Source organism: Serinus canaria, chromosome 4, assembly GCF_022539315.1.
Source record: "Serinus canaria isolate serCan28SL12 chromosome 4, serCan2020, whole genome shotgun sequence".
In the NCBI taxonomy this organism is placed as follows: Eukaryota; Metazoa; Chordata; class Aves; order Passeriformes; family Fringillidae; genus Serinus; species Serinus canaria.
In genome coordinates, this window is record NC_066317.1 from 29825510 (window position 1) to 29889813 (window position 64304).

The 64304-nt window shown below is 37.4% G+C and overlaps 1 protein-coding gene across 2 annotated transcripts; it reads left to right on the plus strand.

Annotated features, from left to right (window-relative positions):
- Positions 1–22596: 22596 nt before the first annotated feature.
- Positions 22597–57693, plus strand: GUCY1A1 (guanylate cyclase 1 soluble subunit alpha 1). Of its 2 annotated transcripts, none has more exons than XM_030239180.2 (9): positions 22597–22739; positions 44832–45229; positions 47832–47893; positions 49467–49525; positions 50294–51003; positions 52408–52893; positions 53423–53566; positions 55414–55568; positions 56710–57693. In XM_030239180.2, exons 2-9 carry the CDS (start codon positions 44981–44983, stop codon positions 56909–56911), a joined length of 2067 nt encoding a protein of 688 aa, XP_030095040.2. In that variant the 5' UTR covers positions 22597–22739; positions 44832–44980; the 3' UTR covers positions 56912–57693. The 2 variants fall into 2 exon arrangements, with proteins under 2 accessions (XP_030095040.2, XP_050829616.1); XM_050973659.1 differs by lacking the exon at positions 22597–22739 and adding an exon at positions 22956–23166.
- Positions 57694–64304: the final 6611 nt, after the last annotated feature.

The following is a 64304-nucleotide window of genomic DNA, read 5'->3' on the forward strand; positions in this document are numbered from 1 at the left end:
CACCATAAAATTTCCTACAGATTTATTAAGTAGCTTGTCTCAGACAACTCAGTGTGTGTATTCCAGCTAATTTGGTGATATTCTATAACTGTTCTCAAATTCTGTCATCAGGATCCACTACAGACACATCAATAGACTAGAATAGATTTTATAGAGCTATTTAGCTATTATTAGCTAAATATTTATTGTATTTATTAGCTAATATATATTATTATATAGCTATTATATTATTAGATATTTATATAGCTATAAGCACAGAAATGTACTTGGGGATATTAAAATGTTAAAAAATATGTGTACATTGCATTGAAATAAGTACATTGTTTTCTTAACCAAGTGACTTAAGGTGGGTTGTTGGGAGATTTATTTTATTTTCTTTTTAATCAAATTATGGAAAAGGGTTTTATTTTTAATAGTGGTAAATATCTTAAGCTGTAGCAGAACTTCAAAAGTTAAAAACAAAATGGAAGTTTTAAGTTCATTGTTATTTTTAGTTATTTGTCAAACTGTATGAAGGATTTCAAAAGTTTGACCCTCTGGAGCCTCTTCCATCTATGCAAACCTCTAACCCAGTTTTTCAGTTCACAGGATGCATTTTTCTCTTCTGTTTTACTTGGCTTGAATTTCAATTGGAACTTCTCTTTCCCACAGTGTACTCTGAAATGTCAGATGAGAGAGAGAGAGAGATCAAGCATTTTCTTAATGGATGGGGGAGTCAGAAGCAAAGGTCTGTGACTTGCTAACTCAGAGTCAGCACCCTCTTCTGTAGTGTATATCCTAATTCATCACCATGCTCTTCAAATTTGAAAACACATTTATAATGTGCCCTCAGGAAGCATGCCCTGGCCAATGTGCTAAAGGAGGAGCGTGCACAGCAACCCTCAGCCTTTCTGTAGGACATCCAGCCAGCCCTAGCAGGGTAGGACAGAGAGGCACCCTTGCTGCAGCAACTCACATCATCTCTTTCTCATCGGCTACACGGATTTCAAAAACACCAGTAAAATATTCAGAGTCTTTGCACTGCCTGTTGGAAGCACCTGATGAAAAAGAAGGCTTTGCATGATTCTTTCAACGTCATTGTATGTTTATTTATAAAATAAACTGATGAGAAGTAATGATGTAGCTCACTTTTAAAGCTTGCAGTAAGAGCAGCAAGTAATATGACAGAGTAAAAGACCATATGTACTTTAGCCCAAGTAGTCTGTTTTGGTCTGATGCAGTCATGCATCTCCTAAATAAAAGACAAAAATTAAGAAAAATAAGCTGCAGCTCTGTAAAAGCAACAAAAACCATGGCTTGTATATATATACAAGGGAAGAAGGGAAGAAGGATCCGACTGCATCTTCACTGGACAGCAGTCCTCACCCTTTGGCTGTGAGGAAGTATTGAAGCACAGAGTTTCTGTTTTCAAGCATTGCTCTGGAGAGCATGTATTTCTAGCATTGTAGCTGCAACACTGTCAAACTTATCTTTCTCACCATAACTGTAAATGAACTTGGACTATCAGCTAGCTGTTAACCTGCAGGAAGCCTCTGACTTGATCAGTGCTCTAAGAACCTACAATACAGACAATTGGTTATGCTTGCACATTGGTATCAGCTGTGGGTATGAGCGCTTTCATTTTCCTAGCACCAATAACACAAATTCTTGACACGTATTATAACTCATATTTCCCAAGCTGCTGTCAGCCATTCTGCTAGGAGTAAAACTGTGGTTTAGTAGAGCAGCTGACAAGTTGGTGCTCATGCATAAGCACATCAGGTAGAAAGCCAGTCCTTCAGGATGGTGTGTGCTGTGCTCAGAGAGACGTTTTTGTGTGTGTTTGTCTTTGAATGCAAGTGCAACCTCATTATTTTTGGGAGCTGACTCAGATGTTTAATACCAGGTATGTGCTGAACAAGTTGGCAGAACTGGAGCCAGAATACTGTGCACTTTGCAAGGCTGAGCCCAAGGGCCCTTTTATCTCAAAAAACAATGGCTGCTGATCATACTGCAAAGTCAGCCACTCATTACTGTTACATGCTGAGCATCATTCAGCTGCTCTACTAAACACATCAAAAAGCAGTTAGAATAAAGCTGTGCATTGAGAATATTTAATGATTTGTTGAAAAATTCTAGGCAGAAGTGCTAAAAAGTTTGAACTAAATTGTAGCAATAGAAGTTTATAAACTTTCAATGACTTCATGTATGCTGACTCCAGTGTAGCCACATGCTTCACTCTATAAGCAGAATTTGGCTCTATGACAACTTAAAAACAAAAAAGGCTTTTAAACTAGTTTGTGGATAAATACTTTGTACCAAAAGCCTTTGTATTTCAAAAGAAATTACTTGCAACACTTTCTGTTTAGACAGCATTTTTTCAAATCGAGTCAACCTTATGAAAACCAAAAAACCCCACATATTTGTATTAAAACATTGTATTAAAGGTTTTTTTAGGATAAGAATTCTAAATATTCATGACATACATGGCAATTTTTAATCTACTAGTGATACTTTACTAATTTGTCTTTATATTCTGATAGGAGAAAGTCTTTTAACAGAATTGAGACACAATAGCAACTGTTCACATAGTTTACATATAAAACATGCAGATGGGATAGACTCCCCTAGATGATCACACCTGATTTAAAGCTTTTGACCACACTCACTGAGAAAAGGTTTTCCTTTCACTGTCCTGTGTTTGATGACCTTGATGAAGCTTGTTTCTGCTATCTTGACACTTTTTGCAGACTGCACTGGGAAGATTCTGGCTACATCTCCTGTATAAATGTCCATGAAGCAATAAAGAAACCAGTGAGACCCTCATGAGCCTCCTCTTCTCCAGACTGAACAAATTAAAGTCTATCAGCTTTTCACACTATGTGCTCCAGCCTGCCAAATGTTCTGGTGGCTTTACACTCCAATTTTTCAATATCTTTGGAAGCACAAAAGTGTCATTTTCACACTTTTTTTTTCTTGTGAGCAGGAAAGGCTGATAGTTCCCATGAGATGGTGCCTTGGCAATTCCTCTGCAACATCCTCAGTCTGGGTTTGTGACAAGCCACAGACTTCTTCAGATTACTTGTGTGTAGGTAAATTGACTCTTACATAACTGGAGTAGCACGTACTCAAGATGATGATCTGTGTTAATTTTGCTTATGAAATCAGGTTCAGGATATCCCAGCACAGAGTCATGCTGGCACTAGACTGGAAACCAGAAGCACTATAGCAACATTTCCATTGAAGAGAATCCAACTGGAATTTTAATACACAATCCCTATGATGAAAAGCAGCATGTACTAATCCAAGCAGAAATCTTAACTAATGTGGCTTTATTCCTCCCAGTACCCAAGGCCCTCCTTTTATATATAACTCTGGAAATTCTACATTTTACTGCAATGTGCAGTACAGACAGTCTTCAGCAGAGCCAGCTGCATTCACTGTGACTAGAGCCTAAAAACTTCCTGGTCCTACCAGATGGCATAGTTTTTACTCCTGACACAGAAATGAACCTATAGCTGGTCTTTAATACTTTGAAAGAAAAAGCATTTAACTCCCATTTTGAAATCTGTTTATCTGCTTTTTCAGTGCAGATAGTGCTTCTGACAGCCCACTTCATATTAATCCTGACATCTTTGATGGTCTGATGCTCTGTTTCAACATGAAGAAATGGTATTTTTCTGCCATGCTGGCATTTCACATCCCACTGAGTTCAAAACAAAGGTGGTTTTGCTGTGTTGCTTGAATGTTAAGTTTAGAATAAGAGCTGACAATTTAAGACATGATTGATATGCAGAATCTGCATCAGATTCTCAAAAAAAAAGTACTGTCCTGGTAAAATCCACAGTGTTTTCTAGACTGGTGCATTAAAAGATAAATGTACTACAATCAATAAATTAACATTGTGTGCTAGATAACACTAGACTCAACTCTCTTATAACAATTACAAGAATGGTTAATAGGATTCTTTCTACTTCATCCACACCTGAAGCATGTAATTTTGCTTGAAACAGACAAAAATCAATCTCAGGAGGCAGTAAATACAGGAAACTTGGGTGCTTTCTTTGTGCCCTCTTCTACCCCTACATGGTGTCTACATGATGGCATTAGAAGACTATAAGCTATGTCAACCTGTACATATTTGGAATGGAGGAACAGGACAGATGCAAAATCTGTTTTCTTGGTGTTGCTCCAGCCAAGTACAATTCAACACCATCTGAACTGCCAGTTGAAAGCTCATGCTTTAAAGCTTCTCTGCTCTACCATGTAATACAAAAGGAATATTATATTGTCTGCCTCACAACATATCTCAGTGAGCTCTTTCTAATCTGTTTTCCACAGCTTTGCTGAAGCAGTCACAGGGATTTGGTAGGTTTAATTTTATTCCTTTGAAGCTATGCTTATTTGTTGATTTTTTGACTGTAATCAGCTAAGGCAGGTGTTGGGATTCAACTGCAACTGTAATTATGGTTCATTTAAATGATACTGAAGCATGGTTTAGCATCATGCAGCTAGTAGGATCAGCTTTATTCCAGATACTTATTGCCTTTACTAAAGATAGGAAGTCTAATAGTTTATGTCAAATATATAATGTCCCTAAATGTTCCTAAATAGTATTAAAGATCATCCTCAATTAATTTTATGATGTTAGTGCAAAATTTACACATGGAAAAAATCTGCATCTCAACAATAACAAACGCTGGTGCATCAGCCTTGAAACTACAATTAATTTTTTTGGTCTATTGACTTAAAATTGTGTCACAGCATAAGCACCAAGTTCATCTTTGAGCTGTAAAGATACAGATGGGACAATGCTAAGTTCAATTCCCTTTTTTGAAAAATCATCCTCTATTTTATGAAAGATTTTCCTTTGTTCTGAAAAATCCTGCATGTTCTGTTTCTTATTGTGGTGTCTCTTATCAATGAGACATATCAACATATAGCACTTGTAAGCAGATCTGCTGAAAGCAATTATAAACAAACCAGACTGGGCATGTTCACCCTCACTGTGTTGTGTAAATTTAATTTTAGTAATGGGTTTTTTTTCTTTTTTTCAGCTTTTTCAAGATATTTTCTCATATTGCAGGTTTACACCAAGCAGCACACTCAAAGAGCTATATAAAGATAAAGACTCCATAAAAAGACATCGATGAAAATATTTTTGTAATCTTCTGAGTGGTATGTCTCATACTGGTGGCCCAAAAATACATGGCAAGAGTACACCACCCACACTGCAGCACTTCTCATGCACCAGGGTGGGGAACAGAGAATTATCCTTTAGTCATTCTGCCCATTTTGAGCAGCTGACATTTGTGCAGTTGTAAAAAGAGAGAGCTTTTTCATCTACTATGGGATATTGGATTCTTTAATTTGTTGAAAACAGGGTTGATTTATAACCTGGCCTAAATGGGTTAGATAATTTTCTATATATAAGCACATATACATGTATTTATAAACTCTATGCATAAATACAAAAACAATTTTAAGCTTCTGCATGTCTTCCCTGGTTTGCAAGACTGAAGAATTAATGAAGCAACTAACTTAGAAAACACTGGTCCTGCAGAACTGCAAAAAGCAAGAGAAACAGTACCTAAACTTATACGTTTATTTTGATTTACTGCTGAGAAATACAGATGAGAAGAATTTTGCTTGCCTCCTTCTCTCATAAATTACTAGGCCAGTTTCCATAGAAAAGTTAAATCTGATTTTGGGTCTAAGGACCTCAGCAAACCACATGCCCAATGGATTTGTATGCATAGATTGTCACACTGTGGATGAACAATAGCAAAACTGAATGTTGTCACTGCAACAGATCCTTCTAGCAATATTTACTGAATAATGATTTGAATGCAGCATAAAAAGGAATGCTGTTCGTGTTCTCCTCCTGCACCCAAGAAGTGATATCAAGGCCCAGCTTTATGGTAAAGCCAGGAGGCTGTGATGAAGCAGTTTTCTGTTCTGATTACAAGAAAACATCATTCATAAACTTCCATTTTCCATTCCTGTCAGAAACTTTGTGGAAAGAAGAGATTTTCTGCTGAAAATCAAGTCTAGAATGTGCCACTCTATTGCTCGTGTGAGAGATACTCAGTATTTTAGAGGGGCCTAGCCCAAAGCTCCCCATACTCTGTAAAAGACTGCAGAAGGGAGATGTTCTTTCTATTATCCTATTTTGCTCAGTTGGCTTATCCTGCTTTTTGTTATGGGCTGAAAAAACTTCAGACAGGCACATAAAAATCTAGCCATTCAAAATTAGGTCCTTAAAAATGTATGTATAAGCCCTATTTATAGATATATGTATCCACTCTAATGATATACTGCTTCTGAACACTTAAAAAATGGAAAAAGATTGATATATGTATTTATGCAGTGTGAAAGTCTACAAAGCTAAATTTTATCTAGAACACATGATGAAAAAAAATTGAAAAGCATCATATTAATAAAGCTTTTGATCATCTTGTGCATTGATAGACTTATCTTCCAAGACTTATCTTCCAGGTGGCTTCTGAAATGAGTAAATTAAAAGATTTCCAAGAGCTGCAACGCACTGAAGGAAGGCAAGGAAAGAAAACCTCAAAAAGCTACCAAGAGAAAAAAAGAGAACATAAAAAAAGACAGAACAGACTCAAATTCAGCTAGCAATTCATTAATTCCTTATCTCAGTGGTGGGAAATACTCAGAAATAAGAAAGTCAGGTGGTTATAAAAGGAAAGCAGCAGCTGAAAGGCTTAGTTGAACTTAATACAACCCAGAACCCTAATCTCTCTTATTTTGGAAAGTCTTCCCCCTTAAATAAATTGCAGTGTATATTTTACAATAAATTTGTTTGTTTAATTTTTAAATAACATGGAGAATTATTTTCTAAAGCACATATTTCTTGAATGGAGATTCTATGGTATTTGCTGAAACTTCATATTTTTTATTTCCCAGCTCTCTGAACCTTGATGGAAGTCAGAAGGTCAAGAATAGGAATTTTTCATAAATTCTTTTATTTCAGTTTTTATCATAAGTTAACTGTTCTGCAATTTCTAGCCTTCCTTCCTCTCTTATGCAGCTTTATTCAACAAAGCTCGACTTGTACATATATTATACTTAGTTATAACAATTGCTTCCTATAATCAGAGCAAATTACTTTTGCTGTAATTTTTCTTTGGAATCTGTACTAAGCTGCTGAACTTTTGTGTTTTAATTCATAGCAGAAAAGCATGAACATTTCTGACAGGTTTTCAGACTGAAGCAAACATTACCAAAATAAACACAACACAATGTGTTCACAATTAATTAATTTTACCAGGGCACTTTAATTTCTCATAGACAGAAATTTGAATGAATTAAAAGAAAAATAATTTAATTATAAATATATTTGTAGTTGAGCATAATGGTGCCATCAATTTTTTAGCAGACTCCACATTACAATCCATGGGGGATCTGTTAAAATATTGATAGCAGGATATGGCCCATTATGAGGACACACATTGTGTTCTATTTCAAACAGAGAATTAATAAAGATTTGTTTCAGGAGGATGTAAGAAGGATAAACTGTAAGGCTTATTTCGGTATGTCACTGGAACATAAAAGGAAATCTGACCTATTGCCTTCCATTTTTACTTTGACTTGAAGTATGAAAGAAGAGAAGGAAGGAAGGAAGGAAGGAAGGAAGAGAAGGAAGGACAGGAAGGAAGGAAGGAAGGAAGGCGTAATGCCGAAGGAAGGAAGACAGTCAATTCCGACAGTCAAGTACTTCATTCAGCCTTCCCTTCCTGTCTTCCTGCAGTCCCCGCATCCTCCTCCCTCCCCTCCCATGCCCCTCCCCTCCCACGCCCACCTCCCGACCCAACCGACAGCCCCTCACAGACCCCGCACAGCCACGCACCGCCCCTCCGCCCGCCACGCCCACTCGCCACGCCCCGCCCCTCCCCTCCCCACTCCCACAAAGACAACCACGCCCGCCAACCCAGCAACAAAGACCGACATGTGTGAACTCAATACCTTCCACTATCTTTTTTTGCCCCTCTGTTATATAATACAGATTAGAGTCCCCATATGGACCCCAGTACTCAAGGAAAGAAAATTCTTTTATTTCTCTCTTGCTTTTATCTCATACAGGTTTACCAGAATACCAAAAGATTTTTCCATTGTTCTGAGAGAAGGAATAAAAGCCTCCATTTTAAACTCACCCTCCTTGAAGCTTTACAGAATGCATAACAGGCACAGACACTAACACAGAATTTCCCGTCTTTTGTCCTTTTCTTTCTTCCTTAGAAATAAATACCTTTTACAAATGCTGTCTAGTTAATACTTAGCAATGCTCAAGAGAGGAGGAGAATATAACACTGGTGGCAACTTACTCTTTCGATTTTTTATGTGATACTCTGTTCTTATTTTTCGCTACATTCCCACATAAAACATTTCCTCCTCCCCCTAATTAATTTCCTCTACCTGGGAAAGGGAGAGAAACACAAGTGTAGTGAGGAGGCAGAGGATAGCACAGACAGTCAAGCTGGCACAGTTTTTAGGACCCAAGAATTCAGACTGACAGTCTCCTTCTGTTCGTTGTACGCTGGGTTCATCTGCCATTTTGGGGCAGCCAAAACAACCTTCTTGGGAGAAAAAGGAAATTTATCGCCTTCTAGACAAGGATCTTAAAAACTTATGAACAAATCCTTTATCTTCAGGTTTCATAGTTTTAGCAAAGTGGAAGCTTATATAACTTACTTATTTTAGCCAGCACAGCAATATAGGAAGATACAGAGACAGCCAGCTGACAGTGACGACATTTTGGCTGAAGGAAGTTTTTGGCTTTCCCTGTTGGCAGGGCAGGGATATCTCTCAGAGCACTGATTAGGGGGCTTATAGCTCCCTTTCCACCCCAGAAGGGATAGAAATTTGGAGCTTATGTCCCAGCTGCCAAGCCTCATTTGAAGCTGGAAACATGCTTTATGTCAGATCCCCTATGTAAGGGCAATTAGAATTTATAGGTCTTGGAAGCACATATGGCACCTGTACAAATGCCAAACCAGCTCAAAATTTGTGAAATTATGCTAAATAATGATTAAAATAATCAGATTTGACTGAGCTAGCAAAAAAAAAAAAAAAAAGGGAAAATAAGTTTCTTGTTTTCTTTTTCTCCATCTCTCACCAGTGTTGTCCAAGTCTGTACTAATACAGAGGTCTGATCCTGGTCTCACCGACATCAGTTTCAGCAGGGCAGGAGTTACAACCTTGAACTTGGTCAAGCATGGCAAATGCAGAAGCTCCAGCTGACTGCAGCTTTGTACAGAACTGAAACCAGCAGTCTCAGGGTCATTGAGTACCTGACAGAGCTGCAGTAACACTTGGAGCAAGAAGGATATCCCCTCCTGTTACCCAACTGGTCAAGAAATCAAGTTTTTGGGTTTTTTTTTCAATACAAGGCTTGAAAAAGTACTTAATCTTTCTTTCCATGGAAAAATGTTTATATGGAAAGGTCTTTATATGAAGCTCTAGAGCTTTGCATCAGGCAATATGGCAGGGATACTCCTTCAATGTCAGGTCATGTTTTGTGGACATGTGGATAGCATGAAAAGGGGATTTTAAGAGTTCCAGCACTGAGATAGGGAATAAAAAAGACTACCTGAAAGATAAAGCATTCATCTCAGAAATCCTTAACTTCAACTCCTAATAGGATCTATGGAAATTGGAGACTAATATTTCTTTCTATACTCATCAGCATTTTTACAGGCATAAAAATATATGTTAACTAACATATAAATAAATCAGTGAACAAAAAAAATATGCAATGAAATTTGGATGACACAAATTTGTTTTCACAAGTTTGCATAGAGAGAATATGTAGAATAGCCAAAATAATTATTTTTCAATTTTGCTTTGTAATAAAGTTAATTTCTCGAGCATTTGTAAACTTTTTTCCTTAATATTTAAGGTAAAAAGCTAAAAAAATCTGTTGCATAAATACTTATTTATTATCTAAGAGACAATCTTTCTTGTGTACCATCCCTCTATTCCAGGAGTAGCACTACTGAAGGGAAAGAAGAATGGCATCCTGTAGAAATCAAATAGTGAGAGTAGAAATTGAATTTACATGTTGCCTTACATCTGCCTTATCTGTGTATACCATGACTGCCCTTGAAGCCGGCCTGCCAGCAGTGTGAAGTGAGTTTTGCACCTCAGCTTTCTTCACTTCTTGCTTTTGGGTATAGTGATAATGGTAGCTGAGTGTGAAGCCAGGCTACTAACGTGAGCTCAGTCCATAAGCAGCAGCCTTTTTCATGTAGCAGAAATTTCACTTTTTTTCCAAAAGACCCAGATGGAAATAACAAGTGATATGCTATATACACTGTATTTCATGTGCCTGCAATGCCCAGGAGAGCTGCCTGAGAGAGAGCAACACCAATGAATGGTCAGTCTTTATTACTTTCAGTATGTAGGGTCATTACCTGAGCTGAGGCCAGAAAAATGGATGTTAAGTTTCTAAGTAAGCAACCAGGGTGAGCGTTTGGTTGTGACATGGCTCATCCTGTGCTGTAGCTCCCAATACCCACTCCTACACATCACATCAGCAATATTACATTGTACCTTTGTGCATACAATTCATTTACAAAATACTCAACAATATTAGCATGTGTACTTCAAATATGTTTCAAGTTATTCCACTTCATGTGATAAAAGCAAGGTTTATCTACATTAAGGACTGCAGAAGTAAAAATATTTCCTTCGAAGCAACAAATAAATTATTTTTTCTGGTATCATCTAGGGACAGGAAAGTTAAATTGCTTTAGACAATGCCTGTCAACCCATTGCATAAGATAAACTACATTCAATCCTGTGAAACAATCCTTTACATAGAAAAAAGCACATTACAATGTGCATATTTATTCTCATGCATAAAAGAAATGTAAACATTGCTCCAAGTCTGTGCAAATGAGAGTAGAACACAGTGAATCACCTTTTGAAAAAACAGAATTCATATGGAAAGATTGTTTTACCTGGAACCTGAAACACAATGTGGTGCATAATATTGCAATACATGATACTGTTGTCATGTTGTATCCAACTTCTTTCGAGGAAACAAGGGAGAAGAACATTAGTCTTTCACCCAGATAAGATGAGAAGAGAGATGTCTGTGAAGATGTGGATTGGAGGAGGAGAATGTTCCCCTGGTGGGAAGAAGCCTTGAGAAGTCCAAGGCAAGGGAGGGCAAAAGGGAAACAGAACAGCCAGGGCTGAGGCAGTCACAATTAGATGATCAAATGCTGCATTGTAAAAAACCCCAGGATTTGGTCCCAAATACACAACTGCTTTTCCTAAACTTTTATGACACAATTTAGTGTATTTCCCTAATCATGTTTAAAAAGTAGTTGCCTATGTGCCTTTCCCTCAGGAGGTTAGAGATGGAGCTTTTCTAATATGTAAGAAGTTCAGTGACCATAAAACTGTAGCCATTTCTCAAAAACATTTCAAAATATGTCTATCTACATGTTAAACTACAGCAGGGAGCAGAAATTACAACAAATCCCCTTTATACATTGTATCTATATTTAACCTATGTTTGCTTTCTTCTTTCTGTGAGATTTTATACATAATTTTTCTGCTGGTGATATTTGACAGAGTCAATAGAGGAGATGAAAGAGTTGAACTAAAAATAATCAGAATTATTTCTTCTCCTCCCTCCTTTTCACACTTCCCATTTTCTGTCAGTTCTGTTTAATTTCTCCTTTTTCTGCTTCTAGTAAATCTGTGTCCTTTTGAATTCAGCCAAAGCTCTGACAATGATACTTTTTTTGTTCTGGTATACCAGTGATAATAAAGATTCTACTGGATAAAAATTTCTGTTACTTAACAGAAACCTAAGCTATGACTCACATATTAGGTAATCAGTATTTTCCATAAAACCTAGTATTCTCTGTAGATAAGACACAAAGTTTTAAATTTCAGAGATGAGAAGGCACATGCCCTATAAACAACACTTTTTGCTAAACTTTCAATGGCTTGTGATTTTATTGTTTTTCTTTTGGCCTGCAGTATGGGCAAGATGAATTGCCTGCAAAAAGGCAATATGAATAATTTCAGAACATCATGCTCTTTAAAATAAATTTCTTGTTGATTTAATATAATAAATATATGAAATAATAGTTCTTCTATTAATGCATGGCATACTAAGAGATAATATAGTTGATGGCCACAGGAAGAAGCTTCAGTGAAGAGCTTTGCAGTAGCCTGGCTTGGTAAAGAGACTTCTATTGGCTTCCTGCACTAACTCTAAAAATTCTACATTAAACTCCATGTCTGTGAATAGACCTGGGAGGAATCCTTGGTGTTATGGAGAATGAATAAGTCAGTGCCATGCTTGGACCCAGGGCAGGAAGGTCCATTTGCATGCTTTGAGATTCCTCCTGAAGCCAGTGAGTCATTCCAGCGGTTGCTTTACAGCCCTCCAAGAGAGGCTGGTTCCCAACTGCACAGCACAGCCTATTCTAGTGACCTCTTTCAGAAGTCTCCCATGTATTTCTACAACAGGACACCAGCACTTGTTTTTCTGATATTTGTCACAAATGACAAAACCACCTTTGGGACAGCGGCAGTTTGTGCATTGATGTGATTCATAAAACTGAAATAGAATTAAATCAGATGGAGGGAAGTTGACCCCTGCTTAGAATTCCTATGCATATGAGTTGTCTAACCTTGAGATCTTTTTGTTATTGTCAGCTCTTTGACAACATTAAGATTGAAAGAAAAGAAGAAAGGCAACTACACCCCAGTTTGGGCAATTCTAAAGCTGTGGCTGCTAGGAAAAAAGGATGATTATGGTAAATGTTCAGATTTTCAGCTCATTCATGAGTGCAGTAAGTAGATAATATTTTTACCCATGAACATTTAGAAGCTGCTATAAATAACCCATCCATTATGGACTTGTCCAGAAACTGGATTGTCCATCTGTCCATGTGAGTAAAGAAACAAGAGCTTGGCTAAGTGTATGCTATACAAACAGGGAGAGCAGATTTTGTCAGGCTTTTTCCCAGGTGTAGGTAAGTATTGGGAATATACTATTTAAATGGTAATCTGATTGTAGACATGTTTCCATGACACAAAAGCAGTCTGGCTTGTAAGGTTGCCTAGTTCAATCAGATGTTAACTAGGAAAATTCACAGAGTAGTTACAAACAACTTAAAATGCAACAAAATAGTATAAATAAGGCATAGAGTACCTGGGTAAAAAAGAAGTGGATAAAAATTTCCAAACTCCTTTAGAACATCTTTTTTCAGCTATTTCAGTATACAATCTAAACCAAACAATACAAAAATCTCTTTTGCAAGAGAACCAGGTCCAAACATTTCAGACCAACAGCATAAGTTGTGGCCATTCTATATACCAAAACAAGCAATTTTTTTTACCAGAATAATCCCTTTTAAAAAGTCCAGATTTTTTTTTATTATTTTGACTAATAGCATTCAAGAAATATGCATTTTTAGATTTCAATACAATGAAACATTTATGGCTTAATTCAATTTGCAATTCAATCACATATTAAAACCAGAAAAAATAAAAATTAAATCAGTGACAAGGTCATGTTGCTGCAGCTGTTCAAACAGATGTACCATCACCTCCAGAACCTGTGAAGTTATGTTTCATTCTAAAGCTTACTAAATAAGCAACTTTTTTAGAAAGAATGGCAGGTAAGCAATCTTTTGAATCTTTTCTCCCTGGTCCTGAAAATTCTTTATTGGGATGCATGTTGGACAGGTTTATTAACAAGGTCTATTTTAGTCCTTTGACTGAAAAATCAAATTGAAGGAGACCAGGGCAGACAGACCAGGACAATAAAATAATTTTTATCTTTTTTTGGTTTTGTTTTCCCTTGGCTTTTGATAGTTTGTTTTGTGGGGTGTATTTGTGCTTTTCTTAATCAGGAAAAAGAATGAAATACACTTCAGAGATTAGAAAAGCTTTTATAAAGAGACAATCTTTAACATACCACCTACAAATGATACTAGTCAAGCTACAGTGATATTTACATAGTTCCTTTCTAACTGAAAAATCTATAGCTTTGTACATAACTTAGTACACAGTGATGCTGCCCATGATGTCTTTGAAGCATGCTCATTTCCTTAGAGGGAATATTAGCAACTGGAAACAGAACAAACCCTTCCTGAATACCCATCAAAGGGTTTTTCCACCATCCACATTTTCACTTTTAAAGCAGGATTTAAAGTAAATAATTTCTGTTTGTTTGTTTGTTTTTAATTCAGACTCATGGTAAAGGAGCTGTGGTTCTGTTACAGGAAATGTCATGGGTGATGCTGATGGCAGCACGTGGGTGGGTAGGAGGACAAGCGAGCATTGGTGCATGTGTCTGCAAAACCATGTATGTGCTTTGTGGGGTTTTGGTCACTGATGTAAAGTATATAATTTGAAATTATTACAAACATATTAAATTATACATTAGAGTCTGCTTTCTTAGTATCTTTCCACTCAAGGAACTACGTCAAGAAAATCATGTTAAACCTAGTGATACTGAATAAGTCCCAGGGGAAGTGATGAAGCTGACAGGTGCATATGATCTTTCTTTACTCTTTGAGGAAGAATGCCTTTTACTCTGCTGGCTGAAGGATATTTTTCCTTCAGATTTAAGGATGCATGATCCAGCTGTGCAAAACTCCTCTATCAGAGAGCTCTAACTTTCAAGACCTTTTTCATAAACTAGTTATTATAAGAATAGCAAAGTCAAAAACTGCTTTAGAAGCTTTTTAATTTCTCCCCATCAACTTTCTGAGTGTTAGTTTGAACAGAACAAGTCTAGGCAGTGCAGGCACATAGTTATTAATGTCTATCTGGCAGCAAGAACTCTTGGTGTAATCTAGCAGTGGAAATTTTCATAGAACAGCTAATATGTATGGACTTGGAAATTTGGAGGCAAAAGAATAAAATCACTCAGTGGAGCTTCTCTTTTATGAAATTCAAAATTTTTTTTATTCTTACATATATTTTTTTTCTTTTGCCAGGTAGCTTTTTTGCTGGCTTTTCAGAACTTGGCTTCTTTTCTCTTTTTCTTATTCTGTTTCTAGTCATTGTATTAAGTCAATTTCAGATTTCATTCTTTTGTTGTCTTATTATCATATTTAGCTATTCAAAACTGAGAGCATGCTACTTTGTACTGATTTAATACAAAGAATCTACTCATAGACTTATTCCATGGAAAGGTCTGCAGAACAAAAGGAGTGTCAGGCTCATTATAGGACAATATGCTCTGCAAGGAACTAATTCTTTGTTATGAATACAAGTGAGAGGTGAAGGGATAATGACAGATGTTCTCATTTAACATAAAATAGAAGGTTTCTGCCAAGATGTAGAAAAAAATTACTGTAGGAAGTTTAAGAATTATGAAAAGACACCCATATATTTGGGGGGGAGGCAGTGAGAAATCAACATTTTATTTTGGAGGAAATCAATGCTAAATATGCTTAATATGTCAAATTCAGGTGATAATACATTTCCATCTATAGTCAGTCTTAAGCTAATTAATATTGGTTGTTCTTACACCATCAGTGCTTAGCTGACACAATGCACTGGGCTTTGGAATTATTGGAATCCCTCTTTCCTGGTGTTATTTCATAAGAAGTGCTCTACTTCTGCTGTGGAGAGAGGTGAGAGGGGCAGTTCCTGTGTTAGTTCTCTAGTTAGTAAGCCAGTACATTTCTATCTCCTCACAATAATTGTTTTATTCCTTACCAGGGAAGGCAGAAGGAAATGAAAAAGCAATAAAAGAGGAGGAAAGTTAACTGACAGAAACCTTCACTTTTGCTGGGAAGCATTAAAAAAAAAAAAAAAGGAAAAAGGAATGGGGGGTGAGGAGCAGGAAAGTAAAAATGAGAAAAAAAAGAAAGGTCTGACAGGCAGTAGGAATAAAAAAAAATATAGGAAGCTCCTTAATACTGCAGTTTCCAATTGTTTGAGTGCTCCCAGAGAAGAAAATAGAACTGCTTGCATGTGTGTAGTCCCGCAAGAAATAGGTCGTTCTTTAGAATTTCTTTATTTTTCTAATAAAACCACAAACAGACAAAAACAAAAAAGCAAGGCAAAACAAAAGACCAAAACAAAATCCCAACATGAAAACGACAGAACTGTTTTTTTCTCCCTAAGAATTTTGAGCTAGGTTTTCATTATCTAGTCGTGACTGGTCTGACTAGATAACTTGAGATTAATAAGGTCACTGTAGCTTAATATTTATTTGCATTTACTAATATCAAACAACACAGTTTAATAGGGCGGGGGGGGGGGGGGGAGGTGTAGCAGGCTTTTTTATGATGAATTGGAAAGCCAACCCAAATCAGTTTTTAGAGTATGATGAGTCTATTCAAAATTTCCAGAATTCAGTAGCAACTGCTGAGAGCTAGATTCTGATGATGATAACACCTTTGCTCTGCAAGTAGCCCATTATATTTTAACTCTGTGCACAGCTTGCTAAGAAGTTGCAAACCAAAATGATCCAGGAATAAAAACTGAAAATAGAAAAATCCATACCTACAGTCCTGGTTTGCCATCAGTAAGCATTTGTCACGGGAAGTAATTAGAATAAAAGAGAAATATTTATCTACACAAACTAACATTTGCAAAACAGAGGTCAAACTGATTTTATTTGCAAATGTTCTTGCTTTTTCAGTGATTAAAATACAGTACTGTATTCCATGTTCTTTTTGACACAATAGGATTTCCAGAATAGTGTCCCTTCAAGTACTCACAATAGTTCCCCACAAGATCAAGGGTAGACCCAGATGTTTGCACAACAGTGTCTAAGAGAGGAACTTCCTGAGCCTATTCAAGAATATTTTCATGACCAATAATTTCTTTTGAAAATTGAGAGAGAATACGTATAGGAACTAAGATGTTAGGATATATTTGTCCTCTCACAGCATCCAAACAAGTAAAAAATGGCTGGAACCCATCGCACTTACCACAATGCAAACAGAACTTTCTTAACAAAGAGCAAAGAAGTAATTTTTATAATTACATAATTACAAAATTTTATCTAATTTAGATCAGAGACTTAAATATTGAATGAGAACTACTTTTATGCACAAGAATTACACTTGAACATATTTTCAATATTGCTAAAACAGCATATAATTTGAATGCCTCAAATGTGACTGCCAATTTGTGCACAGGTTTTTTTCTCACATCATTTTCACAGCTGAATGAAGCTCATATTCAGAAACTGTGGAGAAAGGGTAGCAGAGAAAGTCCACAGCAGTGGACTACAGTATATAAATCAAACATTTCTCAAAACTGAGTTTATTTAGTTACAAAACTTTTACTAGATTTGAATTCTTATGCCTACAAGAATCAACTTCCTAATGTGATTATAAAATGTGAAAAAGGCTAAAATGTGTTGCAGCACACATGCACTTTATGATGTTTGCTCCCTGCAGTCCTAGTTCCCTGAGCTTCATGCTCCCTTTTGAAGCACTCTGCAGCTGCTTTCCTGCTGCCTGCCTGCCTGCCTGCCTAGGCTTCCTTTAATGGAAGTCAAGCCACAGTGGGAAAGAATCCATTTGCAGAGCTCGTCCATGACGAAGTCAGGGTGTTGCCAGGTCATGCACCTGCAGCAGGAAACTGAAAAGTTATTCAGGATCACACATCATAAGCATAGCCAATGTTTAGTACAACACAGGACAAAGATTTCATAACAACTCACTCAGGACAGGAAGGATGCCATAACAATTTAAATTAGAGGAGGATGCAAAGATTTTTTCAATTACCCAAGATGGAACTTGTATTTAAAATTGATAGTTTCCTAAATATGACTTCATAAATGAAATAATTTTATCATCTGGCCAAATGTCACTGCTTCCTTGCCTAAAAAGAGGTAATAATACTCTATCAGTACAAACAAGCATTACACCCATCTTTCAACTAAAAATAAGAATGTTGGGCAAGAAAGCAAATCCAGCTGGAAGATATTTCCCCAGGAAGTCTGACTGCCTCTATCTTCCAATGAAAATGAAAACCAAGAATCCTATTTATCTGTCAGTGCTGTTACAACTTTTGTAACATCCCTGTGACTCTCCGTGGTAATTTACAGTGAGAACTTCACAAAATTGTACTTCTGTACACAAGATACAGACATACTGTTAGAACACACATAGTAAATCTAATCTACCCTCCAGGAAACAGCAGTTTGCCAAGAAAACTTTCAGCAGAAACAAAAAATCCTTTTTATCCTCAGAAAGTTTGTGTTCCAGGACAGCTTGCTTGCAGGTGTAAGAAGTCCATGAAAGTAGAGGGAACCTGTGCTTTTTTTAATTCATTGAAAAAACCCTTCTTCAAGGCAGACTTGAAATTCTGCAAAACTTTCTTTGTTGAAAATACAGACATTAATCCTGATAAATACTAAGATCTGGCTGATCATGGCTGAATAACTGTGAGAAAATGACAGGTACTATTTGAAAAGGGAGTCTTTCAGTGAAAAAAGACTGAAGGTAAAACATCTAACATTGGCACCCTTTTCATATATTTTCAAAGAGCATGAGACACATTCCTGGAGAAGGAAATTATGAACCTTAAGTAAGAGTGATTTCTAGCTGAGAGGATTTAACATTGTCCAGAAAGGGACATATTGAGTTAGGTGTGGATAAATGGCTGAAACCTCTTCTGAATTTGATGTAATTTGGTAAAATGCCTTTAGACATATCAGTGGTAGTATGTCTTCCACTGTGTTTTCAACTTCCTATAGCAAGAACCAATAAGAGAATATTAACCAGGTGGCAGAGATATCAAAATCCCACAACTAATCTCAGTTCATATGATTTTTAGATAGTACAACACTAAATTAACTCTTCAGCTGGCATCACGCCTTTTGGCACCTAGATTGATCTTAGAAGGCTCTTAAAAAGGCACAGTAATGACAGAGTTTTTCTCAGTTTTTCAATTTTTCATCCATCTTCAAGCTTAATTCTCACCTCCTGTTGTGTAAACCCTGATTTGATTACTAGTGCCACAGATTAGGTGACTGTCACCTTTCTGTGTTGTGTGCATCTCCTCTGCACTGGAGTGGAAAGGTAATGAGTTTCTCATGGAGACTCCAACAAACACCATTACGTGGCAATCCTGAAAATGCATCATTACATAGCGGGATAGAAATTACAATTACCAACAAGAAGCATGATTTAAAAAAAGAAAACAAAAGAAAAATAAAAAGAATCAAAGCTACAAAGCCAAGCATTAGAGTTAAAGCAAGAATTAAGTTTTTCCATGCCTTGAAAAAAGATGCACAGCACAGCCACATCACCCCTTTATTATTGGATCAATAATCCATCAATTAAAGGTGAACTGAGGCAGGGAATCCATGATGACTCTGATTGACCAGATTGACTTCATAAGTGAAAACACAAATGAGCACTATAGCCAAGCAGACTTCTACCTGGAGCACTGCACACTGTGCAATTTCTAGTGTCATTGGCAAATGCAAATAGGAGCATTTTAGGCTGCCATAAACATCACATGGCCTGCATTAGGGAGAGCACAGCCAGCAGGTGGCTGGAGGTAATGCTTCCCCTCTACTCAGTACTGGTGAAGAATCTGAATTTCTGAGTCTAAGCCTGGGCTCCCCAGCACGAGGGAGAGACATGGACTGACTGCAGCAAGTGCAGCAAAGGCTGCTAAAATGGTTAAGGGACAGCAGCACCTGATGTACAAGGAGAGGAGGACACAGCCGTGACTGTTCAGACTAAGGAAAGGGAGGCTCCTGGAGATGTTATCCACAGGTAAAAATATCTAATGGAAGAGAAAAGAATTGGGAGTTGGACTCTTCCCAGTGGCATCCTGTGAAACGACAGGAGTATGTGTATTTCACAAACTGAAATACAGGAAATTCCTTTTAAATATGGAAAAATAACTTTTTTTTTTTTTTTTTTGGTGTGAAGGTTGTCAAATACTGCAACATGATGTTTAAAGATGTTTTGGAGTCTTCATCCTTGAAGACACTAAAAATTTGGCTGACACCATGCTGAACAACTGTTCACCCTGCTGTAAGCAGCAGGGTTGGATTAGCTCAAGTCCAGAGGTAACTTCCAACCTCATTCTTTGTGCCATTCTGATATCTGCCAGCATCTCCAGCCCCATGGTGCTGGTGCCTGAAGCCATCCAGGCTGAGCCATCAGCTGCTCAGCACCACAGGGCTGCAGCTTTCTATATTTTCAGAAATTTCAGTTGCCATGGGGGAGATGATACATCTGAGAGGTGCTTCTTTGAAGACATCTGATTTGAGAACTTGAATTAAATACAGCAGATGCCAGTAAATGGCAGTTTAGGAATGTTAATTATGCTCTGAATTATGATGCCCTTATATTTGATTATACATATATCCTAGCACCCTTACATATAATACAATCTTTCCATCTTTTTGGTCAAAAAAAAGGAGTTGATTTTACAGAAGAAAATTAAGAAAATGTTGCCATTTTTAAGCGTGACATAAGTGTTCCTTAAATAAAACGTGATATCTTTTTTGATATTTGTAGGATCTTATGGATCTTATGGGAGGAATTTATCCAATCTAATTTTGTTTATGGAACTAACTTTCCAATGGCTAAAGTAAAATGAATACTGCCTTGCATTAATACTTCAATTAATATAACTTGAAATACTATTCTCTTTTTTCAAATATTTGCTGCAAAGATCCTATTCCTAAGCATGTTCTTTGTTTTATTTGGTGCAAGTTTGCAAGTTTTGCTAGTACACATATAACAAGTGGCAGGGATGAACAGTGGTTTTCCAAGAACTATGGGAGACCTTTGTGTGCTGATGATTCAGTTCCTCACCAAATGTCCAAATCTGCCATTCTTGTCCAGCGTTTGTTTGTCACCCTGGTCACAGCAGGTTTACACTGCAGTGATCATCATGTCTAAATCTGCATGGCACATCCTGGAATAGGAATTCTCTGTGCAACAGAAGCTCTTACTCCTTTTGCTACAGAAACCTGATAATGGAATTCACTTATATCAGTTGCTCAGAAGCTGTTCCTACTTTTTTTTTTCCAGAAATGTCTGGTTCCCCAAGGCAAGAAAAGTGAGACTGAAAAGTGAGAGTCAGGGTAGTTTGCAAATGAGGGCAAACATTAGCAGGGCCACACCTTGCCTTGAGACTAATTTTTGTTTTTGAAGGCAAGACACTTCATCAATGCATTATCTATTAATACAGTAGTTTTCTGAGGTACACAAAGTCCTATGCTATTTATCACTCAAGTTTCTTATTGCTCGTCAGTGACTTCAGAAATGGCAACAAATTTGGCTTTGGCAGATTATTTTCAGTTGACTAACTGGTGGCTGAAGGAATTAATCACTTCTTTAGCTGACAGATTTTTCTTCTTTTAACATGGCAGGCAGGGAAGCATGGTGTGAAGTAGATATATTTATTAAACCATCTTTCTGATTTATTAAACCATCGTTCTGACAGTCAGGGAGGCAACAAAATGTTCACATCCTAAGTCTGATACCCTCTATTGTGTAAAGCCGGTTTGTTCAAAACCACTTGGAGATGTGCTACTTTTGTTTTGGTTGATTTCGACACTTGCTTCCACACAAGCTTATTAAAGCACAACAGTCAGTGAGCCAAAAGAAATAATACCCCTCTTCTCTTGCTGTGTAGGTATGGTCCTGCTCCAAACTCATCCTTCAGCTTACAACAAGCTGTATTTCCTGGTGAAATTTTCTGTTTGGTTCCATGTGACCTGATAAGTCAACTGTTCCTACCGTGAACTCAGTCACTGTTAATTGTCCAAGCCCAACAAAATTATTTATCCTCCTGGGCTTCCAAAAACGATCCAGTGGTTCCATCCAGTGAAAATACCATGAAAATGCTTTGGTAAAGATTTAAAATTTGTTGACTTATCATTCTGGTGGCATGCACTAATTAAGGGCACAAATTCAGACCTGGGCAACCCTACAAGGAGCGTTTTATGAATTTGTGCTCTAAATTGAAGTTGGCCATGTGATATGCTAATGTTGTGTAAACGATTCTTTTATTCTGTGCTTATCTGGAAAGGCATTTCCCTTCTTTCACTGCTTAGGTATGAGCTTAAATAGTAGCACTCCAACGCCACAGTAAAAAAGGTATATTATCACATATTGCACGGAATATCACTAGCAACAAGTAAATATAAGCCGTGGTAGAGAAAATGCGAATTAAACAAATATGGCAGCACACACTTTCGACCAGAAGGGTATGTGGAAGGATACTGGTGTGGAAAAGACGTCAGTAACCACAGCGCCGTGCCCCCAGTGACACAGGTTCCTACAGGCGCGGAAGCCGCAGACAGAAGCTCCCAGCTGCGCAGACTGACATTTCTCCAAGCCTAAACCCGTGGGGGCCGCAAGGCGAGGGGGCACCGGCGGGCCGGGGGCTACCGGGGAGCCCGCGCCCCGCTCGCAGCTCCTGGCGCCCCGCACCTCCGGCGCCCCCCGCGCAGGGGCCGCTCCGCTCCGCGCCGGCGGCGCTCGGCGGGACCGGCACGACCCTGGCACGGCTCTGGCACGGCTCCGCCCGACTGGCCCGGCCCGGCCCGGCCCGGCGGGGCCATCGCACCGCCCCCGGCCACCGCCCCCGCCCCGCCGCCGCCCTGATTGGGCCCGCGGGAAGGCCCCTCCCGCCGGGCCCCGCCGCCGCCGCGCCGCGCCCGCTCCCCAAATACACCTTGGCGGCGCCGGGGAGCGGCAGCGGCGCCTGCCCAGAGCCCCTCGGCGGGGCTGCGGCCGCGGGCACCCCGCGCCATGGTGAGTGACGGAGGCAGGGAGGCAGGGAGCTAGCGAGCGAGCGGCGCCCGGGGCGCGGAGAGGGGCGGCGGGGACCCTGGACAGCGCTGGGACGGGGCGCCCGGCCGGGACCGCGGGGCGCGCCCGGGGCCGGGGCTCTCTCCGGCCGGGCGGTGATCGGTGCTGAGCCCCGGGAGCGGGCGGGGGGCGCGGGAAGCCCTCTCCTCTCAGCGCCCCAGCCCCGTGTGCGCCGAGCCAGGCATGGGCGTGAGCGAAACGGGGATCGAGTCGGGGCTGGAAGCGCTCGTGGAGCCCGCTGAGGGCTCCAGCCACGAGCGGTGCTCCGGCGGCCTTTGTGCATTGTGAGGCTTTCTAAGAATTCGCGAACTGCTGATGCTCGTCGAGCTAATTAAACCCATTCAGGCTGGTGTTACTGCGTTATGCTTAGGTAAGGTTTCTTACCCGGTTTTCAGAGCAATTTATATCATTCCACCTTATAAATTAAACACCAACCTGATATTTCATCACATATTTGATGCTCTAACAATAACTTCATCTCTGCATCTGCTATTCCAATTATTTCTTTTTCGTTGGAAGAATAAATGAACTCCCAAACTGTTGTATTTATGATGATAAGCAGTTTTTCAGTCAATTTCCTCCCTCTTCTTTCCATTTCTTCAGGATTTTAGGCTCCTAATCCCTTTTCAGAGCGAATAGGTTTGTTTCTGTGGCTGAAGCTCAGTGGGCATTACTAGCCTATGTTTAACATTCCCTTTATAAAATCGTCACTGTCTTTAATCATGAGACGCTTGGAAACTTTTTCTCTCATATATGAGGGTGCTTTTATACATCTTTCATACATCTTTTAAACATCTTATGCCGTGTCTCAAGCTTGATCTAATGCTGCTTCTAAAATGGCTCTATTTTCAGAGCTGGTCACTTATTCTGGGGATGAAGTAAGATGGCTTTCTAAGTTCGAAGGATGATTTAACAGGGAACAAGTCATAAGCAAGGATGCAGTGTGTCTGTAATGATGTATTTGGGCTTTTCATTTCCACTGGACTACAGGTTACACTGCTGCATGTGGGTTGCTCTAAAGAGAGATGGTCAGACATTTGCTATTTGGAATACCAGTAGGAAAACCAACATTTTTATTCACTTGGATTTTCCATTATTAGGTCTGAGTATACAGAGCTACAGAATAATGTAACAGAGGAATTTTTTTCATAACAAGTGTAAGAGTTTAATTCTACGTGTGAATAGAACAAGATGTTTTACTTATTTGGAAGTGGTCTAATCTTAGAATTTTTCCTAAGACAAAACTCCCAATGGAGCCACTCCCTTTTCTTGTAGTTAGAATTAAGATGATTTGTTTCCAAACTACTAAAAGGAGTCCTAAGGAAATATACACTTTAAATCATATAAATGAGTCTACTACTTTTCTAGGGTCAGGAACAAAAGGTGGTGACAGGCTGTACTGGGAAGAGATTCCTGTAACAGACCATTTTACATAATTAATCAGAGAAGATAAGCAATTCAGGCATCCAGAGAATGTGAGCAAATGTGTTACAAATGTTCTCTTTGTAGGGAAGAGAATTGTAGAGAAGTTTCTTGCTTGGATTGTGTTGCTCTGGGGTGCTACATCCGGCCATACGTTCTGATGACTGTTCTCTTTGCTTTGCCAGTAGCAAGAACCTTAAATGAACCAGGTGATTGTGAGGAAGCATGAGGAGTACTGTAGCAGTGGTGTAAAAATTATGTGCTCCTATTCTCAATGAAAAAAAAAAAAAAAGAAAAAGAAGCATTTGCTGAAATCATGCTGATCCAAAGCAGGCAGGAAAAGTGTGGAAGGAGAGAGAAGGAAAGCACATTTTCACATTTCCTGGTTGTGCTTCCTTTTTCTGTGGAAATATGTAGCTTGCAGCTATTATGAGTCATGACAATGCAAGATCATGAGGCAAACATTGGAGGAGAAGGTAAGGAATTTAGTTCTACAGTGGTTTTTTTTTTCCCTTTTTGATATCAATAAAATGTCTCACCAAGGTCTTGCTGCACTCTTTTCCACTGGTTCACTTGCTGAGTACTTAAATTAATCAAATTTTTATTAAAACACTAAAAATGAGAAGTCAGGATCCATAAAAGTACTCCAATTGAGTGTATTTGTTTTACTGGGATTAATGCTTTCTTTAAAAAAATCTCTCCTTAGCCTTCTATGACAGTCTGTTTCTAAACAAATCCCATAGTGAAATCAAAACATAAGTAAGAGTTGATAATAAAATCTAATATGCCAAATATCAGTAGCAGTCAAAACCTGGTTATGTCATGCTATAAAAGATAAAATATCAGTGCTATTATGAGTATGAATGCCATCTGTTTGAAATTCTAAAAAAAACAAACCAAGACTCAAAATAAGTAATCCAAGAAGCCAAGGTAGAATTTGTAGCAAACACAGCTATTTTCCTTTTAACTGAAATGAGTTGTTAACAAAAAATCGTGTAAATCATATTGTGCTTTAAAAAATCCCCAAAAACTAAAAAACAAGCATCTCAGTAAGCACCTCAAGCAAGCATATGCTACATTCTAAATAATCCACAAGGAAATATGTGTAAGGAGGTACTGGTTGTATTTTGTATCTACTTTGTAGACTAGCAACAGGTCTTTATAATGAAAAAAATGTATTTTTTTCTCTATGAAAAGTTCTGTATAGGTAAGAAGAAATCTTATTTTTAAAAATTCTTGGGAACTACAGGATGTGATTTCAAGTATTTTGTTGTAATGTTAATTAGAAGTCATTACATTTCAGATTGCACATTTTATTAATTAATTAAATTTGGGCCATTGGAGACCTGCCATTAGAGATTCTTTGCACTTTCTGTACTATTTACTTTTTAAAGACCTTTATTGTCTTGATGTCTTAAAATTTACTGCATTTATGTACATGTTTGCCATTGCAATTAAGATTTTTAACATTTGAAAATAAATTGGGGCCAAATCTCATGTTTGACCTTACTTTGAATATTCTTTCTAGCATGTCTTCACCATTTGAGATATGGCTGTTTGATGTTTGTATATTGTATGGCTGTATGTATGATGTATATTCAGTGTGTCTTCCATGAATAGTTGTATGACAATTAGAGATTCAAGTTTATCATTAAATATATTATATTTTTAAGTCAGTTCAAGGCATCAGTTTTTGTTCAACAAAGCAAAAGTGTTCAAACACTGTTCAGGGCAGAATGTTAGTATCTATGTAATTTTAAAATTACAATAGGATTTAATAATGTGCTTAAATTGACTAGGGCTTCTAGCTATGGTGTAAACAACAAATTAATTTCTACTAATGAAGGCAGCAAAATTTGCTAGAAAAAGCAGATTTTGTATAAGGTTTTGTTTATAGATTCACATGCTTTGAGACAACTGAAAAAAACCATGTTAATGTCTATAGTTAAGCCTTTTACTCATGCCATAGGTACTGACTACAGCTCATTTGATGATATGCTGTTCTTCCATTTTTTTGGTTGTCCTAATCGGGTGATGGCAGTTGTAGCTCAGTGCTAGGAAGTGGCTCACCACACAGGATATTTATTTTTGTGGATGTGGTGTTGAGAGCAAGCTGATATCAACTCCCTTTCTGTAGGAGTGCAGGTTTCACTGTTCTGCTGCTTCATGACCTCAGCCAGAGCAAATATGCTCCCTACAGATTAATTTTACTTCACCACAGAGAGGCCCCACCACGTCCTGTTCATTGATTCAGACCCCAGGCACCTCTGTGAGCTTCAGGGCCTCCACAGGAGAATTCCACCCTATCAGAGCCTAGTATTTTGTGATACTCACTTCCAGTTGTTTTTTATTAATGTTTCCTGTTACATGATAGTTTTGTTAAGTGGAATAGATGTCCTTGCTGAGAATATTACTGCTTTCAGATTTAATTGAGATTAATTGTATTTTAACTGACATTCTCATTTGATTCAAATGCCCCTTTCCATGGTTCAGGCCTTTACTGCTACTTTTAAGCACTCTCCCATCTACTTGATCTTGGCAGTATTGTGGTACACATTATTCTTAATTTTACTGCTCTCTTTAAATTAGTTCCTTTGTATTACTTAAAGTCAATTTGTGAATTGATTTTCTTCTTGCACATTCACTGTTCACACTCGAAGTAGCTGTTCCAAGAGAATGGTGACCTGCCAGCCAAAGCATTCCAGTGAACCCCCTTGTGCAAGAAAACCCCAGGAGGGTCATTCCTTTCAGGGAGGGTACTAAGCCCAGATGATAACCAAGCTGTGACCTTGTGTTATTTCTTAGAGGGTATTTCCTTCCTGAGAGCCCCTGTCTCTACTTCTATGCATATGTATCTGCCAGTGAGCAGAGTACTGTGCTGTCCCTGCTTGAGTGACAAGGCCACTTTTTCTCTGCCCTACGGCAAGGGGAGAAGTGCCTGGAGACTTGCACTTCTGTGGGGGGCTGTGGGGCATGGAGCTGTCTGGAACCCTCCCTTGGGGTGGTTTGGCTATGCCTTGCACTTCACGCATGGCTATGCTCATTGATTGTTTCAGCTAAGTCCGTATAGAAAATAGGTCAGCCATGCAGTGGCTCAGGAAGAGAGCTTCAGTTGTGTAGTTGTAATCTAGAAGCAGGAGGAGACTGGAACCACTTCCAAAGATTTTATCAAGCATGGTGGAATCTAGCCCTTGGACAGCTATTTGTGTTAGAGAGCTGCAGGGAATATCCCAAGCAAGTCATCCAATTGCCTCCCTGTGAATAAAATTAAAATTTCTTGTTAGAAGGCTGCATGCTAAAAATCTTTGATTATTTTCCTCTCCACAAATGGAAATGGAAAGAAACATACATTTATGAAGTTGAATCTGTTCCTCAGCCCAGTTCTGAGTTATTCAGAACAAAAATACATCATGCTTTTGGGGAAAGTGTATTTTGTGGGAATCCTCCTGGTATCATTCTTGAATGTCACTGATTCCAGAGAGTGCAGTAAAACTTGTGGTTTCTGTGATGCCATGTACATTAGTTGCTGCTAAACTCTCCACTTTTAATAAATAATAGCACAAAACCAAGTTTCTCAATAGTATATTAGACAGAAGTGTGTTGTGCAGTGATTACTGCCTTTCTAATGCTGACCAAAGTAAATGTGTGTTTAATTTCATTTTAACCTTGCATTTCACTTGGCAATTGTTACAGATGCAGACTGGCAAAAATTGTTCAGGGAATGCTGATTGCCCTCCTCGGCAAACACAGAAACTCTTCACACACAAAAGAGCATTAGTAAAAGCCTGAATACAGAGGAACACCTCAGCAATATTTCTAGTTTGTTATTGGGAAAAAAATGGGAGGTTTTGTTTGCTCATAATGATTTCTATGATTTGAAAACACAAGACAATATGATCAGGTGCTGCCTTCTGGTTAATAGGGAGGGGCCTCTGCTTACATGAATAGCTGTGTTTCTCCCTAGCCCTGACTGCTGGCATCCAGGACCCTAAAATACTCGTTGCAGTTCCTGTTTTAAATAGAACTGCTAAAAATGGCAAAATTTCCATGTCTTCAGAGAAAGCATGTATCAATCTAACTTTAAATCTCCTTTTTTGTTGTTTTTGCCGAAATTGTCTTCATAGTTGTCTCTTGTCTCTTTGCACTGGCAAGCTGAAGGTGCACAACCATTTGCCTTCATGATGAGAAAAATCTTTGGCGAACAGATAAATTTCTGAAATTTTAGTGGAAATGGAGCCATTGGTCCATAGAGCTCACAAGGTCTATTTAGAGGTAGGATTTTAGAATTTCCCCATTAGAATGTTATGAAGGGGGAGAGTCTTGTGGCTTAAGTAACTTAGCAAGGCTTTTGGTCAATGGGGAACTGATTTTTTTTCTCAAAACTTGTGACAGAAATAAGTAAAATTAATTATAGCTTGATTGCAATGCTTATTTTGATACAGTTAAAGTTCCCAAACAAGTTGCATGATATTAAAAAACAGCCAAGGGGAAATGCATTTCCTTTAAGGAGTTATGAAGCCTTCAGAAGTAACAGAATGACATTAAATCTGCTGTGTGTTAGCCATGAAGATTGAGTATGAGGATACCTTCCTTGTTCTGCATGTATATTTAGAACCTGCATCCTTTAATGAATCTTATCTGCAAAATCTATTAGAATTTTACTGTGTAAAGTGTTTTAATCCCACTGTTGCTTTTAAAATCTGGCTGGCAGTTTTTATAAGGTCAAACGTGACTCTTCTAAATCACTCAGATCTACGAAACTGCCCAACAAACTTGTGCAATCTCTTAACTTGTGCTAAGACATCTGGATTCACTTCTTAGCTCGGCTGCTGTCTTCCTTTTGTGATCTCCGGCATGCCTTATTTCTCCAGTTATAAAGGAGGCATTGCTATGCTCCTTTCATATCCCATTTTTCTGTCTTAGCCATTCAGAGGGCAGACCCTTCAGGTCAGACATCATCTTTTGCTGTCTATTTCTGTGTGGCCCTGCTCTTAATTGGAGCCTTCTGCGTTAAAATAAGCAAGTAATAGAGCAACAGCTACCAACAGCAACAGAGAGAGAGAGGGAGCAGAATGCAGGGTATCAGGGGCACTATTTCTCTGCTAAGCAACCTGCACAAGGATGACCTCACAGAAGGTTAAATACCAGTATTTAAGCATAAACAAAAGTTCTGTAAGAATTTTCGCAAGTTGTGAGCTCGCTGACTAAATAGTGAGACCTTCATGAATGTTGGAAGGTAATGAAATATTTCCCTTTGCAGATAAAAACATTTGGTTGTGTGGTGGCAATAAAATAATAGAGAGGAGACCAGTCTTCATCTCAAGTTAGGCACAGCTTGCAAAACCTTTCGGTGTGCTCATGAGAGAGAGACCACATTTGTAGTGCCGCACTGAAAATCTGTTGCTGATCTGAAAATTAGTATCAGCTTTGATCAGGTTCAGACTTAGCCCTGTATGTCACATGCTCCTGATCTGGGGAGAGGCAGCATGATTGTCAGCTATATGTGGAAAAAGTCACTGACCATAACAACAGTAAATTTTAGAACCAACTGAGGCATGGCTAGTCACAGTTTGAAGTGTGCAGCTATACCATGCGTGAGATAGAGGTGGGTGGGCATCATGTCACTGACTATTCTCATAGCAGATTAGAGACAGGCACTCAGAAATGTCAGTAAAAACTGGCTTTGATGGTTGCTTAATATATGAAATGCGGTTTCATGATATCTTCCTTTAAGTTTCGCTTTGAAAATTATTTGCGGTTCTAAGTAGTCATGAGTTCTAAGCAAAAACGGGTTCAAACGATAGAAGGGAATTAAAAGGAAAAAGTATATTTTCAAATAGGCTTTGAAACAGTGAAAAACAAGGACTACTGATAGGATAACAGGGTTATGATTTACCCATAGCAAAACCAAAAAACAGAATATCTATTCCTGCCTGTTGTGGGCAGAATTTTGTTAGCAGGAAATTTGTATATGGCAAAATAAGATGATAAATAAGAGAGTGGTAATGACAGGAAAGTATCTAAAAAGATAGTTAGATTTTATTGCCATTGTTGTAAGCTATTATATTGTAAATGGCTGATCTGCTTAATGCTGGAATAAATATGCCAAAAAAGGCAGTTATATGGGTTTATATGACAAATACTCAGTGTTTTCTTTCCCAGTTGTTACACTACAGTAATGGAAAACACTCATGATCTTTAGTGAAATATTAATAAATGCATTCCGATCTTTAAACTTAGGTTTGGCAATCTGTCTTTTAGCAAAGAAGCTGCATTACTTAGGAACGCAATCCTAATGTCAGTTAAAATAGTATGGGCATCGTGGGATTTAGATGCCTGTTATAAACGGAGCTGAAAACCCAGAGCAAAGGTTTACAGCATGAATATGCTGCAGCAATACTTGTGATACTGTGAGAATTTAATTTCTCCATTGTCACAAGCTACTTGTAAAGTTAGTGCTTGTGTCTCTTTAAAGCTTGTCAGGTACAAGTATTTAAAGTAAATGTTTTGTATTTTCCACATCACCTAACGTGTAAGCAGAAATGTCAAATATTTCTGACCCCATATAAAGGAAGACTATACACAGTGCTGCAGCCTTTCTTTCCTCCCTTTGTTATTTTTACCTGTTGAGAGTGCACTCTGCAAGATTCATGGTGCTTCAAAATGCTTTAGAATGCCAAAATGCTTAAAAAATGTTGCCTTCATCTTGGCAGGAAATTCCTTGTGAAGGAGATACTACCTTTCTTTATCCTTAAACTTAAGTCTGTGGTTTACATCCTCCAGGAACTCGTGCATCACATTCCCTCCCTCTGCCCCAGCTATTCTCATGGCTTCTCAGCCTTTACTCCCTCGGAAAAGGGGGAGCTTGCTATGTAGCATCCTCTTTCTGTGCGTGTAAACAAGGACAGAGGTGGAACCTATTATTTGCTACATGATTTCTCTTTTCAAGGGTCCAGTGAACAATAATTTTAACTATCCAGGCAAAGGAGCATATCTCTTCAAGATAATATTCAAATAGCATTCAAAACCTATTTGAAGTACTACTCTGAGTACATATGCATTTGATATTGGTTCATTTTTGGCTTTTCTGCCTCAGTTCACTAGCTAGTTGCTCTGCTCTTTCACCTCAGAAAAAGCTGAACTGTGTTCTTTTCTGCTTGGAGCTGTTATTCACAGAACTAGCATGAAACACAGCAAGTTGGAGACATCCTGTTATATGGCTCCGTTTAGTAAATGAACATAGTTTCCTAAAATAATGAAAGAAAACTGGTGTTCAGTGGTGGATTTCCATTTTAAAGATTTGAAAAAGCAGCACATACAAAATTCACATGCTATTCGCTAACATTTTGGTGGGAAATTGTACTTGAAGGGCCTTTGGTGTGGTACAGCCCCTACACTTCAAGTGAGCCTAAAGTCTCTGGGTAGCTGAAGTGTTGAGACAAAGATGTTTATCAATAACATTTGGTTTTAGCTCGGCTTCTCAACAAAGTAGCTGAGATGACTCTGTTGCTACTTTTCTTTGGCTGTTGCTCCTGTGTTTGGGAGCTCCTCCAGACCAAGATGCTCAGCTGTGTTCTGTGCTCATTTTGCCTGAGGACTGAAGCCCAAAGTCTCCCGGCACTGATGAATCATAAATTACCACACCTTGAACTAAGAACTGGATGCCCATACACCTCCTTACCTTCTGTGGTGGCAGTGGGAGGAAGGTCTGATGCTTGTGTTTATGGGTGAGTGCTGACACCAGTGCACTTCCATGCTGCCTCACTGGAATGCAGGTCAGGGCCTTGAAGGAAGCCAGGTAAGTAATGCTTCCATCCTGGGGTCTCAGATACACGTGCAGCACTAACTGGTATTTCAGGAGGCCTGATGGAGAGAGAAAAGAGGTTCCTTATAGCCATATTGTAGAACAATATGTCTATATTGTACAATGTGGACATACTGTAAAACAAAAATGAAATATCCTTAAAAAAAGAAAATGTAAAATTATGAAATGAAACCTTAAGTCAGTAACAATGGACATCTAACATTTATGTTCCAAATCAATGCCATTTAAAACAAAATAATAGAAAATAACAGGAAGTTTTTACTTCTTTATTAACACAGGGCAGCCTCATTAAACAATGCTGCAAAACAAGGGTATATAATTCCCAGCCTGCCAGTAGATGCTAGTGCAGCAAACCAGTGAAACTAGAAATTGAATCTTGATGGCCAAATCAAGGTAATAAACACGTATCTTTCCTTAATTGGGCATCAGAGAGTAATACCTAGCCAGGAGAGTTGATTGAAACACAGAAACAACAAACAAAAAATTTCTCCTACAATCTGAACTACTCTTGGAAAGGTCCATGAAATTAGCATGTCAACATATTCTATAGGCTATACTGACAGATTAGAGAAAAAAATATTTCCATAAGAACCTACCAAACTTCAATGGATTTGTAGGAGAGAGAAAACACTTTATCAGTAAGAGAACTGTCCATTCTATTACAAATAGTTTTGCTCTATTGGCCACGTTTTCCATATTTTTAATGGATTTTTTGATCCTCGTGTTTTTCTATAGGCTTTCCTCTGTTCTTTCCTCTGTGATCCTTTATTCTGTCCGCATCTCCCTTTGTTTTATCTTTCACATAATAAAGAACAGCAAAATAAATTAGAAAAAATAGGAAAACTGCAATCTGAGAAATGGAGACAAGCTCTGATCTTTCAGACCTCAGTAAGAATACTGTGATGTTAACATTGTTGCAGCCAGTGCAGTTATACAGGTGGTGAAGAAATGTGGGTGATTATAGGTACCCTGCCTAGAATAACTCCAGGAAGATTACCCTGTCATTCATGCAATGCACAATATCTGTATTTACCCAATGAGAGAAAGACCTGAGAACCTTGCACAAAAAGTCACAAAAAGCAGCAGAAGAATTATGGTTAAAATACATTTAATTTGCCTCAGTAATTAAACCCTGCATTTGTACCTTGAATTAGAGTCTGGCGATTGATACGTCTGATCAAAGTTTCTGAATTGTTCTTTATAACCTTTTCTTGGATTTCCATTCTTCAGTATCTCTTAATCTGTGTAATCTCTGTTTGTCTGAAACACCTGCTACAGAAGTTGGTGAATTTCAGTGGAATTTGCAAGCATCGCAAGCTAAGCATCTATTTCATCTATTTCTGGAAGTGCCAGTCTGTAACCAGCACTTTGGCACAAAAATATCCAAAACTGAAACAGAGTTTCAAAAAATTGGATGGTATTGTTTTTGTTCTATTTGAATATTCAGCTTTGGTATTGTTACAAGAGGCTGCGATTCAACAGCTAATGCTACTTGAATCTGTATAATGCATAGCTTGAAATATGCTAAATCTTTCTAAATGTATCTGTTCTAACTGGAGGAGCAGCACTGACCAAAGCTTCTACTATTTGATATGTTTTAGCTATAAGGATGTGTCCTTTTTTTATTGTTTATCACTAGTGAGGATTTGGAAATGTAGCGTTATAAATCTTTTCCTTGGTGTCATGATCAATACCTCAATGATCCTCTGATTTTCACTGTGTCTATTATTAAAACAAGAAGCTACATTTCAATGACTTGAGAAGTTTCTTTTTAAAGGAGCTCACATTTCTACATCTCACTAGCCTTGCAATGATTTAGAGATGTCAAAGCTGAATCTCCCATAAATATTTTCACCTTACTTTTCCATAGGGCCACATTTTCCCCTCACTCTTCCCCTCAAACTGCTGCCAGGGCCAAGGGGAAGATATTACAGAATATGTGGTGATCATGGCAGTTCTGTCTGAGTTAATCTTTCATTCCTTCTCCCTGCTGCTCTCATTTACATGTGCTGACTTTTCCTATGCAAAAGTAATCTGAAAAACATTGTGTGCAATTTGATATCATTCACATGCTTAAAAGAAGTGTTGAATAAATGGAACGAAAGGATTTGAAAGAGCAATAGCTGTGGTAACTTCAGCAGTTGCACTGGAGACAATAACAAGCATCTCAGATTGAACATTCAACAGGAAGCCAAAATCTGCTTCCGGATTTATTTAATCTTTAGTTTTGTTACACACATGGTATACACTAACAACAAGCTAATGTTAGTCATTAAGGGCTTATTTGTTGTGACTAACAAGATTAATTTCTCTTAATACCACACGTGCAAGCTCAATGCTTTACAGAAGCTCTCATCTTTACTTAGCTTCATCATTTTGGTGAAAAAGGAAGCCTGTGTTTTTAAGGACAATATAAATTCATATACTTACCTAGCTTTCTCTGCTTTAAATGCATATCTGCTGTATTTTGCAGAAGTGTATTAGAAAGCACCTAAACAAGATACTCAAAGTGGTATTGTCATGTATTCCTAGAGCATTCAGTCTCTCTGGATGTGCTGATAATATTTTCAAAGGTAAGATGCACTGCTTTTGTGTACTCAAATCTTTTTTAGAAGAGCAGATTTTGAAAGAGGTGGGCTATGAATAACTGGATGAGCCTGTACCATTGTGTGCAAAATGACAGGCCAATCAGTGAAATAAAAAAGGAAGGTGCTAATTTACAGTGCACATGGGCTAAATCAGCAATTCCAATTATTTTTAAACATGTTTTTGTAGCAGAAACCATCTGTAGGCATTTAATCAAAAAGGAAGGTGCCTATTGGTCCTGCTCTGCAAAATGGAAGAGAGCAATTGGGAAAGTAGCTGATTTCTCTGCTTCTTCAGAGCTGCTTTTTTTTTGCAGGGACCTACCTAAAGCAGAATCAGGATCTGTGTGACAGCTATGAAAACACCCCTTCAGCCATCTATTTGGGTTGATTACACATCTTAAATCAATATTTTTTTCAGAAAAAGTACAAGGACATAGCCTCAATGCTGCAGGACAAACCATTTTCGCTAATGACAAGTTCCTGTTATTACCTTCCCATGCATAGTTTTTAACCTTTCTGTAATCTCAAATGACCTCAGTTCTGTGATTATTGCATCTGCACACTTAGCTGCGAAAACCCAACATTAAAAAGCCAAGGTCATATTTTGGTTCAAAAATAAGAAAACATGCAAATCAGTATTTCAGTGACAGCAGTGACAGACCTTTTAGATTTAATTCTATTCCTGCTATATCCAGAAACCTGCTGTTAACTTCAGCAGGAGTTGGCATGAGTGCTTAGCTCTGAATAAATATGAAAGGTAGTTGTCAGTGATTTTCAGCATGAAAATGATTTTGTAGACATTGTAAACAGAAGTGACAGGTGGCAAATACCCAGTCAGAAAACTCTGCACTGAAATCTGCTAATGAAACACTTTTCTTTCTACAGACCTAGTTTTCAGACACTTCTCTAAGATCTTTGGAGTCCATGGAAACTTTTAGTATTTTTATTTATAATACTTTTAGTACTTTTATTTATAAAGCTTGCTTTTCATTATAATTTAAAGCTGTGAACACAAAGGGAATAATTAACTATATGCACTGTCTTTAGACACTAAAATCAATGTTTTATATTGCTCTACCATGCTCCAATGTATTTGGGAAAATAATACTTACGCAAACATGTATGTCAGTTGTGTAAACTGTTGAATCAACTTCATCAAGAATATGTGCAGGTACAAATCTCAGCAAGATGAGTGTCTTTCAAGAAGTAGGGAAAGATGCTTCACAGTTAATCCAGACCATGGTACTCAAACAAGAAGTTACCTAATGCTTTAGAAATTTGGCGTTGTTAAACAGTTTGTTGTTTCATTTATTAAAAAAATAGATGCTGCAATGCTGGCTAAGTCATGAATACTAGCTAAAGATTTGACTAATGATCTGGGATAAAAGGTTACTAGATTCCACTTTTATCACAAAATAATTACTATTTTTTAGTTTATTTTCTCCTTAAAAGCATTTTTGGTCTATGAAATAAACAAAAATCAGATTTTGCAGACGTGTAAAGTTAAAGGTCAAGTTAAATACTAAAGCACTATGCATTGCTAAAAGTGAGAGACTGAGCTGTAAAGCAGGTATTTGGAAGGAATCAGTAAGCACAACAATTAACAATGACTTCATGTTCTAGACTGTCACTGCTTCTCCTTTTGTGGCTTCTAATTAAATTCCATTGGCTGTGGGCAACACTTTGATCTTTACATTTAACTCCTGCAGACTGTCATGACCACTGCATGTCCTCAGGATGAGTTTTAATTCTTGAAACGAAGACATAAATTTATTTTTCATGGCTTTTCTCTTAAAAGTTTTATGGAAGTATTGTACTTTCAGGGACTGCAAATGTAGATTAGGCTATATTTAAAAATATATTCCTTTAAAGTGTGAGAATAATTTCCAGATGCTTTGGATTGCTTTCCCTCACTGCAGCAGCTCCTCTCCTTCAAATGCTTCCTCATCGGGGCACCCGGATCATGCGAGGTCTCATCAATTATGTCAGTTCTCAAAAAAGCAAAACCAAAATGCAAGCCCAAAACCTGAATAATGCATCACGGTTACATACAGCAGGTTTCTAGTTTTTGTTGAGGTGTCTTTATCTCTGCCTCAGTGAAAATGGCTGTGGGCAGTGCAGCTCCAGTGCTCCTGCAGTGCAAGGGGGCCGTGGCTCTCGGGGGTGTCTCTGTCAGGGCTTGCTCAGCTGGGGTTCCAGCCCTGCTGCGGGCCAGGGGGTGCGGATGTGCCACAGTCCAGGGCTACCTTCTCATCCTGAGCAGAGGATCAGGTGCTGTGAGCCTGCCTGCTGGGCTTGCTGGGGACTGTTTTCACAGAGGTTTTGACTCACAGGAAAATAATATTTTTCCCACGCTGCCTTCTCAGCATGCCTCCCTGTTATTTGGTCCTAGCATAGGAAAATATTTACCCTACGAAAGTACTTAATGTGATTCTTTAAATGGCAAATATGTATTTTATCAGCAGCATTTGGGAATCGGTCCTTCCTTTAGCTACATGCCAAAACAGGGGTGTAGTAATTAAGGTTCCCCCTGTGCTTTTAATTGAAACCAGAGATGTGGCTGCAATATAACTTTCACATCTGGAGTCCGGGCTTCTCCCAAGGGTATAGTTGGATCCAGGGACTTGCTTCAGACCATTGCAGGGAAATGAGTCAGTCACAAAACCAGTATAAGAAATTCAGTGATACTTTAAAATGAGAGTTTTACCCTGTATTCAAGAACATTAGTTTCAATATTAAGTTATAGTGTTTGGTGTTATTACACAAATGCTAGTATTTTTAAGTGGCAGAAATGTCTGTCTCATGACCTTAAAATAAGACATATTAGTAGTTTTGAATTTGATATGTATTCTGTGAAACTTGTTTTCAAAATAGATGACAAGACAGAAAAGTAGATAATTTGGTTTTTTCTCAGAAAATAAAGGTAATTATTTTCTTCATCTCCTGGCTTGGTAGCTGTCTAATGTTGCAAATCGCAATCTTTTCAACTTGGAGCACAGAGGAAACTCTTGATTGTGTTTCTCTGCCTCTTAAAGCAATTTATACAGGAAAAAAAAATGGTAGAAAAGTGAGGAAATTCCACATTATGTGGGGAGAAAGATTTCTTGTAAGCAAGGTCTAGATTTTTAACTTGCCCTAAGCAGTCATATAGTCATATAGGACAGTCAGTGGGATGAGTTACGACACTGAACTTGGATTTACTAAAATGTTTGGACTGTTAAAACAATGATTGATTGGTGTGATTTGTAATATTTTATCATAGCTGCTTTACTATCTTTTGCTTTGTTTGGTAATTACTGTAATTTCATTAATTCAGTAAGTTCTGAGGTGTGCTGTTGTATTTCCTTATTATCAGAGGTATGCTGTGACTTACAGAAAAATTTTGTCTTTACTTGTATTGGAAATATCCCTAAACAGAGGGTGAGAACATTGGAACCGGGCTTGCACAGCACACAATGGCAATTCTAGTGCTTTGAAGAAAAAATGGTAAAAGACTACTCTTAAAGGGCTCTTAGATAAAGACGGATGGGAACAAGGATTGACTTGAAAGAAAGGAGGGTGGAAATTTTGGCTGAACAAGCAGGAAAGTTAATGCCTGGCAAAGCATATTCATTTTGGGAACTGGAGTGGAATTTGAGATTGCTGATTCTAGTAATTTCTTGGGCACCAGTAAATTATTGTGGAGTCCACTGTCCCATGTCATGTCTGATCCTGATCTGTAGAGGGGATAACAACCTTTACATCAGTTACTGCTTTTGCTCAGGTAGAAGAAATATGTACTGTGAAAAAGCCTAGAATCTTTCAGGAAAGAGAAGTACTACTTTGTAAATTAAGTAAAGCTCGTGTCTACACAAGGTGGGAATGATTTAGGATTGAATGGTCACATGTATTAAGGGGTTTCTAGACCTCAACTCCTTGGTTTTGCAATATCCAAACAAATTAATGCTTTGAAGGTGTATTTAGCCAGGACATGTTTAAACTAACAATGAAGAAAAACATGAAAGGTTAACTTATTTGTACAGGATTTAATAAGACTAATAAATACTTTCATTGGCTTCTTAAAATATGAGCTTATATATTGATGTGGACTTGTGGTGTTTTCTTCTTAGTATTTTAGAAACAACCTTAAGATCCTTGGAAATGATCCAATCACCAGGGCTTTCATTTTGTTGCTACCCACAACACTTGAAGTAGAAAAAATAATATGCAGATATTGTACTTAATATAACTAAGACAAAATAATAATATTTAGGTATTTTAGCTGTGTTTGTCAGCTGATAGACGCAGCAGCTGAAACAGAAATGAGCTGCTACTCATGATAGGGAGGGTGCTGAATCCTTTCCTCTCTCACTAGAAGCTGGTTGTGTTTTGCCTGTGCATAAAAAGCAGCAGTTCCTGCCTAGCTCTCTTCAGAGGCACTGATTGGCAAGGGGCAAAAGGCAGTGATTTCTGAACCCCACAGAGATTAGTGCTGGGTGGGAATAGCCAACCCCTTTCTTAAATAAAGGCAGAAGTTAACAGCTGCTTCTGTGGAGGCAAAGGCTTCCACACCACTCCTGCAAGTGCTGCAATCACTCTTGTTCTAGAGAAAGTTAGATTCAGTCAGTGATATCTTTTGACTCTAGCAAAACAGACTATTTTTTTAAAATAATTGCTCAACATGCAGCAGTTCACTAACAAAGTGATAGGTATGATTTAAAATTAAAAATTACATACCGTCATACCATGTTCTGTTTTACTCTGAGTGAAGGACTCTGCTTGTCATAAATATTTAATGTTGCTTTTAATTTTTGTGCCATCTCCATAAATTAAGATTATAAACTACCTTTAGCTACTGTTGACAAGTGGTATTGCTTAATTTTTACAAATGGCTGTGTTAATACTAGGGATTTTACTGTATGATTGATTCATTGATCTGTATTGCAGGACAATGTCAAGAAATGTAATAAAGGGAATATTCAGAAGCAGATAGTAAAAATAAACATAGAGGATTGCGTTTTTGACTGTGAGACATGTACAGATGTAAACTTAAAAAGGTTTGTACAGAGCATTTTGAGCACTGTTAAGTTCTGCAGACATGACTGTACTATGTAAAGTCATCTTCATTTTTCTGAGTGGCACAGTGCCATGTTGTACTCAGTCAGACACTAAATAAATTGGTTGCTTGTAGTTTGATCTCACAGCAGATTATTTAATTTTAATTTTCAATTTATTTTCCAAGGTAACTACAACATCAATTAATATGGCAGAGATGGAGAATTCACATTAGACACTGCTACTCCCCTGGGATGAGCTCTTTCAAACCATGTTTGGAGAGGAATCAAAAACAGAAACTTTTTTTTTTCTTTTTTTTCTTTTTTTTTTGTTATGGTCAGAAGCTGTTTAAAGACGTGGTGAACAGTGGGAGGGCTGGTGTTCCTCATTCCTGAAACACATCTGCAGATGTTTGACTTAACCTGTGATGTGTGGTATCATCTTTTTCATACCTCTTTAAGGTCCGTCATACTGCTAAAATTCCTTCTGTAATCTCCGCACTAGGAATTCATTATTTTTCTCCTGTCAGACCTTTAACACCACTGTCTAATTACCATATGAGTGAGACAGATTCTTCTGTAATATAATAGACTTTTTTTCTGAACATTACTTAAATTAAGTGCAAGATGCACTTAGGATACCAGATGCAAACTTGATGTTTTAATTAAAGAAGACATAGAGGTTTTTTTCAGTATTTGAATCCTCTAAAGTGTCATGGATTTAGGTTTTTCCACTCTGTTTATTTAAAGATGTGATTTAGGGGGTATTGTTGTTGCAGAGGTCAGGAAGAGTTTTGAACTGACCACTGCTTGAAAATTTTTATACCTGTTAAATTGATAATGGTTTTGAACTGGGATCTCTGTTATCAAAGAGCCATACAGTTTGTTTCTGGGAAAACAAGAACTTCAGGATGCTTAGAAAATGGTTCTTCAGAGAACTCTTTCTGCATCTTCATTATTTGGACTTTAAAGATCTGGTATTGGTTTTGTACAACAGTATTATTGCTAGAAACATCATGGATATCCACGTTCTTCCAAATGAATTATGATATGTTCATCAATAGCAACTGGCAGGAGCCCAAAGTAGCGTTCAGATCAAGGGCAAAGATTCCAGTCCCCACCTGGGCAGAATGTGGCTAAATGTAGGTGTCCTGCAGTGCACAGGATGGCATCACAAAAATAAGCTTCAGACACAGTAGCTGCATATCCAGCAGCTTAGTCACCTCAGAGATCTTCAAATTAGTGCCCATTTTGCCACTGAAAAAGTCTTGTCCCATGATCATCTTCTGGGACCTCTTCCAAATTGGCAGCTTCTGGAGACTTTTCAGGTGTAAAACAATGGCATCGCTTCCTTTTCTGAACTGATTCTACCTGACTGGATATTTTTCCTATCACAATAAATGTGATTTAGTTAAAATACTATATGATAGCATGGAAGAGAACCCCAAATACTTCCAGATTATTGTTTTCTAAAAATGGAGAAATAACTTAACCACCAGGAAAAAACATCCAAAGAAACTGAAAGCTCATTGGTAATTGATGAAGGTCATTCACTTCTTTTGTTCTTAGGTTAGCGCAAATGCAGTACATATTTGTTGCTGTCTAATTTAGCCATTAATTTACTCTTACATTCTTCACTGAGAAACTTTTTCTAAAGTCTGTTTAAATAGCAGCAATGCATTTGCAGTGTTGCATTCCCTGGGAGATGTTTAGAATTTTTAATTCTACATTCTTTTACAAAAATATATTTCAGAGTCTTTTTTTCCTTTCAAACTGCTGGTATACTTGACTTAAGAAATTTTAGTAGTTATTTTATAAATTCAAAATTTATCTTGAAATTTAAGGCCCAAATCCAGCAAAGCGTCTGAGTATAAATGTAAGATCCATCAGAGCCATAATTATTTTTAGGTTTGACAATTGTGCATGTATGTATGTGTGTTTAACTTCAGTACACACATCAGTCCAGCTACATAAAATATGGGGGTTTTGCTGCTTTTCTTTCTTAGTGTAGTAATATAGGGTATGTAATGGCTTCTGAATAAAAATATGTATCTATAGGAATACTTCCAGTTTAAAGTATGATGTATATTTATATATTTGGAGTATGGTTCTTGCTTTAAATTTTTCACTGCCTTATTTGCTATCCAGAGTTATTCAGCAATAAAAAAATGAAGTATTGCTGATGTCCATGCAGCAGAAACAAATGAGTTTCTGTGTAAAAACTGAAATCAGAAATATAAAATGTTATGTAAACATTCTTCAGCCTCTTGTTCTTAGCATTGTGTTTATTGATTCTTAAAATAAGACGTTAATTTTGATAGATGTTCCCTAGAGCCTGGCCTGACACCATCAGTATTACAGCATACTTTAAAGGGGCTTTTCTGCCAAATATTTTTCTCAGCAGCAGGTCCAATCAAAGTAGCCCCTGCCTATTTCTCCTTTTATCCGTGCCATTTGTGCTGTGTCTGCAGCATTCCTCCGCTGTGCCATTTATTCCAGCTGTTTCAAAAGCAGCAGCTGATAACCTGTATCAGGGAATTAGTTATTTTTAACCCTGATACAGTTGCCATGTGACCCCAAACGCCCTTAGGGTGTCTCTGGGGCAGAAACAAATGGTGTCATGCACAGGCTTATTAAAGCTGTAGTGCTTTCGAGAGAAGTAGTTGTTGTATCTCCAGAGAGAAAAATGTAATACTTAGCTGCTTCCAGAGTCGCCAAAAGCTCTCGAGGATTATTTTTAAAGATTATTATATGAGGAGGAGAGGATCTGATTCAATGAGATACAGTCAATAGAAAATGAAAGAAAGAGCCTTTTTCAGACTGTCTAACTGAAATAAATCATCTTCACTAAACCGTGTCCCTAAGTGCCACATCTACACATCTTTTAAATACCTCCAAGGATGATGCCGCTTCCCTGCACAGCCTCCTCCAATTTTTGAGCACCCTTGCTTTGAATAAATGCTTCTTAATATCTAGTCTAAACCTCTCTTGTTAAAGCTGGAAGCTGGTTCTTCTTTGACATTTGTTACTGGAGAGAAGAGACTGATCCTCAACTTGCTGCAGCCTCCTTTTAGGTGCAGTAGGGTCTTGGCTGAGCCTCCTTTTCTTCAGGATAAACACACCCAGCTTCCCCAGCCGCTCCTTATAAAACTTGTACCCCAGATCTGTTGCCCTTCTCTGGACATGTTCCAGCACCTCAATGTCCTTCTTGTAGTGAGGGGCCCAGAACTAGATGCAGGGTTCAAGGTGTGATCTCACCTGTGCTGAGTACAGGGGGACAATCACTGCCCTGGTCCTGCTGATCCAGGCCAGGATGCCATTGGCCTTCTTGGCCACCTGGGCACAAGCTGGCTCATGTTCAGCTGCTGTTGACCAGCATGCCCAGCACTTGGTCCCTTTCTGCCAGGCAGTTTTCCAGTCACTCTCCCTCAGCCTGTAGCACTGCATGGGGCTGTTGTGACCCAAGGGCAGGAGCAATCACTTTGCTTGTTGAACCTCATATGATTAGCCTCAGTGCATAGATCCGTCCTGTCCAGATCCCTCAGCATTCCCACCCATCTTTGTGCTGCCTGCAGACTGACTGAGGGTTCACTCAATCCCCTTCTCATTGATAAAGAAATTAACCAGGTCTGGTCCCAATACTGAGCTGTGGGGAGCCCCACTAGTGACTGGCTGCCAACTGGATGTAACTCCATTCACCAGTACTCTCTGGACTTGGTCATCCAGCCAGTTCTTTGCTTGGCAAAGAGTATGCTTGTGAAATCCATGAGCAGCCAGTTTCTCTAGAATGTTATGGGAAATAATGTCAAAGGCTTTAATTGAGTCTGGGTATACTTTATCTTTTTCCTTCATTCACTAAGCAAGTCACCTTTTCATAGAAGGAGACCAGACTTGTCAGGCAGGTCCTTCCTTTCCTAAACCCATACTGGCTGTGCCTGATCCCCTGGTTGTCCTGCATGTGTTGTATGATGGTACTCAAGATGACCTGCTCCATGACCTTCCCTGGCTGTAAGGTGATATCCTCCCTCTGACTTCTTGTGGATGGACATTATCTTAACTGACTTCCTGTCAAATGGGACCTTACCCAATTAGCCAAGACTGCTGGTAAACAGTGGAAGATGATTTGGTGAGCTCTTCTGCCAGTTGTCTTTAGACCCTTGGGTGAATCCCATCTGGCCCCATGGTCTTGTGTATCTTCAGTTGTGTAGCTGGTCACTAACCATTTTCTCCTGGTTTATAGGAGCATCATTCTCCTCTCTGTCCCTGTCTTCCAGCACAGGGTCTTGGTGTCCTGAGAGCAACTGTTTTCACTATTAAAGACTGAAGCAAAGAAGGCACTGAGTACCTCAGCCTTTTCCTTGTCCTTTGCCACTATGTTTCCTCCTGCATGCAGTAAAGGATGGAGGTTCTCCTTAGCCCTCTTTTTGTTGCTGATGTATTTGTAAAAACATTTTTGTGTTTTACAGCAGTAGTCAGATTAAGTTCTAGCTGAGCTTTGGCCCTGTAACAAATGGAACCATTATTAAAATTAAAAGTTTAATGTGTTGTTTGGAAAATGCCACCTTCAAAAGCATAAAAATCCTTTAGTGTTTCCAAGCAACTGCTGTTGTGTGGTCAAATTCCCAAGATGTGAGTTGTAACCAGTCAGATGTTTTTACAAGAGACTCTAACCTTTGGTCTTGGATGATTTACTGTTTAAGTACACACACTTACTTATGTCATATGTTTCTCTGTTACATAAAGGATATCTTGGGCATCAAGTAAATTTAGGTTAAAGTATTCATAACTAGTCTGTTTCATTGTGCCATATGAGATAGTTTTTAATAGTTACTTAGAAGAATCAAAAAGGTTTCCTCATTGGAATTTCACTCTTTCACAAAACTCATCCATCAATCAGTATGACCAAATATGTGTCGGGTAAGACAAGTCCTGTGCCTTAATCACTTGAGTCCCAACTCGTACAAAACCATGCACACAACTTCAATTACCCAAAGCACTAAAGTCAGTAGATATTACCTGCTTAAAATGGGATAAGACTAAGTGCTTTCCTGAGCTAAGTCCTCAAAAAGCCATTATTTTAATGTACTTAAGATAAAACCAGCACATGGTCAGAATTTAAAAGAGAAAATAAATGTTTGTAATTCTTTTTTTCTTTCTTTTTTTGTAGGGGCAGAAAATTTTTCCTGTGGTGATTTATAGCTACCCATAACCTTCCACAGTGGTTGCCTTATCAACTTATTATTCTGGCATCTTCTGCTCTTGTTAGTAAACATAGAGCTAAGTACTGCTAATCTCAAGAGAGAGACTTCGTGCAGTATGTTCTGTACAAAACTGAAAGACTTGAAGATCACAGGAGAATGTCCTTTCTCCTTACTGACTCAAGGTCACATTACTGAGGAACATGACAAGGACTGCACAGAAAACAGCTCTAGAGCAGCTTTGCCCATCTGCAAAGAAGTCCATGAAAAAGATGGTCAAGGAAACCTTCCACAAAGGAAAACGAGCAGAAGTAGAGTGTACCTGCACACACTAACTGAAAGCATCTGCAAACTAATCTTTCCTGAGGTAAAGAGATACTAAATAAAACTTTATTAGCATTTAACTATAAATGTTAAAAAAGCATTCTATGCCTGCCTTTAAACCCTTAGAAAGTTTCTTTGACTTAAAAGTTTGTGTTCTTATGTAGTTCTCCCTAGTTTAAATCCACTTCCATTCCTTCTGGGCATAATTTTTGCCCCAATCTGTGTTGTACATATCATTCTTTCCACTGTATTTCCCTTATTTTTGCCTTGTATTTGCAACCTTTCACTGATCTTTTTAATTCTTCTTTTTAAATCCATCTATTTTTGCACCATTTTTTAACATAGAGATATAGTAATAGAGAGATATAGTAATGAAAATTCTGCCTTGTTACCTAATTATGTAAATTATGTGGTCATCTCATCAGTTCACCTAACTGAATCCAAACTGCTAAGTGCATTAGTCATTATCACAAAAAAATTAAAATAGCTGTTTCCATCTGCTGTGATACTAACCTCCTGTCATACTATTTTTAAAACCATCACTGTTCGTATTTACCACAAAGATATTCTTATGTCTCTGCTCAACTTAACTGAAAACAGGCCCAGGCTTGCTTGAGTGGAGATGAATACCATGGTTTATCTCTGGATAAAGAACATGAAAAATGCAGCTTTCTGACATCCAGCTCTTGGCCTTGTCTCAAATTCTGTGGGAGATTGGAAGTAACTGACTGACATATCAGGACTACAAATAGCAAATGGACAATTCTGTACAATTTAATTGCAATTCCATTACTTGGACATTCAGTGAATCATACTTGAAGTGCTGGAGTTTTGTTAAGTCTATTTGCAGATCTGGTTATGCAGATTTTTTTACCTCTGCTGTATTTCTACAGATGTAATGCATCCCTTTAAACCTTTAAACTGATCTCTAAATTTATAAAGGAAAATACTTGTAACCCAAAAATGAACTGGCAAAGCACCCTTTCCAGGATGTCATGATTGCTGGATTGCTTTTCTAGGATATAGCTGTTCGTGGGATTTTTAATAACTGGTATTTTTTTCCTCTTTAAAGAGTGGTATAAATGTATGCAGTTGCCTATTACATAATTATGATAGGCTAGTTCATCATCTGGGACAAAGCTTGGCAAAGCAAAGATATTATGACCATGTACCCTAGGAACCACTGAAACTCAAGGTTATCATTGTTACTGTTTACAATTATTCAAGTTATATGCATCAGAGCTTTGTCCAAGTCTGTTCTAATGCTGATTTGGGGTCAAGCCCTAAGCATCTTCCTAATCCTGTTTTTCCATAAAAGGGCTTTGCTTGTTAAGAAACATATTTTTCATTTCTTAGAAAATTTACCTTACTTAAATGTCATTGACTACATATCATCTTCCTTCCAACTGGAAGCTCCAAAATGGGGCTGCATCATGACCCCTATTGAGCCATGAACTTCTCATGGAGCCAGCAAGCTATGCTTGGAAGTCCAGGACAAAGTGCATCCAGACAACTTTTTGATTAAATTTGGGATATAATGTAGTGCATGTTGTTGTTTAATTTGCTTCTTTCTTTACAGAAATATGCTCAATTTTAAGTAATGGATTGGATGGCGTTCCACTTACTGTATCAGTTTCTACACAGATGTAATTTATGTTGTGTTCATATAGATGGTATATGGTATATACATAGATATGGATATATGCATCTAATTTACTTTAGATTTTTCCTTGGAAAACATTTCCAGAATATTCCTTTCTTTCACGTGATCTTTTCTTTGGTTGTGCAAACTTTTCTCCTGTAAATACAAAAGGTAAAAGATGAGTGAAAGCTGCTAGTTTCTTCAGGGAAAGAGAACCAAAGAAAAGCCAGGCCACAGGAAGCCTCACAGCTGAATTCTGTCATGCCAGTATAGTACTATTCTATGACCCTGTCTGTGTGGGAAGTTTGGGTTTTGAATATCAGAGACTACATACATATGACAGCTTTATGGCCCTAACAATTTGAAATACACATATATTTGGAAAGTGTTCCATCTGTTCCAATTAGGAACTGCAGAAGGGATATGGAATCATGGGATTGAAGTATTTTAAGGCAAATACTTGTTTTGCTCTAAAGTTTCTTTTATTAGAGAATCCTTTCATAAAGGCTGTCTACAATGACTAGATTTTCATCTGGAGGATGTCATGGCATACTCAGCAAAAATTATTCTTTTCTTTAAAATAATTTTGAATTCATGGTACTTTGTGGTTTGTTGGGGAGTTGGATTTGTAATTATAGAGAGTTGTGTTAGTTATACTTATTTCTTAGCAGCACTGTCTTTATTGCCATCTGAAAACTTGGAGCTAAAGAACATCACTGGTTTTAAAATACACTACCACTGGTGCACGTGGACTGAGGGACTTCATTACTGAGGGGCTTAACTTTTTAATTTTAATTACAGTGGTACTGGAGCTGAAGATATGAACATAAAGTAAACCCCATAATCACAAAAGTGGCATTCTGTTTCTAGCAAAAATACTGTCTTGAAAAAATGTTGCTAGTCCCAAGGATGGCAAAGTAAATCTGTGTATAGAAATGTTACCTCAGGATTAAATTTTCAGCAATGACATAGATACATATGACATACTTATTTTTTTCCCCAGTTTGAAAGGCTAAATCTTGCACTGCAAAGAACACTTGCAAAACACAGAATAAAAGAAACCAGGTATGTAAATGTAATGGGTTTGTAACTAACTTCACTGCAATAATGTTTTTCAGACAGAAATGGGGTGGTGACTGAGAATCAAGACTTTTGGAATTTATATTCAATTATCTTGTCAAATTGGTGTGTAACATTTCATGTAATGTAAGCTAGTAAGGATTTAGTTTATTTTAAAATATTCACAAATATTTACATCGCTCACAAAGCTGACTTAATGGGCATATTGTACAGAGAAGCAAAGCAGGCAAGGACTTTCGAGGAGCTTGGAGACTGCTTAGCATAGATGGAACAATAGATTGGTTGTATATGGATCTAGCCCAGTGTTTCTAAGATCCTGGGGGAAGAGTCTGAAAGACAATTAGTTTTATACAAAAGAATTTGGTTTCTGATACAGTAAACACTCATACACTACAGATACTGACTTTGATGTTTTCCTGAGCTCACTTGCCTTCTTGTTTCTGTTTCTGAGGAACTCTGGTCAATTTTCAGCACTTCTTAGTACAAATCCAATATTAAATCATTTGAGCCTTGTAGGGAGTTAGAATTTCTTCACATCCTCACTGAGGATTCAGATTATTGAACGCATCTGAAAAAAATAAGCCCATCAGTTTGAATCTGCTTTCTGAAGTGAAGAAAAATAATCAAGTTGGAAACTACACTGTTGCTCACCATGATAAGAATAGATAATTGCAGTGTATCTTTTAAATTATACTTGATATTTTTAAAGCACTTTACATACATTGACTGAACCAAAGATAGCGGGTCAGATGTGCTTTGCAATTGCTGACTGGTTTATTGCTATGAATGTTTTCCCATTCTTTAATTATGTGTTGCTTCCCTGCAGTATCAGTTGAAAAGGAAAAATTACTGTGATATTCTGAAGGAGGCAATAATGCCAATGTAAAACAAATCTAAATGTCTGTGTTGCTTTTGCCTATAAATATACCTATGATATTCCAAGTAAAGAAATTCAGAGGGCATGTATCAGGAGTTTATTGCTTATATGAAGATTAATCTTAGCTATATGTCTTTCTCATAACTTGGAGTCAAACATTTTGTTTGGCATTTATTGTCCTCAGAGAGCTGCAGTTTTGTGTCAAATATCTCAATTACTACCAATGAACAAGTAATTTTGTAGTTAATAATTATTATTTGTTTTCATCTCAAAGCAGAAATACATTCTGACCTCTTTTAATTAAATGCACTGTAATTCCAAAAAATGCTTGAATATAAATTCCAATTATATTTTACAATATGTAAGGAAATGTAGTTTTGGCTTCAAGAAAAAAAAAGCACAAACCAAACGAAAAACAAGGACTATTACAATGACAGGCAATAGCCTTTGACTGAAATCCATAATTTTAGCTCAGACCACAAAACTTTTAATTTACCAGAAATGCATAGGATAATCTAAGATCCTACCCAGACCCCCTTTTGAATTAATTAAAAACTTCTTATTTGATCAGCAGAACTGGGTCTATACACTTTAAAGACAAGGTAACTTCTGTATTTACTGTCTTTATCACATTTATCTTGATAATTTAGGGGTTTTATTATATTTTTATGATCTTTTCAGGAAAACTGGTGATAGAGAAGATTTTGAAAAAATAATCAGTGATCATGCTAATGCAGCAGGTAATTTAAGCTTGTTTAATAATATATATAAAAATAAATAGAGTATCTATTCTATATATATATATTATATTTTATATAAAAGTCTTTTACTAATCTGTTACTTCGTATTCTGAGGACTGTTGTGTGTCAGAAGAGAACTCTCTAATTTGTAATATGTAACTCTGGCTACATGTGTAGTAGTAGATTACCATTTCCTGGAACTGAAATATGTACGCTTAAACTGTTAAACTGGTCCAGGCACACAGCTGGTTTGTGAGAGACAATACTTTTTCAAAGGGTTCCCAGCAACAGTTGGAGAAATTGAACATTTCCAATAGTCATTTTGCATGCAGCTATGTGGGTAAAACAAATTTACTAGTAATGATGTGAGCCATTCAGTGCCAATTGGCCTCAGCGCTCCAGAATATTCCCAGCGTCACTTAATGTACTGGATTACACATTGTACTTAGATCTGCAGATCCTATTTTATTTGTATGTTAGTTTTTAAACTTCTTATTTTACTCCTTTAGATCAAACTAAGGGAGTTAAATCTTGTGTCAAAACTTGCATCCATTTTGTCTACATCTCTACGAACACGGAATCTTGGATCTTTCTAAACCACAACCCATTTCCAGGCCTTGTTTCCAGGACTCCTAAATGAGAGTGCCTTCAGGTGTCAATGCTGTATCAGGGGAGAATATTGTTTGCTTGTTTTGGAAAAAAATGTGGAGGTTAGCCTGTGATTCAGTATAATGAGTGCAGTTCTGACTAAAATGTGGTTCTGTGCAGGTGTTCCTGTGGAGTCTCTACGGGAATCTCTTGGTGAAGAGCTATTCAAAATATGCTATGAAGAGGATGAACACATATTAGGGGTTATTGGAGGCACCCTTAAGGACTTCTTGAATAGTTTCACTACTCTGCTGAAGCAGAGTAGCCACAGTCAAGAAGCAGGAAAAAAGGACAGACTTGAAGATGCCTCCATATTATGCCTGGAGAAAGATCAGGACTTCTTAAATGTTTATTATTTCTTTCCTAAGAAAATCACAAGTCTTATTCTACCTGGTATCATAAAAGCAGCAGCTCATATTTTGTATGAAGCTGAGGTGGAAGTGATGCTCATGCCTCCTTGTTTCCATAATGACTGCACTGAGTTTGCTAATCAGCCTTATTTGCTGTATTCTATACAAGTCAAAAGTGCAAAACCTTCTTTATCTCCATGTAAACCACAGTCTTCACTTGTTATTCCTGCCTCTGTGTTCTGTAAGACTTTCCCGTTTCATTTTATGTTTGACAAGGATATGTCAGTTCTTCAAATTGGAAATGGGATACGAAGACTTTTGACCAGGAGAGAATTTCAAGCTAAGCCCAATTTTGAAGAGTATTTTGAAATTCTTACCCCCAAAGTAAGCTGCACTTTTAGTGCAATAATGACCATGCTAAATATGCAGTTTACTGTACGAGTTAGAAGATGGGATAATACTGATATGAAACCATCCATGGTAAGAGACTTTTTATCACCATTACTTCTACAAAGAATGTGTTTTGATCAGATGGAGTTAAAATCGCCACAAAATGTGCTGCACTTGGAATTTTCTGCATCTGATACAACTGTATAATAAAGATTTAATTAGGGTAGTCAAATGTAATTCAGATTCTGAAGCCAATGTTCAGTCAAAACTCTGCTTTAGGACTTATACAGAAGTAAAATCTGACTAGAAATTTGGTTTATTTCAATAATTTGAAATACTGACACAAAGCCAGTGATATGCCATGCTACTAAGGGCATCTTCAGCACAAAGACAGTGGCCGGAAAAGCTTTAACAAAGTGCCCCTAACTCATCTGGGAGCAGCTCTAGGTTTGGGGAAAATAACCAGATGGTTTCTGTGCTCATTCAGCCTTTGGTGCTTTGGTATCTTTGGTACTCTGATGTTTTCATCAGATTCAATCACCAAAGGTTCCTCTGAGTTTCAGCTGATGGGATTACAACTATCTTTGCTGAAGCTGGGTCTGTGACACATGACCTGAGACAGTAAAAAACATCTCATATTCAATGACTGTTTTTATTTGTTCCTGGTCCCAGCTGAATTCCAGCTTATTTACACCTGAGGCACCCTGGGATAAATTGCCAGCTCAGACTCAACAGTCCAAAAACTTCAATGAAGAATGGTTAAAAAGTTTTACCCAGTTACTAATGTAGCTACTATTAAAAGAACCATTTCTGCACTAAAATGGTTACAAGGGGTAGTAGAGTTGGCTTTGATTTTGCATGTACTTGCATATGCAAATGTATATTAGTAAGGAACAGATTTTATTTAAAAAGCGGTCTTTCAGAGCTGTGGTAAGCTAAGTTCTGCAGCATCTTTCACATTGCACAACTGAGTACAGAAGTGACATAAAACCACTTCACACAAAATATTTTTCTTTTTTAGAGTATTAAAAATGGATATTCCTGCCATTTCTGCCTTTAAATTTAAATTTCAGCGAGTACTGAACTTCCTGTGATAAAACTGAAGCAGATTTTCTCACTTTACCTTATGGAGAAAGTGGTGCATGAACTAGTTATTAGTAGAAGTTCAGAGGCCACTGTAGTAACACATTTTATCTATTGCTGATAATACACAAAATTATTCCTTTTGTTTTTCTTTTCTCCCTAAGATAAACTGATACTCAGACATAATTAGATGTTTATCCTTAAGCTGGACTAAATAAAAATGAACTTACTTGTTGGCTCTGTGATTCAGCACCCCATGTTTTCTGTAAGCAACTTAATGAAAATGTGAGGACTATGGACCAGTCTTGATTTTCTTACATTTTAGAAAAGTGTATTTTCTGTAAAATTTCTTGCTTCTAGACCATTGCCTTGTGTGTTTTGCATGAATTCTTGTTTCTTTAACTGTTTCAGGTAATGGATCTTAAAGGCCAAATGATTTATATTCTTGAATCCAGTGCCATTCTATTCTTGGGATCTCCCTGTGTGGACAGACTAGAAGATTTTACAGGACGTGGATTGTACCTCTCTGATATTCCCATTCACAATGCTTTGAGAGATGTTGTTCTGATAGGAGAGCAGGCCAGAGCCCAGGATGGACTGAAGAAGAGGTTAGGAAAGCTCAAAGCAACCCTTGAGCAGGCCCATCAAGCACTTGAAGAAGAGAAGAAGAAGACTGTAGATCTTCTGTTTTCAATTTTTCCTGGAGAGGTTGCTCAGCAGCTGTGGCAGGGACAAGTTGTACAAGCCAAGAAATTTAATAATGTCACAATGCTTTTTTCTGACATTGTTGGATTCACTGCCATCTGTTCCCAATGCTCACCTATGCAGGTTATCACCATGCTTAATGAGCTTTATACTCGCTTTGATTACCAATGTGGAGAGCTAGATGTCTACAAGGTACACAATTCATTGCTTTTCTTTGGGCTTCTGGGGCAGAAAAGGAAATTAAGTCTAAGTGGGAGAGAAGATAATAGAGGTCCAAAAATTATTTTGCTATAAGCTTTTTTCAAATGAAAGACAAAAAAAAATCACAAAACAAACAAACAAAAAAAAACCCAAACCAGTGAACACAAACAGCTGTTCATTCAGCCAAGAAAGAAACCCATCAAAACTTAACAGTTAATTTTAAAAATAAATTTCAATGACAGTACTGTGACTCTGGAGTAAGCAGGTGTTTAATGTAGCGGGGGGTGCCTGACTGTGAATGAAAAAGGAAAAATATTTTAGAATTATTCCCAGCAGTAAATAAAAGTGCAATTTTTCCTCTTGCATGATACAGCAGGATTTGTTCAGTACTTAAATAATTTTGCAGGAAAACGAAGACTTTGCCAAGAATTGTATTTAGCTACAATTCTTACTGAAGTTAGGCAGTTCTTTTATATTTATCAAACAGTCTAAGAGTAAGGAACAAATATGCCTGTTTTAGGTTGAGACTATTGGAGATGCCTACTGTGTTGCTGGAGGCTTACACAAAGAAAGTGAAACACATGCTGTTCAAATAGCACTGATGGCCCTGAAGATGATGGAACTGTCAGACGAGGTGGTGTCTCCCCATGGAGAGCCTATCAAGGTCATATATTTTATTGTATTTTATTTGGCTAAACTGAGCTTTTTTTGTTTGTTTAGTTGCTTTCCTTTTGTCTCAAGGAAATTTTACATCATTGCATTAACATAGAGAATTTGGGGAATCAAGTGACTGTGGCTGGAGAAGCTGACCTTTTCAGATCTGTGGATGAGAGTTTTGTGAAGCAGTAAAGGTGAAATAGAGATCTGGAAATCAACCCAAAAGACAAATGCAGTGAAGTGAATAGGTGCAATCTGACATGCTGCAGTTCTTGTCTCAGTAGCAATAAAATTGTCAGTGGCATGGAATAGTCTCTTTTCTAAGGAAATGACTAATCCTCTTTCCAAATTAGACTTCCAGGTCTTTTGACGCAGAAGCTATGAATATGAATGCCCAAAGACATTCTGATTGTAGTAATCCACACAGCTTTAGAGAATTCCATTGCTGTTCTTGTTTCACAGTCAGATACTGAACCACCATAAGATAATGGTGTTAATGCTGTCAAAGCAACTGTTAAATTCAGTGGTAATTATATTTGTAGCTTCCTTTCAGTGAGAACTTACACATGTACTGAAATTTTCATATGGGATTATCTCTTACTGAGAAAGAAAAAGAAAGGTCTTTGTGCATGAAAAATGATGTGGATCTTCAATGTAGTTCAAATGGCCTGGAATGCCATCCTATTATTTTTAATAGAGGTGTCTCAGTTCATTATGTCTTTCAGCTGCTAATTTTTAACATTTGTCTGTTCATTGTTCCTCCAGAAAGCTTAGTGGTTTTTTTTTTTTTTTTTTTTTAATTTTAGATTAAAGAATACTTGTATTCCAAGGAAAAGAAAATGGTTATTAAGAGGATTATATGTTCCACATTTATCACACAGAACAGAAGTATTTTATTATAAATAAATATTGTTCTTTTTGTATTTTACAGTATCAAATTAAGTTACACGTAAAAAATCTGGAAACATCCTGGCAATATTTTAACAGGTGTATAATTTACATGCAAATGCTACTACTACATTTTTTTAACTATTTTAAAATAAGGATAAAATGTAATATTGTGTAAGTACCTAACAGAAGCTTCTTGGAAGGAAACTATTTTTAATGAAAGCATGCATCTGTTTTAATTAAATGCTTCATGAAAACCTTGTCTATTGTGCAAAGCAATAAATTTGTCATACAATCTCTACTGTCATTTTACATATCAATTGCCAAGAAAAAAAGGTGTGAGTGCAAATGGCATACTTTGAATCAGACTTGCATTTTGATGAACATATTTCAGCCATCTTTACAATGTGGGTGGATTTTGGTTTTGTTGCAGGTTTTTCTGCTTTACACTCAAAGTTAGAAACTGCAACTTCTTGATACTGCTATGACACTCTCTTGATATGTAAAGAGTAGTATGCAGAGTAGACATACAAGCTTTCTGACATCATGCCATTATTTAGTCAAAATGCTGTTCTGAAAAAAACACCTCTACACATGTATAATGCATATGAGAAAAAGAACACAGCTCAAAAAAAAAAACCCTACCAAAAAGAACCATAAAAACCAACAGCAGCTAAGTAAGAGTCAAAAATCTGAGTATGAGCTAAGTTCACAGCAGTTCACAGTCATATTTTGATATGGTAGGATTATTGACTAAAAATTCAGCACAAGATAAACTTCAGCTAGTTCCCTTTCCATGAGCAGTAATGAACAGAGTACAGCTATTTTAAGAAGACTCCTCTAACCCTGTTTATTTTAGTAGCTCATTCTTTCTTTCTTTTTTTTTTTAATGAAGAATAATTTATAAAATTGACCTTACCAGTTCTATTTTACCTAATAGTGCTGTTTTCTTTCTTTTGTTTAAAGATGCGTATTGGCCTTCATTCTGGATCCGTCTTTGCTGGAGTTGTTGGGGTTAAAATGCCTCGTTATTGCCTTTTTGGAAATAATGTGACCCTTGCCAATAAGTTTGAATCTTGCAGTATACCTAGAAAAATAAATGTCAGCCCAACAACTTACAGGTACAGTGCAGTATGTAAATGTCCACCTGCAGTACTTACTGTAGTAGTCTGTTATCTTCCTGTTGTTTTTTTTGGCTGGGTAAAATAAGCAAAATTATAAATAATTATTACTTTTTAAGGAAGCTGTGCTACCCTCACTGTAGGCTGGACTGTGGTCTGTTGTTCCTACTCAGCTTGTACCCACTGCCACATATCCGATAATGCCTTGTGGCAAGGTTCTGCATCCAGCATCAGACAGAGAATCTGGCACAGGATCCTTCCTGACATCCCCTGCAGCATGTGTTATGTGACATAGACGGTGCCAAGCTTTAGATGATCTTGGATAGGTGATTTAGAAAAAGTAGCACAGGTATGAAAGCACATAGATCATACACTCTGAAAACACAGAGAGAGCAATAGCATCACCAGTGCTTATGTATGTCAACATAAGCAGTGCTGGCCAACAGTGATTGTTTTTCCATTCCACTAATAGAGAAAATCATTTTGAATCATACCCTTTAAAAGTAGACAAGTTGATTAATTGGTAAACTATTGTTGTTGTGGAGTTTCTTTTTTTTTTTTTTGGAGTGAACAAGATGTTAACCTCCTTTTTTAATTTTGATTCATTCACCAATTCTAAAGACACATGGATAACATTTTGGCACTTTGCACAAATCCTGTATATTGCAGTAATTGTTTGAAAGCTTTGGTATGGTATGAGTTAACCAACATTTATCCCTACAGATAAGCAGTCTCTGTTTCAATCTGTGAAAAATCAAATAATATGAGAATTGATAAGAGGGTCTGAATAGTTTAATAAGGTTCACAGTACTCCCTTCTTTGAAATACTAATTATGGTGCATTTGATATGTGGATGTGAGCAAGCTTTCAACACGAAAAAGTTTTTTAAAAAGTTTACAACAAACGTAGCACCTACTTGCAAAACATTAACAAAACAAAAAAAGAGGAGAAACTGTAATTTGCACTGATGCACACTTTAACAGATTTTTAAGGTTACCAAGTAAACACTATTTTTTATATTTCCAGTAAATAACTATAAAAATTAAATTGGATTCTCCCTATCATACATGAAGAATTACTGAATATCTGTAGTTCTTAGTGACTGATTGATTTTAATCAATATATTTAATTTTTCTTTTAGGTTGTTAAAGGAATACCCAGGTTTTGTGTTCACACCGCGCTCTAGAGAGGAGCTTCCACCAAATTTTCCAAGTGATATCCCTGGAATTTGCTATTTTCTGGATGCTTATATTCAAGGAACAAACTCACAGACTTGGTTTCAAAAGAGAGAGCTGGGAGATGGCAATGCTAATTTTTTCGGTGAGGAAACAGGAATAGACTAAATTGTACATCCAAAAATGTATAGGATAAATTTATAAATATTTGGATTTTTTTTTGTATAAATTGAAAATTTTTAAAACTGTATGAAACATGAAAGCACTTTAGATTGTTAACACCTGAAAGCCAGTATTAAAATTTCAGGAAGTATGTCACTGACTACTTTTTATTTCTCCTTTGCATAAGGAACATAATCGCTGAAGTAATGTTGCAACGTCACTGTTGGAAATGCTACTATAAACTGTACTTTTCCCTGTGGTAATTTGTAAGTGCTACAGTTCTCTCTATACTGAGAATTCTAGATGTATTGTATATGCAGTTTGTCAGGAAATGTAATGTGCAAGTGATGCAGCCACATGCAGTGTTGTGAGCTGGTGCTTATCAATGACTATGAAAATGTATTTTCTTAGAGATTCCATAAGAAAATGTCCATTAAAATATTGTCATTGCCATCACATACTCCTTCCAGTACATCATTTGGGCCCCATCCTAGAAGGCTGCTGACCATCTTCTCACACTGACTCGTCAAAGTGTGAGGGTGCTCAGCATTTTCTGGATCAGCCTGATAATTGTAGCTAATACACATGCTTAGCAGAGTTGCTGCTTACTGTTTCATGAACTTTATTTTGTGTATAAAATGAATATAGATTGAAAAACTGTATAATCACATACTAACATCTCTGTAATCATCAAACTATTTTAGTTCTTAGGATTTTTAAAGTACTTAAAATAATAATATCCACTTGGTATTATGTATTACAGCAATAAATGTTTTCTTTTTGTTGTCTATTAAATTTGAAATGTTTTAACAGAAGTGTAATAAAATATGCTTTGGAATGTTTGCTTAGAAATGGAATTCCAGTCAGACTGTATGGAATGGAAGCACCAGCTTAAAGCTCTGATCCTTACTCGAGCATGCAATGTGGGTGTGAGGTGCCATGGAGAGGCCCATTGCATGCTCACTCTGAAGTTGCAAGGAGAATTTTCAGGTGAAAAGAGATGCTTTTAAACATCTGAACACATTTACAAAGATTAATACTACTACAGTACAAGCTTTTCCGTTGTGGCTGATGGAATATGAGTGGAGAATTCTAAAGGCTTTGCCTGTGGAATGGGCAGAATAGAGTTAGTTAAGCATTCTGAGTTTAGCATTTTGCCTCTCTAACTAGAAGATCCATCTGCCCAGAAATTCTTTGGTGCTGGACAGTTGGATCCCAACTGCAGGCTGGAGAACTGCACCACTTATACATATACTACTACTCCCATTTGTATCAGGTATTGTTATTCTGACATCTTCAGCTCCTGGGGTTTGGCATATCAAGCCATAGATGTCTCTTGTAACCACTCACCGCTGAATCAGATTTTGGTCTCTTAATATTTACAGGGAGCAATTTTATTAGACTAAGGTGCTATTTTGTTCATTTTCTGATCTTGACTGGTACATTCTGAAGCTCAATAAACCATTTTATCCTACTAGTTTTAGGTAGAAACTCATACATGTAGCATCAGAACCTTGAGAAAAGACCTTAGAAAAGACTAGAATTAAGAATGTTTTAAAGCCGTATTTTAATTCAGATTTCCTGTAAGAAGCATTTGAACAAAACTTGAACGATTGCATCCTTCTTCAGGTTTACTATATCCATCCAAGATGCTTAGAAATAGTTCTGTAGCACAAAAATGGAACCAGAAAGTCTGTGTATTATAAATAAACACATGTGTCTTGTACAGACCATATATATATACATATATACATATATATATATATATACACATTTATACATATTTACAGGCACGTGTATTTGTAACACTTTAGACCCCAGTGTTTCAAGGAAACAGGAACTATGCAAATCTTAGAGACTGATCTTATATTGGCCAGATAGTTCTGTTCTATTGAGAGAAATACCCAGATGTTACTAGCAGCCCTATGTGGGTACCCCTGGATAAAGAACATGGGGGAGTATTTGACTCCTGACAGTTCAGTAGGCTTATGTTATTAAACCAGAAATTAATGAGGTCAGTATGAATCTATCCATCCCTGTTAAGAAATAACTAGACTTTTATATAAAAAGGGTTTATTTCTTAGATCTACTGAATGGGAAGTATGTTTAGGAGGGAATTTCCTTTTGTCCCTAGAAGACAGCTATTGCTGACTGGATGAGGGCCATGCTCAAAGCCAAATTCCGTATAAATCTGTCATTAGGTAGGATGTTCATCATGGCAGCTCCTGATAACCTTCCTTAGGTGACAGCCTTCTGGGAAGAATTCTGATTAGGTACTTTAGTGTGCACAGAGGGAAACATGCTTGTGTCTAAGGTAAGTAAATAGGATTTAGGCACATATTTAGGAAAAAGATTCATGAAAGTGCTTTAAAATGTACTCTTGTTCATACTTGTTCTACAATAAATCCCTCATAAGTCTGTTTAGCTTTAAACATAATTTAAGAATTTAGGTCTCACTGAAACTGTTCCTCTCTTTAAATTCTTTTGCTGAATAAATATGTATTTAATAAGGGACAAAAAATTTAATTGATCGTTTCACTTAGATCTAAAATATTCCTTTCACTAAACATTTCTAAACATTTCATTTAAATTGAAAAAAATGAATCAGAAAGCTAATAAGCAAATTGTTGAGATAAACAGAAGGAAGGCAATTTAGCTGACACAATACTGGGACATTTTGGAAGAAAATAATAGAGTTGTTTTTAAGTTGATCTCTTCTGTAGTGTAGTGTATGATATTGTGAAAATTTTCAGAGACTATGCAATGCTCTTTATATGAATGTAAAAATACCTTAGTTTTATGTCCAGAAATGGTTTTGTTATGTGTGAAATTTTATTTTATTAGTTCATGAAGATTCTGTGTGGCTGATTCCTTTTCACACTTACACTGTGTGATGGAAGATACGTTTTTTATCACTGCAGTTTCTTTGCCAAAGAAGTGTAAATGGCCCTTGAAATAAAAAGTGGGTCCTTTGAATCTTAACTCTGACATAGCTAAAGTGAAAGCTATACCAAAAGAATTCAATTAATTTTATTTCATTCAGGCATGACCTGATAAGATTTCAGGGGGATGTCAGAAAAAATTTGCATTGCTGGTGTCAGAGGAAGTGCAATTAGTGTGGTGCTGATGCTTTTTTTCTCTCTGAACTACTGTGCAAAACCAGAGCAAAGGGAAACTGACAGAACAGTGAAGTGCACAGATAATTGAGCCCCAGGGACAGATCTACTTCTTCCTGAGAAAACTTGTGAAGGCAGAATTCAGACCTCCCCCAAGCCCAGTTTATTTCTCCCATCATTTTCTTTTGCAATCTTTCCAGAAACAGCTGCAATTAATAGTACAGGGGGCAAAAATCAGTATTTCCAACTAAAGGCCACCAGAATTAAGGGAATTGCTCTTGAATCTTGGCAAGGGGAGCCTTTTTCAAACCCCACCCATCCTACAACCTACATGCCACTCCATCTGCTAACATTTTTTTTTAATGCCTGCCCATTGTTCTGCAAAAGTGGTGGGAGATTTGCTTCCTGCAACAGCAATGACTTTTGTGGCTGTTTGCCATAGAGTGTACAAGGTACTGAGTTGCTTTCAAAGCTCTGCTCCAGTTTATCTTTAGTCAGCTTGCCAGAAACCAAATATAACTTTCTGGAATGAGAGCTAGGGCTTGCTTTTCTGTCTCTAAAGTCTGCAAGGTGTGTGCCATAACAGTCTTTTGATACTCCTAAAACCACTTCTGATTGTGTGGCTGCTTACAACTGCATAGGAAGAAAATAGTCAGATATAAGGTTTGTTTGGTGTTGGTTTTATTTTAAATTTTCTAATCCTATTTGCATATGTTGACTGGCAGTCCTTTTCTGCAGAGCATGGAGGGAGAGTAAAAGCCACTGTCTTAGGTTACTGACCATTGGTCTGATACTGAAACACAAATAAAAGAAGAAAGATAATCAATGAGTCTGGAACCTTTGCTACATCCACATGCAACAGTTTAAAGATACATCCTCTCCAGAGCACAAACAGTAGGATCTGAATGTTAAATATGCAGTTAGGGTGGAACATAATCTGGAAAGCCAGTCAAAGAAATAATAAACTGTGAAGGAATCTGAAACGAAGTAAACAACCTTATAAAGTTGTGTGTCTCATCTGCTTCGGCAGACTTTTGATGCTGAAAGCAAAGTCAAGCCAGTGGTTTCCTAATATAAATGTAAATGAGCACATTGCTTTGCAGCCTAGTTATAAGATGGCCTTTGAAGATCTGTGCTAAAATTGCTTCACAGTTTTTGAGCAGTACAAAATTACAACTTTTTGTGCCACTACAGCAAATGCATATCCTGCACACACAGCAGCAAGTAGTAGGAAATAACTGAGAGAATACATGCAGTAACATCCCAAGGATGTGAAAAGAGCTGCATTCAGACATAGAAACATTTCCACTTTTCTGATTTTTCAGCCCAAACAAAACCTGCCAAAGAAGTACCAAGGACAAAAGCATTCCCAGGGGATTTGGACTACAAGCACATGAAAATGAACAGAAATCTTTCCACTGATTGCAGATGATGTTGGGGAAAATTCATACATATGATTAGTTCATTCTGCATGGCTAAGATTTCATTCCTCTAATAAGAGGATGCAATGGAGCTCTCTGTTTCCCAAATGTACACATATTACTGCATTACAGAGCAGCATGGGAATATTTAGGGCTGGTTCATCATAGCTTGTCAATACTAGGACTGAAAAACTAATGTAATGGTATAGGAGAACACTGTATAGTAGTATAGTAGAAATAATGAATCTTGCTGAAGTGAATTTGCAAGGGTGTTTCTGCACCTGAGAAGTGTTGTTATGACAATTCCAAATGTCAGGTCTCAGACCATAACTAGAAAATACCTATAGTCCAGTCCATGTCAGTAGAGTAACTCCATCTTCAGTAAGTGGAATCCAGCAATACCATAAAAGGCAGTCTTTTTATTCAGCACTTCAGTAACAAAATAAACTGTAAAAGCAAAGTCCAAAGTAAAAAATGCAACTTATTAAAATATTTCCTTTGTTTTATAGTGCTTGTGCATTAACACAAACCATATTGAGCTGAATGTTACTGTCTCAGCAGCTGCCCTTTCACACAGCATAAAAGGATCCCATGCTACTTTTTGCTTTCATGAATCTCACCAAGAATTGCCAGATGAAGCCAGCATCTCAAATCAGGAAGAAACATGTTAAAATAAAACATGTATAACATGTACCTAGTGCATGAGGGTCACCAAGTGGGAATTTGATTGTGTGCTATAGTGGAATAAGCTGAAGGCTTTATGGAAGTGCCTCAGACACAGTCCAAATTTTTGTGTGATGTGCATAATGCATATGGCATAACAGTCCTGATACTGACATGATTGGGCCTTGGAAACACAACTCAATATTAACAGCTTAGTTTGACATTTATCTTATTGACTTTGAGCCTCTCCTTCAGATGAAAGCAAATCTTCTTGCCTAAGACTTCCAGTCAGTCTTGATTGAGCAGGTATCTGGAATGGAAGCTTGTCTTTCTCAGCAAACCACTTGGTTGAATTCTTTAATTCAGCATCTTTCAAACTTTCAAAAGTAGACCCCTGATTTAGAAAACTAAATCAATCACTGCCTGCTTTTACTCTGGCCATGCCATTTTCACTTCACATTTTAAAAATCTCACCTTGGCTAGAACTTCCATTTCTATTATAATGGGTTAGTCACAAGAACAGCCTGCAAATGCAACTTACCAAGCCTGAACCAAATCAGAAGAAAGGCAATTTCATATTTATCTAAGGCAATTTTGACCTTTGTAGCTGTCAGCACTTTCAAAAAAGTGTCACTCAGGTACACAATATCACCAGATAATACACCTTCTGAAAACCATAACCAAAAATATTTTCCTATAATCTCTCTAATACTTCATGAGCATGAGGGCTTACCCCATATGCAAAGTGGATTCCTCGAAACCTGTGAAGAATATTTTTTTACACCTATTCTCCATACAGTCGACTTGTTTCCTGCCTGGGACGTGCCACCAGGAATTCCTTGACATTTGTATCCTCAAAACTGTTTTGTAAGTGCTTGAGGGAGAAGACTAACCACACTGGAGGGCAAAAGTCCCAGGTGTTGTTTTTGCATTACCAGCAGCAGGCACACAAAGATGTAACTACATTTGTATGGTAGGATGAGTTTTCCCATTTTCCCAAAATTTACTTCCCACCAAAGAGTAAAAAGTAGATAGTGACCTGGCATGTAAAAATCTTAGTTAATTGGTGACAAGCCCTCTTTAACTACAGCAAAGCACAGCCTTTGGTCTGGTTCCAGCAGTATGATTTATTACATTATCTCTGTCGCCAGTTTCCTGGAAATTGAAGAGATTTTTAAGATTTGCATCTCTTCAGTTTTTATTTGGTTTTCTACACAGAGATATTCAAGCAGTAGTTTGGAATAGTTTGGTGATTTATCCAAATATTTTCTTTCTCCCTTCAAAATAAGCATATTAATTGTATAATTTTAACTGGTTATACTGAAGCTTTTGTTCTTGGTCATTCTTTAAAAAAAAACTAAAATTGGTTTTCCCAGTAGATTTGGACTGTGTTAAGTAGAATTGATGACTATGACTATGCCTACATGACCTAAAACTGGAGTTTGCTTCTGCTGTTCTTGGAATGTCTGCTGAGATGATTTTGCCAAATTTCTAATGCCCACCCATTCGTATCCTCACTTACTAGAACTTTTAAAAGCTCTTAACACAGATTCATAAGTTCACCAGGCAGGAGTTGAAATTTCAAAAGATTTGACATGCTGCCATTTTAAAACTTATTTACATGGAATTTCCAACATCAATGATTCATTTTTTTTTTCAAGAACTGCATGAACAGTTCAAATGTTAAACTTATTTTGTGCTATTTTACTAAGGTCTGAACTGCTGTAGTTTTACCTACATTTAGAATCCATCTGGTCCAACTAGTGGTTATGGCTCCATGTAGCAAGGTTTCTGCCCAAGAGCTACTACACTGGTAGTAGGTACTCATTCCCTTATACTCCTAGATAAAGTAATTATATTTTCAATATGTTTTGATTCTTCTTAAACAAGTTTTAAAAAATTAGTGGTCTCCTTAAATTTTTTATTTCATACACTAGGACCAGGTCTTTTGATTGTACAAAGGGCTTTAAATTATACAGTGCTGTATAATCTTTTTTTTATTCCTTGTATAGGACAGCATGATAGAGCGCGTTATTCCCAAATTGGCCTTGGCATATTGTCCCTGCTCAAAACCTCCTGTTGTTAAGGGTCATACCTTACTCAGAGAACTAAGAATCCATCTTCACTCGGTTAAGGATACAGCACTGTATTTATTCACACTGACACCTAGAAGAAGGACTCACAACCACACAAAAAAAT

Excerpts from the sequence above, each read along its gene's own strand:
- GUCY1A1 (XM_030239180.2), top strand. The coding sequence starts at position 44,981 with ATGTTCTGTACAAAACTGAAAGACTTGAAGATCACAGGAGAATGTCCT. Across the intron at positions 51,004-52,407 it reads CTGATATGAAACCATCCATG|GTAATGGATCTTAAAGGCCA; the intron begins GTAAGAGACTTT and ends TAACTGTTTCAG. Across the intron at positions 55,569-56,709 it reads GTCAGCCCAACAACTTACAG|GTTGTTAAAGGAATACCCAG; the intron begins GTACAGTGCAGT and ends TTTTTCTTTTAG.